Consider the following 72,089-nt stretch of genomic DNA (forward strand, 5'->3'; position numbering starts at 1 on the left):
ATAAGTAGAGATCTGATAGCGGAAGGTGAATAAAGTTTAAATTTCTCAGATGTGCATACCAGGCTCTTGGGCATAATGAGGTTTTTGTTATCAGTGTGAGACAAGCAGCTAAAATGAGAACTTATTTCTTTAAAACTTGGTTGTTTATTGCTTCTTATTGTTCATTTGGGTAAATTTTGTTTCTCCTCTTGGTTGGCAAGCTCCTTTAATATGACCTATGCATCAAATTGATACTATGATAATATTATATATCATATTGCTAGAATATGATATTACTCATGATACATGATATTATATTTGATGCATAGGACATATTAAACAATGTTTGATTAAAGAAGGGAATGTAGGTGACCAAAAAATCTAGGAAATATTGTTTTTTAATACATAAATTACAATAAGAGATCAGTTGATACTGTAGCACAGGGTTCTGGACTATAGTCTGCAAAGGTTGAAAAGAAGAAGACTGAAAAGATGTATACTTATGGTTGTTCTGCTCTACAGTTTATTCAAAAAATTGATAGTGGTTTAAAAAACCTAGTTTATTCCACATTTATTCATTCCAAAAGTAAGGTCTTTAAACATTATCAGGGTTTACTCATCAGTGTTGATGCTGTTGTTCACATAAGAGCATCATTACGTCATTTACTCACTGACTGAGGGAATAACTTGGTTGAATTATTTTCCCTGTTTGATTTAAGTGAGGAAACTGCGCACACCATTTCTGTTTATTTTACGCACAAAGCCTAATAATATAGTTATTCTACAAAACATGAAATATTTTCAAGAATGTGTTTAAGATAAAAAAAAAGATCCTTATATGATAATCCATACTAAAACAGAGGTCAACACTGTCTTCTTCCTCCACAGCTCAAAATAAAGGAAAGATTCACTTTTATACAAACGTGACTTTACAAATGCTGCTCCCTTCGTTTCAGTTGTTTCTCAACCATTCTTTGCCACCTTTTCTGTGAAATATTATCTGACTTTTACTTTCTACTCAAAAATAGCCCACTGTTTCCTCCATGGTCCCATAACATGTTTTACGTACTTTTATTATAGAACTTCATTAATGAACTTATCCATTCATTCAACAACTATAGTGTGGCTTACCATTTTTCAGCCATCATGTGTGGCATCAGGAATATGGTGAGAATCATGATGTCAGCTCATCCAATGATGGTGTGATTGTTTTTCTCTGTCTCTCCCATGCCATACACACCTTAAGTATGAAGAGGTAATCTGTTCAATCAACTGAATGAGCCAAGGGCAGAAGATAAAGCCCACAGCCTCGTCTAGGACGCCTCCACCTTCTCTTGTTGGAATCCTTTTTCTCCTTCTGCTCTAAAGTTAACATTTCTGCTCCTTCCTCTACTCCTCTCCTGTGACCATTCCTGATACAATCTCACTCATCATGCATAAAATAAAGCCCATTATTTTCTCTATTCAAACATTCACCATCTCCCCAGTTTCTCAAGACAAACCTGAAGTTCATCTTCAACTTCCATCTTTCCCTAGCCTCCTTACTAAACTACTATTGTGTTCACCCTCCTCTCTAGATTTCCACTGGCCCTACTTTAGTTTTCTTTTCATCTGCCTGCACTATGTCCATACATCTTCATTGATCGTGCTGATTGTGATCTATCCCCACACCCATTCATTTTCTACTTCATGCCAGAGTTTTCTCTCTAAAATACGAATCACATAATTTATTTCTTACCACCCCTCTCCTCATTAAAAGTTACTGATGGCTTTTCATCACCTTCATAATCCAGTATGAAGAGATCCAGGCCACTCTCTTAGAGCACATAAGACTCTTCACGAGTTGGCCTCCCTTTTTGCCAAACTCTCTAAACTCACATTTTTCTCACTCCCTCTGCTCAAAAACATACACTAAGGTAGCTAGGGTTGCCTTTAGGATAATATGATTGTGAAAGTCCAAGTCCTCTCACATGTCATATGCCACGCTACTTAGGGAACTAAATAAAGGATGAGAACTTTGTCAAGCTCTGTCCAAGGGAAAGTGATTCTCTTCTTATGGACATGGATATTTCAATCACTATAACAGAATAAGAAAAACAATGAACATCATGAATTAAGTTGGGGCATCTTTTGAAAACTTTCTTTCCTTTCAGGACACTCAGCTCTTGTGCAGACTGTTTCTGTGATTTCTAGGACAATCATGGAATTTTAAAACTAGAGGATATACTAATATAATCTAATCCAATCTCTTCATTTCACAGGTGAGAAAACTCAAGCCCCAAACACTAAGAGATTTTTCCAAGCTCACACAACAAGTAAATATCCTTTTCCTTCCTCAGCCTCAACAAAAATAAAAGGAAATGGATTTTATAGTATTAAACAATAGGTTTGTTTATGCATTTTTCTGAGTAAACTCATTCATATGCCAAGGCCTCAGTTCTAATGTTGTTTTACCGCTAAAACCCACTTTTAATTTTGCATTTTCAATTAGACACAATGTGAAATGCCTCTTTATGAATTCTTGACTCACTTTTACCTGTCGCTGTGGGTGTATTAAAGTATATAAAGTTATAAAAAGATACGAAATATGAATATAATCTAGTTTAATTATTTCCATCCGCCAATGACTATGATTGCAGTTGGATGTCAGTGAAATCTCCAGTGGCTGAACTTCACGATGAGAAAAACAGTGAATATAGAAAAGATAACTGAGTAAGAACTACCAAAAAAGAACATTTATTTCACCAAAAAGAACATGGATCTATGATGGAAAAACTGCAGCATCATATAGCATCAGTGAATCAAAGATGATCTCAATATTTGGCAAAGTTAAACCAAGCTAAGTTCAATCAATATATAGATTATTAAGCTATTTTTTAAATGAAAAAGCACTTAAGACATTTTTATTTGTTAACCTTAATTGTACTTCCTGTCTGCTCTTTTCCCATTAGCCAGGGCCTAAATCTCTTGACAAATGAATCACAACTGCACTTGATTCATTCAGCAGCCACAAACTGGCTGCTGAGACACAATTCTTTGAACAGGGTGGTATTAGCAGCCCCCTCTGACTTTCAGGATGATTAATCTGCATCCATATTATAATTTGCATCTGAGTTCTAAACATCCATGTTTGCATTCATCATTCTTATCTTGCTGATGCATTTTGATCCTTGGCTCCTTCATGATAGGCAGCTGAAAGCCAAGACTTTCCAAATGTCTAAAGGAGCCCATACTGTGGGCAATACCTTCTGCATCTCTCAGATGTTAGGCGGGAGTTGGTTTGACCTGGAAAGGAAAAAGAAGCTTTTGTCTATTTCTCCTCGCCAAACGATTCTCTTTGCCAAACATTTCTTAGCCATCAACCTCAATGTTAAAAGGCTCTTTTCTAGTTTTTACTTCCTGTGGTATTTCCACTTTCTGTGCTACATGCCTGCTCTTTCTTCTCTTTCATTTGCATCTTTTGGCCCTGAGAACTCCTCTGTGCATGCACACACACTTATCACTATCCCCACTCCCATGCCCAAAGCACGGACCTGGAGAGATGGCTTTATATGCCATCTCATATAAGCCTAATATGCTAACACAAATCTCTACTCATAGCACTGTTCCCATGCCCCGACCAAGGAAGAAACTTGGCATGTAGATGTGTCTATATTCAAAATACAGAGTTGAGGAAGAGAGGAGTGCACAGCTATTAGGTGATCTCCAAACTTTGGAGAGGCATCTATAAGGACATATTACTACTGATTCAAGGAGGCAACTGATTGGAGTAAATGATGGAGTTTATCCTTAGATATTAAAATGACTTGACACTCATGCATACTCACAATCAACCTACCACTTCCTCTGTTATCACCAAGGCAAAATGGTAGTGTATATTTTCATACCTTCCTAACATGTCCCTCCTCTTAAATTGCTTATCGACTGCCTACTTTTGACTTCATTTTCCCTTCAAGACATCCTCCTTCTTGTTTAATTTTGTCATTTTGTCATTTCATGTGTATTTAAAAGGTCAAAGCATTGGCAAGATGTAGTATAATTTTCCTGGATCATGTACATTTTATGGATGATCTTGACAGGTAGAAACATCTGAACTGTCCCTCCATCTTTCTTCTTTCATCAACTGCACAGCTCCTCTAGGTTTGAGCTGAATGAAAGACAAACAGGGTCTACATTCTGTCCCTGTGGCCTCAAGCCATTAAGAGGTATCAGGAAAGGGAAGACTTAAGATAAAGAGGCCTAACTCCACCAAGGTCTCAATTACCCTGAGTGATTTCAGTATTCTAGACCGCTGGGCTGTTTTTCTAAATTCACTTTTTACTGTAAAGAATTTGAGAAGTCAAAGCAATGGTGGTGTGGGACAAGAACCTATGATTTCCTCCATTTTCTAATAGGAACTCCTCAGGCTTACATTGACCACACCATACAAGAATATTTAGCTTTATTAAATATATATTCCATATTTTTAATAAAGAAGAAAGATAAACATGCTTCTAATTTCTCATGTCTGAAATTGAGAAAAGAAAATTTGCCTCATAGGGTTATTGTGATGGTTAAAATAAGATAATATATTTAAAGTGCTAAGACATAGCACTCAGTGTGGCATGTGAAAGTACTCATTAAGTGTCATGTATTATTATTGGATCAGGGATCTTGATAGTTTTTGTTGTCTATACATACCATAAATAATGGATTTCCATGGTTTATGCCTAACACTCAAAATGGACACACGGATGACTTTTCATTAGATATCAAAATAGCTAGGTGGCTGACCTAATTTTTCATTTTTCAATGAGTTGATGTAGCATTATGTAGATGCAGCCTAACTGGACACTTTATTCCAAAATAGCTGAATGATGAGTCCACACACTTGACCTGCTTTCAGCCTCCCTATTGAGAGTGACAGCAGAAAGTTTAGAGTTGAGTTCATCTGGCATTTAGGCACTCATGAACATTAAAAACTGCAGCCTAGTCACACCATCACTCCTCAGCTCATAAGTGAGTCTGTGGGATTATTAGCTCTGTTCCCAGTGAGATAGATACAAAAGTTGCTTGGAAATTAAAGGGCTGCAAATTTCCTCTCATTCAAGTAAGGTTCAGATCCACTATATGGGACAACAGTGAAACTTTAGGGTTACTTTCTAAGGGGAATTTATTTTACAATACAAGTTCTATGAAGCAAATCTATTCATTTTAATTAATAAAAATGTTAACGACTGGCATAACACAAACTCTCAATGAAACCAAAAAACTTCGGACAACACATAGGTCTGCCTCTTATAATTACTACCTGTATGACCTTAACAAACAAAGCACTTCCCCTTTTCCTCTTCCTTTCCTCCTTCCTTCCTCCCTTCCTTCCTTTCTCTCTCTTTCTCTGTCTCTCTCTCTCTCTCTCTCTCTCTCGTTAACATGTGCACACACACTAGATCTGGGTGGCAAATAACCTTCATCTTGCTTACCAATTCTGATCAATTGGGAGTGTCTTCCTGGTGTGTTAAATTAGAAAGGATTGCAAGGTTGAATAAGGGCTCATCAGGAAAGAGTTCTGTGATTCATTAGTGATGTCTGACATGGAGGGGAAATTAGAGTTACTTTAAAGTCTATTTGCTAGACTTATCCAGGATTAGATAATCTCTGTATTAAGCCACTCTTGCATTGCTATAAAGAAGTGCCTGAGATTGGGCAATTTATAATAAAAGAATTTTAATTAGCTCACAGTTGTGCAGGCTGTACAGGAAGCATAGTGCTGGCATCTGCTTCTGGGAAGGCCTCACGGAGGTTTTACTCATGGTGGAAGGTAAAGTAGGAGTAGGCACATCACATGGTGAAAGTAGAAGCAAGAAACAGAGGGGGTTTGGCTTGGGAGAAGGTGCCATACACTTTTAAATGACCAGGCCTTACCAGAACTCACTACCATAAAGACAGCACCAAGCCATGAGGGATCTGCCCCCATGATCCAAACGCCTCCCACCAGGCCCCACCTCCAGCATTGGGGATTACAATTCAACATGAGATTTGGGTGGGGACAAATATCCAAACTATATCTATCTCTAAATCTCTTCTGACTAAAAATATCAATCAGTCATTCTCATAAAGAGCCACTAAAACAGCGAAGCCCTGGCTCACACCATTCTTACCGAATCACTTTAAATTTATTTTATATACAAATGCCATCAGAGGAACTTCCAGGTAGTCTTTACAAAATTCCTCCTGGGGGTGTCTAAAGTAGAAGGATGGTATGTTGAAATTTGGACTTTTTCCCTAAGCTAGGGTGGGAAAAGTTACTGAAAAGTTTTCTTGATGATTCTTATAAGGATAATTCACCTTTGAACCACAAGATTTAGCTTCCCCTCCCATCTTCAGAAATGATGACGGACAGGATTGAAACCTCTCTTCGGAAATCTGACATCTAGCTTTATTGTCAAAGAGGGGGATGTCAGGGAACCTTCTGTGTTTCAAGGGTTGAGACGAAAACCTTGTCCAACTCCCTAGGACAGATCCATGTAACAGAGAGATCGGTGTTTCGGCTTAGCAGGAGGGGCTGACCAGATTATCTCTGACGCATATGCCTGGGGTGTTGGATGCCTTGAGGGACATCTGTGACTCTGGGATATTCGAAAATGATCCTGGGCATCCTTAGTTAGGGTGAGCCATCCATCCTCCCTCCAAGATGCCCATTGTCCATGTGAGGACCATGGGGGCTGATGAAGGGACTTGGCCAGGAAGGATCATCATGACTGCAGTCTATGTGGGGCTTGTTAACAACCACACTGTGTAGTAGCCAGAATTAGAGGCAGAATTGCAGTAGCCGAAGCCCAGGTTTATCCTGATTGGACAGGGAATTCAGACCTATATCTCTATTAGGCTGTGTAAATTCCCAGGAGTGGACACAAAAGGAAAATGCAGGTTATGGAAGAAAAATAAGATATATGGCCATTTTTGTCCTCAGAATTTTTGGAGTAATTTCGAGTTACACCAGTACCAAAACTTAGAGATAGATCCGGGCATATATGACAGTACTGTTTAAATAACTACTGTAGAATTAGCCCCAAAATGACTCTACATTTCAGTTACAGCTGGATGATACCCTATCTCTAGGTCCCTGTTTCTGTCACTGTAGGTGAAGGCCTCATTCAATCAGTTCTTCAAGTCAGGAACGCTGGTGTCACCAATCAAGCTCCTTTCCCAAAGGTAATTAACCTCATTTATTCCATCACCAAATCTCCTCCCTACCATCTGTAAATTATGTCTTAGATCTCTCTGTAGCAATCAAACTCTTATTCAGCAAATGCTCAAGTACTGGGTTCAAAACTCTTGTAAGGAAATGCAAAGGAAGGTGTCTGGCCTTCCTTTGCATTTGGTTAGTTTTTATCAATGCTAACAATGGTTAGTTTTTATTAGTTGAGAAAGGTCTAAAAGAAGACACTAAGTCTGAAAAGTAAAACTGAAAGCCAGAAGGGACAGGACTTCATGTGAGACAGTGGGCTATGTAGAGGTTCATAACTGAAAAGTGGAGGAACTGTACAGAAGATGACAACCATGCTCTGCACAGGGGAAAGATTACTGACAACCAGAAGGCAGTAAACCCAGTGAAAAGAGCTATACTTTTGTCAGAGGCATTTGAACCAGAGCAACTCCATCTTAAGTAGGGGCTAGGTAAAATGAGGCTGAGACATACTGGCTTGCATTCCCAGATGGTTAAGGCATTCTAAGTCACAAGATGAGATGGGAAGTCAGCACAAGATGCAGGTCATAAAGAGCTTGCTGATAAAACAGGTTGCTGTAAAGAAAATGGCTGAAACCCACCAAAACCAACATGGTGACAAGAGTGACCTCTGGTTGTCCTCACTGCTATACTCCCACCAGCGCCATGGCAGTTTACAAATGCCATGGCAACTTCAGGAAGTTACCTTATATGGTCTAAAAAGGGGAGGCATGAATAACCCACCCGTTATTTAGCATACCATCAAGAAATAACCATAAAAATGGGCAACCAGCAACCCCAAGGGAGCTGATGAAGGGACTTGGCCAGGAAGGCCAAGTCTATGGAATAGCCATTCCTTTACTTTCCTAATAAACTTGTTTTCACTTTATGAACTTGCCCTGAATTCTTTCTTGCACAAGATCCAAGAACCCTCTCTTGGGGTCTGGATCGAGACCCCTTTCCTGTAACACTTTCATTTAATTGTGGATTAGGAGTTCCTGGACCCGCTTGTCAGGGTAGTAATTTTGTCTGAACAGTTTTAAGAGAAATTGCTTAGCAGCATTTCAATTTCAATTCAACATTTACTTAGTCTCCATGCTTCATGCACATCCTTGAAGATGTTAATGGAAAAAAAAGAGGATGCCAAGAAAGAAATTGGATAATTTAAAACAAAAATATTGATTTCAACCTGCATTATTAACAAGAATTTTAGTATGGTGACATCAACCTCTCTCCTATCTTAGTGTCTACTCTACGAAAACCATCATCTCCTTCTTACCTAGAGCTTGCATTTAAAGCATTGTTACAGTAGGTAACAGGGCAGGAGAGGGCCCCCTCTCCTCACCAGGAATGTCAGGTGTCCATCAGGTATTGGTCAGGTAGTTGTTACACTATCTCTCTAAAATAATAATCGGTCACAGACGGCACCAGAGAGAGGCAGTCTCCCAATATATAAAAACACCTGAAACTGGTGATCGGCAGCTTCCAGATAAGATCTCAGGAGCTGGATGAGTGGGCTCAAGCATGTCCACTAAGAGGCAACATGACAGGGTTTAACTGGTAAGGGAAAAAAGCCTCAAGTGAGCATGTGCCCAACTCCAGTAAACACACTGTGCATGCTCCCCTCCCAAGTGCCAGCAGGCCACTGTGCATGAAGACAGCCCACCCCCAGGGAAGAATCAGGAACACAACCCCAGAAGGATGCCAACATATAAGAGCCCAAGTCAAAAGTCAAACTGTGCACTTGAGTCTCTCAAGTTGCCCGCTTGGCCCTCTTCCACGTGAACTTTACTTCCTTCCGTTCCTGCTCTAAAGCTTTTTCATAAACTTTCACTCCTGCTCTAAAACTTGCCTCAGTCTCTCACTGGGCCTTATGCCTCTCTGTTGAATTCTTTCTTCTGAGGAGGCAAGAACTGAGGTTGTTGTAGACCCCTATAGATTCGCTGCTGGAAAATATATCAGTCTCTCTCTTTCTCTCTCTCCCTCTGGACCCCCATTCTTCCCTTCCTCCTCCACCCCTCTGCTAAAATCCTTGAATTATCATAATCTTCACTAACAATGAGAAGTGTTTTCAGCAAATCCAGCCTCCCCTCCTTCCTCCTTTCCCCCTATTGTTGATGCCTCCACCTGCCCTTACTCTATCCCCTCCTCCTTATATTTTTACTCCTTCTATCAAAACTACAGGATAAGTCTGGCCAGCTCTTTCTTCAAAGTTTTACTTAATTCATAAGGCTTAATATGCTGATTTTCCTGAGGGTACTTGCATTCTTACAGGTGATGAAATCTTAAGCAAAAGGAATAAAGTTGTAATTGTAACTTTTCAATCACTGGAAAATTGATGGGGAAGCCCTTGGGATCTCAGGGGAGTCTTCCCAAAGCCCCTAAAAATCAGCTCGATCTTCAGTTTCAGTATTCAGGGCACTTCCTAGTTTTCTAATAGATGCCTGCTGGAATTTCTTGGCCCTGACTTAGATCCTAGCCATGACTTTTTTCTGGGTGGTGTTCTCTCATCAGAACCAGAGCTGCTGGTCCCCAGGACTCTGCAGTGGTAGCAGTATTTCCACTGGAATACATACATACATACACACACACACATACACACAGAGAGAGAGAGAGAGAGAGGCGTACAACGCTTTAATGTCTAGAAGACTTGGGAAAGAAGGAGTTAAAAGCCCTAAGTGCCCATTACAGCTCAGCTAATGGGTCTTAATAGAAACCTGAGCAGGAGACCAACCACCTGCATTCAGACTGACCACTTTTCTGTGGAATCCTGGGTGGTCTGCCTAAGCAGGTTCCCCCCTTCCCTGGGGGCCTGTGGCACAGAGAAGAATCCAGTTCTATATTGAACAGAAGAATGATTAATAGTGCTTCCTGCCCTCAGGGGGAGGCGGGGTGGGCAGCAGCGTGCTGGAAGAAAAACAAACAGCTGGATATTAGACTGCAATGTGGATAAAAAACACTTATATTTTAGATTATCATTTTGGTGATTGAGAAACAAAATCGAAGGCTTCTCTTGACTAGCAAGGCAACAAGTAAGTTGCTGTGCCATTTTTATTATATTTTTGTGATTTTGTTCACTTAACAGACTTTTAAAAAACTCAGTATCATTGTCTTCTCTATTTTCTGAAAATGTAGAGTAACTATTTCATAGCACACTTACACTTTGAAGGGAAAAGAGAATTCCATGTGTGGGCCTTTGAACTGCATGCATATTTTATTTATGTGCAGAATATATATACATGTATGCAGATATACAACATATAGATTAGGAAACACTAATGAATTCTTACTCTCAAGTGAATCTGCACAGCCCTGTTTCTCAACGTAGGGGTTTGGAATGGTTTGAAATGTAACAACAGTGTCAGCTCTGTGGGAGGGACTGAGGGGGTGGAGAGAGATGGAGGCCTTGGTGAGTGAGACGCAAAGTCATTTAGTTCCTCCTCTGGTACCCTCCCATGAGTCAAGGTTGCTTGTGACATTACAGTTGGCAGTTTAAATAACCGTAAAATAAAACAGATGAGAAACAAAGTTGACATTCCAGAAGAAAAATTATACTGGAAATCAAATTTAAGCATACAGAGAACTCTCAATATATACAGAGAGTACATAGGTATGTGTGAGTGTGCTGATCATCTCTGCATATTAGTACCCACACATGCACACAGTAAACATGCCGAGGAGCCAGTTTATTCTTAAAAGAGTACATACTTGGGAGACAATTCCTGGATTCAAACCTGGTTCTGCTGCTGCTACCTGCCTAGTGAAGTAATTAGGCAATCCATGTCAACTCTAAATCTCTACTTATTCACACATCAATAAAATGAAGGAGTTAGATACCCTCATGGTCCCTTACAACTTTAACATACTAAACATTTGTGTACAGGAGGTCATTATTAAACAGTCTGGAGAAACTTTCCCCCTTTTACCTGACCCCTAACCCCATCTGTGTATGCTCAGCTGCAGATGAACATGGTGGACACTGGTGGACACTGGGGCTCTTGGAGGCTGCACAGCTGTGTCCAGAAGAGACTGGAATGTGGTGAGTAAAAAGGAGCCACCCACAAGGAGAGCAGAAGCCCTGTGACCACTACAACAAAGTACAAGCCTCGTCCTTTGGGAGAGTCCTCTTGGGGCGCATGGTGGGTTGGGGAGAAGGACCTTTCTCCTTGCATGACTCAAAAATGGTGGTGAAAAGCATAGCCCTTAAAGTCTTACAGGTTCATGTTTAGGTCCCAGCAATACCAGTCACTAGCTATGTATCTTTGGGCCAATTAGTATATTATGCTAATCTCAGTTTTCCTACCTGAAAAATGAAGATCATAATGCCCATCTCAACAATCTGTCTTAAGGCTTAAATAATATTTTTAAATGGTGCCCAGCACACAGCAAGTATTCAAAAAGATGGTGTGTGTATGTGTTTAACTTTCACATCTGTATACATATTTTACATATTATATGATTAACTCTCTGATAAGATTGATTTATGGATATTTATGGAAAAAAACTATTGTTATTTGGCAGTGGGAAAATAGAAATTAACTATTCATGAAGGACAGGGGTTTCATTTTCCAGAAAAAAAGAGGATTTGGAAATCAGAAAAAAAATTTATGATGAAAAGAAATGAATAGGGAAGTGGACACTGTATTTTAGATACATGGTCAACCACTGAGAGTTGCTCCATGGAACCTCCTTATTTATGTCATGTTGACTGCTAACAACATGGAGGGGGCTTGGAGATGCCCCCTTCACCCATGATCCCAATGATCAAGTCTCAGAGATGAAACACTCCATTTATGCATTCGTGCATTTGCTAAATACTTCCTTATGATTTCCTCAGAATGAAAGCTCCAGGAGAGCAGGGGTCATGCCTATCTAATCCAGTGCTAGGTCCCAAAAGCCTAGAACAATGACCAGCATGTGGTAGGTGCTCAAAACTACCATACTGTAGACTTCTTATGTACTTGTTCTGTTAATTATCTCCTGTTTGTCTCTTCCTGCTAAGACGTAAGCACCACAGGCAGTGAACATTGTTTTGTTTACTGCTGAGCCCGATGTGCCTAGAACAGTGCCTAGCACATTATGGGTACTCCATAAATATTTTTAGAATGGTGACTGAAAGAGGTAGGGAGGACAATTTAGAAATATTAAAGTCTCCATAATCCAGGCTGCTTAAGGAGCTTCTTAACCTTTAGTTTCAAAGGGAGGTTTCAAGGAAAATGGCTTCCACTGCTCCTTAAACACAGAGCATTCAGCTAAATAACCAGACCTTTCAGGAGTTTCTGAGAAGATGAAGACAAGGGAAAAAATTCAGTTCTATATCCAAGGTTGCAGAGGCTGTTCCACATGCATCCAAACTCACGCTCTCCTACACTGGTTTGTCAAATTCTTTATTTAAATATCTCATTATCTAAGACAATTTTGTACTTACTGTCATGAAGGCTTATGAAACCTGAAAACCTGTCTTGCTGGAATAGGTACAATTTAAGCCAGTGATTGTTCAAGAGAGAAAGGAAAGGTGAAGAATGGCACCATTGTGAAGATTAGAGCAGGAAGGTAGACAGCCCTGGGAGCTAACCTCTGTTCTCCCGGGTGTTTGTTTAGGCTCCTCAGACAATGCATGTAGCCTAAAGAAAGAGGGGGGAGAATTGTAAGTCTTCATGTATAATTTTTGTTGTTATATCTAAACTGATAGTTGAGGGCTAGGAGCTGAAACAATATTTTATAGAAGTATCATGTTGAAGTTTTTGCAGGTTTCAAAATATTTAAATATGTAAATTTCAGTGGAGAGATGTTCAGATTTTTTGATAGTCTAATGATTTTAAGCATCTCATTTCTAGTCACACACTGACAAAAGATGTTCAGATTGCAGTGTGAGATGGTTTCTATGGTTACAGTTGTTTCCTAGCATTTTAGTGACATCTTTTGTGAGCATTGGCTGCTTCACTTATTTGTCACTAATGTATGTGTAGAACTATAGTTAATAGCCTTGGGCGGACAAAATTTTTTTTTCTGAATGGCTGTATTGTTTTTTAGCAGCATTTTTCAATAAGGTGACAATGCATTAGAATACTAATAGTATGTATGGTATTTTAAGATGTCAAGTTTTCAATAAAATGATAATGAAAATTTTGCATTTCATTTAATAGTTAAATATTCATGAATTTTCACAGCATGATGAACTGAGTGAAAAATAAAGAAACTGTATAATGTATAATACTAAACATCATAAATTAAGTTTCTTTTCATAGAAGCTATTCAAGAGTGTTTAATATATGGTTCTTCGTGGATTTAGACCAATCTGAGCTAAATTAAAAGCATCTAAAAAGGAAACTTGTTTAAACCAATTTAACATATTTTAACACAGCATGTTTATAATGTAACAATATAAAAGAAAATGACACATTACAAACAATATACATATATTATATAAAAATTATGATGACTAAGTAGGAGATGTAGTCGCCAGGCAAGAGTATTTTGAAGAAAATAATTGTGAAATAGGAGAGGGAGGGATGCATGGGAGAGAGCCAGGTGACATAACCATGAGTAATAGGATGAAAATAAGCAGTAAAAATTGAGAATCTAAGTTTTGACCAATGGTGATCTGTTCCAGGTATTGGGCTAATTTCTAGAGAACCTAGGGGTGAACACCATCTCTTCCTTCTGGCCCTGGACTGATCCAGTCCTAAAGCAAATGTTTAGAGTAAGAATAAAATTCTTCTCCAATATTAGCGATTAAAAGACTTTTCTTCCAAATTCAAAGTGTGACTCAGTTCTTTATAATAAATCATATCTATATATTCTATTAGTTTTGATTCTCTATAAAGGAGAGATATTATTATATGTGGGATTCTGTTTCATTAATCACATATCTGCTTATATATATCCAAGATATGTGCTTCTTTTTTTTGTTGCTTTGTTTTGTTTTGTTTTGTTTTGAGACTGAGTCTCGCTCTGTCACCCAGGCTGGAGTACAGTGGCGCAATCTTGGCTCACTGCAGCTTCCACCTCCTGGGTTCAAGTGATTCTTGTGTCTCAGCCTCCCAAGCAGCTAGGATTATAGGCACGTGCCACCAGGCCCAGCTAATTTTTTTTTTTTTTTTTTTTTTTTTAGTAAAGATGGGGTTTCACCATGTTGGCCAGGCTGATCTCAAACTCCTGACCTCCAGTGATCCACCCCCTTTGGCCTCCCAAAGTGCGGGATTTATAGGCATGAGCCACTGCACCTGGTGGATATGTGCTTGTTTCTATTTAAGATATGCAGAGAAGAATAAAAACAGAGAATTATAAGTAAAGCAAATAGTTTTAGAAAAAATAAGGATTGTGCCAAAATGAGGAAGAATTGTCTAGCACAGGTAATCAAATATCTTAAGTAGAAAGAAGATTTAACAATGTTTCCTAATGATAAATTAGCCAAGTGTCCTAAAAACAAAAATTCAATGTGTACTTTATTTCATATATAGTGGTCGAAACCTCTACATTGCCAGACTATAATAAAACTCTAATATAACACTTCTTTTAAAAGGACAATTTGTTTTCTGGCAGCAGCATCCACTCCAACAACTTTTTACAAGGATGCATCTGTGATATTTGGAGATTTCTGTGTATGGGGTTGAGCTACCAGAGAGAAAGTGACTAATGAAATTCTAATTACTAATTGCTGTGATGTGGAAGACTGAGAAAGGAACCATTACTGGAATCTTTATCAGAGAGATATTGTCAGTCACTGAATATCCCACAACCTCTTCTGCCAACCTCCTGGCTGAAAATTGTTCAACTATACTCTGCTAACTGGCCAGGTATTCCATTGACCCATCCTGTTGACTGTTCAATGAGATTGGGAGAACCCTAAAACCAACATACAGAAGATAGACTTGGCTTCTATTGATGGGAAAATTAATAATAGAGCCAAAGTAAAGTAGAAAATCGTAGCCTAAAGGATGACATTGATCTATCCAAGAATGTGGACTTATGATGCAAAACTTTAAATTCCTCTAGGTTATAAGCATTATCACCTATTATTCTGCCCATATTGGTGATTAATTTGGTATTACCCCTCTTCCATAGGTATTATTGTCACTAATGTCTTTAATGCCTAACATATATGTGTGATAATACAGATTCATAAATGTAGATGAGAATCAAAGATAATTATTTAAGAAATTTTTATACATTTGAATGTTATTGCAAACCCTATTGTTTAACCAATTTAGTATTATCTTTGATTTATGCTAAGCAGGCAATCATCTTATGTATTAAGGAATTGGATTAACCAATGAAAAGAATATAATCAACAAAAGTAATAAATGAAAATTTCATATATTTCCTTAATTATAATAGACTGCCGAAACCCAGTCAATTTTAACATACTAATTTTTATTTATTAAATATCAATTAGGTAAATGTTGTCATTCAGTGTCCTGGCTCTAACGCTACTAGCTGTACAACCTAGTGGAGGCAACCTCACTTTTCATACTTCAGTTCCTTCATTTGTAAATGGAGTAATTGGAATACCTACCTTATAAAATGTTGTGTAGACTAAGTTATATATATATATATTATATGTGTATATATATGACACAGCACTAAGCTTGTCAAATAATAAGCAGACAATAAATATTAGCTATATTTATCATCATTAGATTTAATGGCAATTTATTTAGAGGCAGTTATATATAGGACCAGTAGAGAGGTGATGAGTGAGACATGGTAAAGACCTTCTTAGCCCAAATGTCATTAAAGTAAATATAGGTACTCTAATGGTGAATATAGGTACTCACTATATTCTAATAGTGAATATAGATATTCTAATGCCGTATCTTAAATTGGATAAGATGCATTCTGGACTAGAAGTTAGCAGAGCGAACTAGTTAACTTTCTAGTTATCAACTCCCTTATTCATGAAAGTAGACTGGCATTACTGATCTCTTTCTGGTCTAAATTATGACTGTTGTATGCTTTTACAAAATCAGATGCTTAAAAAAAGAATTGATAACACAAAAGGACAAATATTGCATGATTCCATTTATGTGAAGTACCTAGTCAAATTCATAGACAGAAAGTAGAATAGGGTTATCAAAGGTGGAGGGAGCAGGTAATGGGGAGTTACTGTTTAGTGGGTATGGAGTTTCAGTTTGGGAAGATGAAATTGTTCTGGAGATTTATAGTGATTATGTTTGCACAACAGTGTGAATGTACTTAATGTCACAGAATCGTACACTTAAAAATAGTTTAAAATGGTAAATTTTGTGCTATGTATATTTTCCCCAATTAAAAAAAAGTATGTATAAATGGCCAATAAACATTTGGGAAAAAATGAAAAAATTATAGAGTTAATCCAATATTAGGGTTAAAAAATACCCTTGTCCATAATTTTGGACACAAAGTCAAATAATATATTACAATTTTTAGTCTTAATGTGCATGATGCCCAAAACTTTAAGACTTTTATTTTGAGTATTGTTTTATCAAAAAGTCCCATATTAATCTTAGATAAACTCTTGTTTTCAGACTTAGGAACCAAACGATTATATCATATCACTAAATATTGGCTATCTTTATAACTAAATGTTCACTTCGGTGCCTCAGGAAGTCTAATGAAACCACCGTGATCAGCACTCCTAGCAAGGCTATCTTCTTTTTTAGAATGCATCCGTGCCTTGTATCAGATAAGTGAAGAGAACCTTATCAAGACAAATTGTGGCTAATGCATTCTCCTTTATGCATTTCTGGGCTAATGACCAGCCCCATTAAATATCACGCCAAATGGATTGGAAGTGCCACTGAGTGGGAAGAAGAAGACATTTTCCTCCTGCATAAGCACAGCCAATACAAACATCACCAAGACGAGGGCTGCTTTGCCATTTTCTTCCACATTCTGAGGTGTTCCTTTCACGTCTCGGGAGGTAGGAAACTAATAACCTGTCCGCAGAGACTCCAAACAAGCAAATGCTCTTTGTTGTTAGCTAGAATTAGGCTAACAGCAAATTTGATCTTTGGTTTTGAGGCCTTACCTCTTTACCCAAAAGTTAACTCTGATTTCAAATTGCTCCACTTCTCTGTTTTGTCAAGAAGCAGCAACAATCTACCACCACCACTGTTATTATGGCATTTCAATCACCTCGTTTCATTGTGATTTGAGAAAACACTTTGTTGAAACCCAAAGGAAAATCTGCCACGTTTCCATTCAGACATATGGCAGAAAAAAACCTTAATAACCAGTAATCAGAGTCGGCCTTCTTTGGGTGGAATCTGCTGCGGACAAAACAATTTATGCTGCATTGGATGAAAATAGTTCATCGATGCTATTCTCCAAGAGATACTAAAATAACTCCTTCTCATCTGATATCCCAAAACTGGGGGAGAAAGAGTTCAGATAATGTTGGGATCGATAAAGTCACAAAAGCAGAGTCATGTAGGAAATACATCTTGAAATTACTATCTTGCTCTTTTTATCACAGAACCAGCCAAAGGCCATTATAAAGGGTAGCATTACAACAAGTTTTAGTTCAGAGAATCATCGAAATTAAACATAACAAAGATATAATATATATCTCCCTAGATAGTGATTGCAATGATCGACAATCTGAAGTGTTTTTTTCTTTCAGAAAAGAACCTCTGATTATTCCTCATGGCTTAAATAATTCAGAATAGTGAATCATCAAAACTTATCTTTTAATATATTTTGAACGACATTTGAATATGAATATATAGTTTATAGAAAATTAGCTTAAGCAAATTAATGAGGCCTCATTAAAGTCCAAACTAGGTGAAATGGAGAAATACCCTCTTTCTTCATTATATATCAGACTTCATAACCTTCCATTCTCAGAATAGCCTCTCTTTCTGCCCATGCCTTATCACCCCCTCATACAAAAGTGCCCCTCTATCAAACTTTTCCAGAGATACGTGTTTCAATATCAAAGGTTTTCTCTGGATGCACAGACAATAGTGGGAGTTCTTATGTCAACAAAGCAAAAAGTAGGTAGTAGTTGTTTTCACTGACAATAGAGTATATCAGTATTTCCCAAACTTGGTTAGACATTAGAATGACCCAGAAAGCCCTTAAAAACTTGATGCTCAGGTTATATTCCACAGTAACTAAATCAAAATTTCTGTAAGTAGGATCCAAACAACAGTATTTTTTAAAGATCCCCAGGTAATTCCAGAACACAACCAAGTTTAGGAAGCATTGCCGTACCTATTAGAAATCAAACTTTGTTATTAATTATAGGCCAATAAGCTATCTCTTCATAGCAATAATCAACAATTGGCATTGTTTTGATTTCTTAGCATTATTAACTCAATGCCATACTATGGCCCCACTAAACATTTTCTCATAAAATATTTTATCATTATGGCTTCATTTCTGCTACCATGTTTTTTAACAGGGCCAGCATGGACTCTACCAACAGGAAAAAGTGTATTCACGGTGCCCCCTACCCCACAAAGGATTTATTTTTCCAGAATGGTTGTATGTTTTAAATGTTTAGTTTTCTAATATGGTTTGGGTTCTAGTACATTAGAGAGGAAGACCCAAACCACACCAATTGTAACATTTTATGTTTGTTTTCAGACTCCAAAAACTTCACTACTACATGGAAACATTGCACTTAACCTTTATTTTGCATCTTCCATTTTCTAGCTCATGCAAATGTCTTTCATTCAAAACTCTTCTTCCCCGTATTTCCATTAGTGATTTATGTCAATATAGCATTTTAATATGTATTTCCAGCACCCATTAACTTTTGTAAGAAAATTAATTTTTATGTTTTGATTAGAAAAATTTTAAAATTACCAGAGAATGCACACTTGTTTGACCATATTCCCCAGAATACTGCTTAAATAGCCAGTTTATTTTGCTTAAAGGCACTTGTGCTTTCTAATATATGTATGGTCAACCATTCTGGTTCCTTCTCTCAAGCTCTTTGATCTATGATTTGTTTGGAAACAGTGAATTTTATTAAAAATATGTTTGTCTTATTGAACTAGACAGCTTTATTACTTGAATATTTCCTTCTCTACTTTCTCTTAAAATTAACATATTCACAAATAAGAATAGAAACAAAAGGAAAAATTAAATACCTCCCTTCAAAAGTTCCTTTGGTATAATGAGAGCTAATCAACAACAGATATTAATTTTTAAAAATATTAAGCCAACCGAGCTAATTCTTGCTCATGTTATAATTTCTGAGCACATTTCTTAAGGTCTCTTTAAGAGATGGACTACTCTTTGACACTGAGAATATTATAGTTTTAAAGTCATCACATGATACCTTATTTCATGAACCAGAGAAGCTTTTTCCCACCAACTTTCTCTTGCAAAATGAAGGTGCTCTTCCTGAGTTTGTCTCAGGAAAGTTTGAGGGAACAGCAAGCAGAACAGGAAAGGTCTTAGAAAGAAAGAGAAGGGCAAGAAAATAACAGTAACAGAAACAGAAACATATGACTACTTTTTTAGAAGGCTTCAGTATTGGGTGACTTACATAACTTACCATGAATCTAATTTGAGTTAACAATAAGTCAAGTATTTGCTAAAGGTCAACTATATGCCCAGCACTGTGCAAGGCATTAAAAAGGACGAAGAAGAAAAGGAGGCCAAGAATTTCCCCTCGGATTTGTGATCTGATTGAGAGGGGAAGATGCTATTGATTATAAAACACTTATTTTTTGGAACACTAAGAAAAACAAGCAACTAATTATATTTTGACATGCCATCGTGTATGTCAAGATGCATTTTAGGATTCAGAGGTACTAAAATGCAAAAGAAAGAAAAAAGTCTTATCCTGGGATCACCATCTTTACATCAACGCAAAAGAGTACATATGTGAAACAACTAGGAAATAATACACAATAGTGCTAAATCCAGGAGATGCTGTATACACAGTGATGTGGCAGAGGGCTGCTGCAATAGAAACCCAATGCAACTACCTGGATGGTTTGCAGACTGACAAAAGACAAATGGGCAGAGTTAAAAGTTCTTGTAATGTCCCTGAAGTTTCATATAATGTCAAGGTGGCAAATTCCATCTTATTCACATTTATGAGAAAGGTACATTAAATACTACACCAATATCTGACCAACTGTTATGACCTTCTCATCCTACATCCAAAATATCTTTCTCATCCATCCCTTCTTTTCCTTTCACACTTGCCACTACCTTATTTCTTTTCACTGTTATCTCTACCAAATCTCTCTAGGCACTATCTAGATTGATCATTCTTATCCACAGCTCTGAGCACGGTGATCCCAACATTGTGATGATGTCAAGTGTGGCTAATCGGTAACGATAAACTACTTAGCTTGGCATTCAAGGCCTTACAATGTCAGACTCATATATATCTTGTCTTCTATTTTTCCATTGCAGTAGAAACTTTCTTAACACATTTCTATTTAATTGACTCATCAGATCAATGTTCTCCATTCCTTCTGTAAAACATAGCTTCTGTGAAACATGGCTGATTAAACACTCAGGGCAAGTTATACAGTATGTCTGTGCCCTTCTCCCACCAATTAGTTTATGCTTGCCTAAACCTATTAATGCCAATCTTACTTGTTCTTGCAATTATGTGATTTAATATAAAAACTGATAAAACATGTTTCTATGAAAACTAAGTTATGTGCTTGATTTTATTTTTTAAAAAGCCAATAAAAATGATGGCAAATTAGAAATGGGCAGGACAGCTGTAACAGATTGAGCAAATAAATCATAAAAACCCAGAAGGATACCACACTCAGATTGTTCTTATCTCCCACTTTTGCTCCACTTTAAATAAACCAAATTAGTTTGCATGAAGTCAGTCATAAAATGGTGTTTTATAAGTAAATATTCCAACCAGAAGACTCATTTTTCAAGAAAATGATTTGCTTCCTCAACAAAAGATTGGCAAATAAATATATGCTTGCTCATTTTATGTTAAAATAAAATATCTATGTGTTGTTTCTTAGTGATTCCCCCACTTTAACTAAGTTTTCGATTTACAGACTAGCTGTCAGTCCCAATTAAGTATATAAAGAATGGTTCTGGTTCTATCCTGGGCTCCAATCAAACTTTAATCCCTGGGCCTACACTATTTCTTCTTGATGAAATGAACTCTTCCCACATCTCATACTAATCCTCAAGGATCTGAGCAAATGTTCCGTCTCTATGAGATGTTCCCAAAAGCTCGCCTCCCAGAAACTAGAGTCACCTGAAGTTTCTAATATTAGGCTTACCATTTCTTGTGGAACCCTAATCCGATGCAATAACCTCTAAGCCTCAGTTTCTTCATCTGTAAAATGGGTTGTTGGAGGATGTAATGCATGTAAGACTAAGCACAATGCCCATAATGTAGGTGGATTCAAAAAACGAAACACACCATTCTCCATCCACATATTCTTCCTTTGAATGCTTATAGACCTTTGCTCTTCTCTCATGATGTTTCCTGTTTTCTATCCTGTATTTTCACAGGTTCAGTATATGTCTTTTGCCCTCTATTCGACTATATATTCCTTGACTGCTCAGCTGTGCAGCCAATACTTTTTTACTATCCCTTATTTTACTCTTAAATAAATAAATGATTACATGAAAGGCCGAATGAGTGTTGAACTTTTGTTCTGGTCAGAAAAATAAATAGAGGCCTGACAAAAGAATAAGGAAAGAGAAACAATTTAGAATGTGTTATATGATCTACATTTCACTTTCTACAAAACTTTATTCAATAGAAAAGACAAGAAGCTTTATTATAGCAGCTTAAAAGTGGATGCCTCTGTATCTCCCTCATCTTTTGTTTTTGTGTTGATTCTGCCTTTTCCCTAAAAATGTTGATGGGCTAGATTACACCTGATAGCAGTCTTGGCAGCCCCAGAGAATTCCATCTTTGCAATGCAACATTCTTTGGGAGAAAAGAAAACTTTTCCTTCCCCAGCCCCACCACCAAGGATTGAAATTCTGCATTCTTTTTAGTTGACAATTGATTGGAACATTTTGAAAATAAGTGCCAGGCCTCGATGAGGTGTAAAATACTGACTGTATTAGCTAGTTATTTAGGGAGATGTGAAGATGCTCTTGCCAACATACATTCGATTTAGGCTTTGGATGCCTTGCATGATCTCCCAGGCAGCACTTGTTTGAAATTGTTAGAATTTAATTTAAAAGTCTTCACATTTGCTTTTTTGTTCTTATTTTTAAAGCATCGATAACTCTTTAGAGAAGATACTCTAGAGTTAATATTTATATATGTATGTTTATATATACATATATATAGTATGAACAATATTTTTATCATGTTTTTCTATTCTTTGGCTCTCTTCTAATATTTGTCATTGAACTTAAACTTGCTCAGCCTGAGGATATGGAAAATGGAACTACAGTGTTATTTTAGTAGAGATGAACTTTTCAGGTCCGTGCCCTTGGGCTAACTATATGGATCCATATATAGTTTTATATTCACAGTGTACAGGGTTGCTAGGAGCAGTGAAATGTCTTGTTATCTCCCTACCATGTGAAGCATGTGACAGAATCTACTTAAGTCTTATGTGACTCAGACTCCCTCTTCAACTAGGGAATAAGACTATATCCTTTGATAAAGCCCATTCAATATTGTTACAAATTAATATTTATAATAGTAACAACAGCTTATATTTGTATATGTAGGAAACATTCATGCTTTTACTGTCTAGTGGAAAGTTCAGATATGTCTGGGCATGTTTAGCAAACGAGTGGGTTTGGCTTAACTAGGGCATTATCATTCATTGCCCAAGTTATGTACTTTAGAGCTCTAGGGGAGCCATTCACATGAACCATTTCATTATGACTTTTTCTAAGACAATGATTAAATAGTTTCAGATGGAGTTCAAGCACATTTGGCAAACTTGTGGGCTAGTCCAACAAAACCCTTATTTGAGCATGGGAGGAAGAAAAGAGGACACTGAAAAAACTCATTCTAAAAGGGAAAGAAGGCAAATAATGAACACAGTCAACAGCTCTAGGGAGCGGTGGTGGCTGACCAAACCTATTGCAACTCAGCCATGCTGGTGTCTTGGGAGAAAGTCGCTGTGTATACAACTGAAAGTTATGCCACTCGATTCAGTGTCTGAAAGAGTCAAACAACGTGCCAGTGGGCTTTCCCTAACAGTGTTGAGAGGAGAAAACCTCTGACATCTCACTTCAGTGAAGACTTCTGAATTTTTATGGCCCCAGGAGGACTCAGCATGAATAGCTGAGCCCATCAGCAGGGAGTCCTAATCTAGAGGGAAACGCAGGACCTGGGTAGAGAGAAACATCAGCAGAAGGGGCAGCAACTTCAGAAGGGGCAGCAACTTCAGGAAGGGCACAATATCATCAGAGGTCCAGGTGTAACGGTCACAAGAAAGAGCATAAAAACCAAACTGGGATCCAGACTGATTCACAAGCAAATGAGACTTTCCCCTGGAGACTCCCAGAAATGCTTGGAAGAAAGGAAGTTTGCAAAGCATTGTAATTCCTATGTGAGAAGAAAATGAGGCTCCCAAATGTAAGTGACTTTCTCAAGGTCATCCAGGTAGATAAATCAGGATTAGAGGTCACTGAGGGTTTCATAGTCATGTATGACCATGAATAGTCTGTGAAACCATGACTCTGAATGACAGGCCTACATCCAGTTGAAAATTGGAAGAGAGGATCACCCCTGAGAATACGCCATAATGTTATCAACATTATAAGACTAGTCTGAGAATTGCTTAATAGTCATGAGCTTTGAGACATCAATAAACAAGAACAAAATATAAACATATATCCTGTCATGATACAATTATTTCATTAAAAGATCTTTTTGCTATGGTAATGACTAAATACTGTCAGATGTAGCCCACCAATCATCCACCTTACACTAAAGTTGTCGGTCTTAGACAACAGTGTTGAAAGGGAAGTTTTGGAACATTTTTTTTTCAATACAATCAAAATTCAGTTATTTTATTTTTCATAGAAATAGCAGAACTTCAATTTGTATATCATTTTACAGTTTTCATGATCCATATATATATATATATATATATATATATATATATATATATATATATATAAAGATCACACTCAGAATTAAAGTACCCCTCCTTTATTCTCTGATCATATTTTTTAAACCTTTATTTTAGGTTTAGGGGCACATATGCAGGTTTGTTATATAGGTAAACTGCATGTCCTGGGGAAAGGTTGGTGTACAGATTATTTTGTCACTCAGGAAATAAGCATGGTACCTGATAGGTAGTTTTTTGATCCATTCCCTTCTCCCACCCTCCACCGTCAAGTAATTCCCAGTCTCTGTTGTTCTCTTCTTTATGTTCATGTCTTCTCGTTATTTAGTTACCACTTGCAAGTGACAATATTCAGTATTTGTTTTTCTGTTCCTGCATTAGTTTGCTTCAGATAATGGCCCCCAGCTTCATCCATGTTGCTGCAAAGGACATGATCTTATTCTTTTTAATGGCTGCATAGTATTCCATGGTGTATATGTATCACATTTACTTCATCCCGTCTACCACTGATGGACATTTAGGTTGATTCCAAGTCTTTACTATTGTGAATAATGCTGCAATGAACATACACGTGCATGTGTCTTTATGGTATAATGATTTATATTCCTTGGGTATATACCTAATAATAGGATTACTGGGTCAAATGGTAATTCTGTTTTAAGTTATTTGAAGAACCCCCACACTGCTCTCCACATTGAACTCATTTACATTCTCAGCAGTAGTGTATAAGCATTCCCTTTTCTACCCAACTTTGCCAGGATCTGTAATTTTTTGACCTTTTAATAATAGCCGTTCTCACTGGTGTGAGATGGTATTTCATTATGATTTTGATGTGCATTTCTCTAATGATTAGTGTTGTTTAGTATTTTTTCATGTGCTTGTTGGCTGTGTGTATGTCTTCTTTAGAAAACTGTCTATTCATGTTCTTTGCCCACTTTTTAATGGGGTTGTTTGTTTTTTTGCTTGTAAATTCAAGTCTCTTATAGATTCTGGATATCAGACCTTTTTCAGATGCATAGTTTGAAAATATTTTCTCCCATTCCATAGGTTGTCTGTTTATTCTGTTGATGGTTTATTTTGCTATGCAGAAGCTCTTTAGATTAATTAGATCCCATTTGTCAGTTTTGTGTTTTGTTGCAATTGCTTTTGGCATCTTTGTCATGAAATATTTGCCAGGTCTTATGTCCTAGGATGTCTTCCAGTGCTTTTATAGTCTTAGTTTTTACATTTAAGTCTTTAATAATATTGAATTGATTTTTGTGTATAGTGTAAGGAATGGGCCCAGTTTCAATCTTCTGCATGTGGCTAGCCAGTTACCCCAGCACCATTTATTGAATAGGGAGTCCTTTCTCTATTGCTTATTTTTTTTTGTTGATTTTGTTGAAGATCAGATGGTTATAGGTGTGGGGCATTATTTCTGGGCACTCTATTCTGTTCCATTGGTCTATGTGTCTGTTTTTGTACCAGTACCATGCTGTTTTGGTTACTGCAGCCTTGTAGTATAGTTTGAAGTCAGGTAATATGATGTCTCCAGCTTTGTTCTTATTTCTTAGGATAGCCTTGGCTACTCAGGCTCTTCTTTTTATTCCATATGAATTTTAAAATAGTTTTTTTCTACTTCTGTGAAGAATGTCATCCGTAGTTTGATAGGAATAACATTGAATCTGTAAACTGCTTTGGGCAGTATAACCATTTTAACAATATTGATTCTTCCTATGCATGAGCATGGAATGTTTTTCTATTGGTATCATCTCTGATTTCTTTGAGCAATGTTTTGTAATTCTCACTGCAGAGATCCTTCATCTCCTCTCCCTGATTAGCTGTATTCCTAGGTGTGTGTGTGTGTGTGTGTGTGTGTGTGTGTGTGTCAATTGTGAATGGGATAGCATTCCTGATTTGGCTCTTGGCTTGGCTGTTGTTGGTGTACAGGAATGCTACTGATTTTTGTACATTAATTTTGTATCCTGAAACGAAGTTTGTTGAAGTTGTTTATCAGCTGGAGGAGCTTTGGGGCAGAGACTGTAGGGTTTTCTAGCTATAGAATCATGTTGTCTGCAAACAGGGATAGTTTGACTTTCTCTCTTCCTGTTTGGAATGTCTTTTATTTCTTTCTCTTGTCTGATTGCTCTGGCCAGGATTTCCAATACTATGTTAAATAGGAGTGGTGAGAGAGAGCATCCTTGTCTTGTTGCAGTTTTTAAGGGGAATGCTTCCAGCTTTTGCCCATTCAGTATGATATTGCCCATTGCTTTGTCCTAGATGGTTGTTATTATTTTGAAGTGTGTTACCTCAGTGCCTAGTGTGTTGAGGGTTTTTAACATGAAGCAATGTTGAATTTTATCAGACGCCTTTTTGCATGTATTGAGATAATCACGTGATTTTTGTTTTTAGTTCTGTTTATGTGATGAATCACATTTATTGATTGGCATATGCTGAACCAACCTTGCATACAAGGGATAAAGCCTACTTGACCATGGTGGATTAGTTTTTTGATGTGCTGCTGGATTTGGTTTGCTGGTATTTTGTTGGGTATTCTTGCATCTATGTTCATCAAGGATATTGGCCTGAAGTTTTTTGTTGTTGTTGTATCTTTGACAGGTTTTGGTATCAGGATGATGCTGGCCTCATAGAATGAGTTAAGGAGGAGTCCCTCCTCAATTTTTTGGAATAGCTTCAGTAGGAATGGTACCAGCTCTTCTTTATTCATCTGGTAAAATTTAACTATGAATCCATCTAGTCCTGGGCATTTTTTGTTGGTAGGCTTGTTATTATTTTACTGGTCTGTTCAGGGATTCAATTTCTTCCTGGTTCAATCTTGGGAGATTGCATGTGTCCAGTAATTTATCCATTTCTTTTAGGCTTTCTAGCTAGTGTGCATGGAGGTATTCATATTAGTCTCCTTTCTTATTTCTTATTGTGTTTATTTGGACCTTCTCTCTTTTTTCTTTATTAGCCTAGCCAGCAGTCTAACTAACTTATTAATTTTTTCAAAAAACCAATTCCTAGATATGTTGACTTTTTGTATGGTTTTTAATGTCTCAATTTCCTTCAGCTCAGCTTTGATTATAGTTATTTCTTGTCTTCTGCTACTTTTGGGGGTTGACTTGCTCTCGCTTCTCTAGTTTCTCCAGTTGTGATGTTAAGTTGTTAATTTGAGATCTTTCTAACTTTTTTATGTGGGTGTTTAGTTCTATAAAGTTCTCTCTTAACACTCCCTTAGCTGTGTCCCAGAGATTCTGGTATGTTGTATCTTTGTTTGGAACTATTTTTAATATTCTTCAGTGCAACCTGCTGGAATGACTAATAGCTGCAATTAGGTCCAATGTCTGAAAGTTTTGAAATCTAATATTGCTACATATGGCTTTTACTATTTTCTTACAATTGCATGAGCTTTGAAACTGAAAGACCTGAGAGGGAATCTCAGCTTGACACTTACTCATTATGTGTCCTTGGGTCAGTCATTGAGAGTCTCTTCCTCCCAGTGGTTGGGAAGCTGCATGGAAGTGTAGAGGGCACTGTGAGATACAGAATCAAAGGATGAGTGATGAAACCACTGAGAGAGAACCACTTCCTGAGAAACCACTAAAGGTAATACTATAGTTACTTAAGACCAATTAATTTGAGCTACTGATCTTGCCTTCAAAATTTTCAGTACTATACTTGGGACCAAAAAAAAAATGTCAGCAATTTCCTCAGATGTTCTAGGAAGTATGGTTTGGAGACACTGAAACGTCAACCTTATTGTTGACTTCTATTGAACAGTCAGTGGTAGAGAAGGAGCCCTTAAAATATAGTTAGCTGTGATTGTTTTTCCTGGAGCCTCATAGCTACATTTGCTAGGCAACCAAGAGGCAAGTTTTGGGGATATAAAAGCAGTACAATGGGGTAATGGTAAGATGAGAGAGATGCTGTTATATACATGGAGATCTGCCAGTACTGGAAAAGTTATAATAGTTAAAATGATGATAATGATGATGATGATGATGATGATGATGATGATGATGATAATGATGATGGTGGTGATTTGGTAGGATGAAAGGAGCACATGACCAAGAGTGACAATGCCTGGGTAAGCAGCTTAGCTCTACTATACACCACCTCCATGACATTAAACAAACAACTTAATTACTGAAGACATTGCTTTCTTATCTCTAAGATGGAAAAATTAATATGTTCCTGTGTGCCTCTTAAGGTTGCTACATGGACAAAGTAAGAAATAGGTGGAATCACTCTGCAATCAGCAACATGCTTAAATAGTTAATGACACAGATTTACTTGATTGCCTTTTCCAACCAACTTTTCATGATAAGTTGTTGACCAGGTTGCTGGCTCTCTGATGGGATCATGTCAGGGTGAAAAAAAAATCCAGAGGCTACTAGATTTGGGGAGCTTTGTATAAAATTTGCAAGCAACTATGTGAGGTTTTAATAAGTGGGAGGTTTGCATTCTTAAGTCAAGGTAGCTTTTCTTATACAAATGTTTTTAAATAATACATTTTTATGGCACTTATATTTTCAAAGTGTTTTCTAAAATAACTGACCCTTAATAGAAAAGAAGTATTCTGCTTTATACTTAAGGATAAAAAAGGACATGCTATGTCTTAGAAGAAAATATTGGCCTGGCTTTTAGAAAACCTAAATTCTGTCTATTATCACTGTAGGACTCTGAGCAAGGACTTTGATTTCCCCAGCTGCCAATTGAGGATAAGGAACTAGATGATTTTAAACATCCTACCCAACTCTAATAATTGGTAATTTCTATGAAATTATCTATGCTTTTCCCATGTTTCCAGATGAGATGCTATTGAATGGTATTCTCCTGTAAGCCAGCCCTGCTGTTGACTATGTTTGGTGGCATTGGCTCTCCTAATATCTGTAGGAGATGACAAGCAAAAAAGGTATGGAGAAATGTGCTTTGAAACTGAGCATGATATATATTTCCATCTCAAAGAGAAAAACTTCTGTGTACACTTTGCATGTAATTTGTAGTGCATAAATATCAAAGCAAAAGCTTGATAAAGTTAACACACAAGGATTTGGGTTAAACTGAGAACTAAACACAGGTCTAGCCACCACTAATAAATAGGCTACCATATACGGACTGGGCCTGAGCCTTCCAGGTTATGAATGGCTGAAGACAATCTATAATTCAGGGACAGCATTAGAAGTCAGCATCTAAATCGGAAGACTAACTAAATGTCTGTAATGATCTAGGTTTTCTTCATTGCACTCCAAGAAACAGTTTCCTGACCTGAGCAAATTTCTATTCCTAAAGGTTACAAGGATAGCATGTTAGAATTTACTGTAAATAGTTCAAATGCTTTAGGGTTGCCAAATAATTTTAGGCAATTATGTCACAATCATTATTTTAACACTGAAATGCCCCTGTATGAGACCTCATAATGTTAGCCTGCCCCTACTATTTTGTAGCACTTTGCAATTGCCTTCCATGTAGTGCCCTTCCCCTTCATTAATCTTTCTCACTCTTTTTAGTCAGTCTTGGAATCAGACTGAAATCCTAGAGTTAAAAGAAGTATTGATTAGTTTCCATATCTGCTCACCTTACTCTCCATACAACACTTTTCAGAGAAGGTATTTTCGTAATGTCCCCAAATAACTTCCCTTAAAGTCTAATAAGCTTGTATCAGGAAATGCTTTAATTCTGTCAGGAATTCTGTCAAGAATTCTGCTTTAATTCTCTATCAAGAAATGCTGATTCTGTCTTGCCATGAAAGGAGACATTTGCCTTTTAGCTCTCAATGTTCCATTATCAATAAAGACCCCCAAAAAGTAAGGGGTCTGGCAGTTCTGTTTCCATGTGTTCCTTTTGTAAACATGAAAGTTTGCACATACCATTTTCTCCAACTATAACGCTCAGCCATCCACCCACTCACCTGGTCTTCTGACTTGTCCTTCTCATATTATAAGATTTAATTTATAAATCCCCTTCTCCTGGAAGCCTTCCCTTATGAACTCCAATACCTTTTATAAACACACACACACGCATGGAAAGAGAGAGAAAGAGAGAGAGAGAGAGCTAGATGCTCTTTATCCCAGGTCCCATTGCAACCTTCACTTAATTCCTACTCCTTACCACAACACATTGTAATTGTTGGCTTATTTCCCTCTCCAAAAGTAAATAATAACCCAATTTTGAGGGCAGGGACAATCTTATTCATGTCTGTATCTCTGTCACCTAGCACAGTACCTGACCTACAGAAAGCAGTAAAGAAATATTTTGTAAATGAAATAAATGTATCTATCTCAAGCCCTGGTCCCCTCCCACTACTTTTCTGAAATGATGTTTTTTTCTTCCATATTAAAGTTATGAAAATTTAACAAGCTCTTGATGACAATTTGGAAGCCTCACTAGGACCTCTCAGATGGCATTTCTCTTGTGTTTCAGAATGTGTCTGCTTTGCATGACAGTCCAGATGTCAGCCTTTCCACATTTCCCCAGAATTACCTTGAGTCGAATTAAGTCCCTCCCGTGTAGTTCTAAAGCTTCTATCTGGGCAGGCAGCTTTGTTGTTAGCTAACTGTCGGCATTACAGTGCTGTATTCATAAAGGATTGTCAGCACGATGCAGTATTATTATGCGAGATCAGTTGCTCATGTGAAGACACATTAAACCTAGCAGTTGCTTTGTCTCTTGTCAAGGGAATTGTGTGGTGCTACACTGGAGATGAGAGTTTGCACCGTCAACCTACTACTGCTGTTTTTGCTACCCACTTTGGAAGAATCAACAATTCATGCTTGTTTCCTTGTTTTTTCTTCTTTGGTAACAACTTAGCCACTATCCAAACAGGAATCTTAGTAGTGCCAGAAAAAATAATATCCCTTGGTGCAAGGGTTATTTCATGTGAGTGTTTCTACGAGGGCTAAAGTTCTGTGTTTTATCCTCAGTTCAGTGGCTGAGGTGCTGCCTTTCCCTGTTAAGAGGCCTCCCGACACCTACCTACCTGCGCTTCCACACTGGCATTCAGGATTTCCCATTGTCTTGTTTCACCAGCCTGTCACCAGGCTTCTTACTGGATGCTCTCTTCAATATCAACTTATTTGAATTACCATTTGTTATCAAAACTTTCAGAAACCAGCTCTGTCAGACATGGTAAAATATTCCCCACACATGCAGCAAAATCCCCTTCTGGCACTACACACCCTCAGTGGGCAGTCTAATTCCAGGGTCCTGTTTCTTCTGGTGTGCCCATTCTATACACATTAACTGTGCCACATCTGCCTAAAACATGACAGGTAACAAGATTTGATATACAGGAGAGTTCCATCTTAAAAAAAAAGGATTGCTAAAAGAAAACCAAAAGCCAATTTTCTGCCTCTGTTTCCCCAAGATTTTCTTCCCTCCTTCATTTCTTGTTTGTTTCCAAAATATCTACCTGAAAACTTAACCCAAAACAGGAAAAGTAATAGAAGAATAAGTTTAAAGAACCAGAGGGTCTTGGGGAAAGTTGAGTCTTTGAAAGTGTGAGAAGGTGTTAATGTTAGCTTAATCATTGGCTAGGCCTACTTTTTTCAAAGCTTACTTTATATCCTCTATTATTATTAAGAAACAGCACATTTTCAACACTACATTTTGCCTCAGCAGGCCCCTTTCAACAATATATTATGGTTCTGTTATAGAACAGCCAAATTGCATTAATCACTTTTTTCAAGATGTAGTTTACAGCAGATAACATTTTTAAGTTTGCTTTGCTGCAACAGCTTTCTGACAAAGGGGTAGACTGTCAAAAGTCATCTCTTTCATTCTGAGCCCAACAACGCTGCACATTTCACTTATCTCTAACTGTCTCATGCTCTCTATTGTACTCCTCCTTAATGCTTTTTAGTTTGGTTCAGTCTCTGATTCTTTAAGGATTCAGCTGGTACAATAATCAGATTGTCTGACTAGCCATCTTTCTGTCTGTCTACATTTTAAATGTATCTAACAAACAAGGTGATATAATTATTTTACTCCTGTTTTAACTCATAGAAAGCTAGAATTTTACAGATCACAAGGACATGACAGCAGGTGGTTTTCAAAAAGAATAAATATGAAGTATGAGCCTGTTTTTCTTAATGAAGTAAAATGGATCTTGCCTTTGTCATGCTTCCAGAATATGGCTCAATTAGAAAAATCTTAGGCAATATGTGTTCATTTCTAGAAATTACAAGTGGCTGTAAGTGATTATATGCATCTCGATGTAACGCCATAGCACAAATTCATCATTTTGAATGTCTGTCTATATACTGTGGCTTTAACCAAGTTCTAGGTACAAGCTGATCTTTTTGCAGTATTTTTAATAACTCCTACTTAACATAATGATTTTGAACATCTATTCTTTTAAAGTTATTTTTGTTAGTTTTTCCCTTGAGATCTCTGCTTTCTTTTAAAAATATCATGTTGTATTTTAAAAAGTCACTTTTTCTCTCTCTTCCCAAAACTACCATCATTTTTTTTAAAAAGTCAGCTTTAAATGGCTAGTGCCATCCTTCTTTTGTCAGTTACTTTGACCAAGTACTGTGACCTGGATTGAATAATTGGAACTTGCTGGTAGAATGGTACCTGAGTGTGTTTATCCCAGAAAGAAATTCCAAATGCACTGGGGATAGAAATAAACCAAGGAGTTTGGATGGAGATGATAAAGAATATGAAAAACTCAACTGAGAATTTCATGCAACCTCTCTAAAACTGAGAGATTATGGGTATATGAGCCATATTTCCAAAGCTGATGACCAAATGATCTTTAAATATATTACATTTTATTACTAAAAAAGTAAGTTTATAAAATACAAATTGAAATAACACTAAGATAATTTTTTGCCTATTATATTGGTGGAAAAAGATGAAGCTACAAAGTGTTGGCAAGAGTGCGGAGAAACTAGTACTCTTACTTACTACCATTGGGGATAATCATTGGCAAAAATATTTTTCAGGGCCATTAAAAAATACTTGAATAAGTTTAAATATTGCACATCCTTTGACCCAGCAATTTTATCTTTATAAATGTATCCTGCACATATACTAACACAAGTATACAAAAATGTGTGCACAAAAATGTTTGCTGAGTGAATGCCGAGCTCTAATTCTGAAATCAGACAGACTTGAGTTGAAATCACAGCTCCACTACCTTCTGGATATGTGACCTTGGACAAGTTACATAGCATTTCAGTGTCCTCATCTGCCCGATTATTTTGAAAATTAAATGAAATGATGCCTACAAAGTCTATAATAAAGTTCCTGGCACTTAGTATTAATAAATACTTAGTGAGTATTTATTACTCTTTGCAATGATGATAATATTACTACAGATATCATCCTGTATTATTTATAATAGCAAAATACCTGAAAACAAGTCAGCTATCTGTTAAGTGGAGAATTGACTATATCACCTTAGGTCCATTCAGTGGAATACAACATAGTCATTAAAAAGAATGAGATGAATCTACATGGAAAGGGTCAAAATATACTATGAAAAAGTCAAATTTCAGTATTAACTATACTATTCCATATGTGTGAAAAGACACGATAATACATTTTACTACTATATGGAGGGACGGAAGGAGGGAAGAAGGGACGGAGAGAGAGAGAGAGAATACAAAGCAAAATATTAATAAGAATTATCTTTGGGAAGTGGGATAATTGGGCACTTGAATTTTTTCTCTATCATGAACTTTTGTAATATTTTCATTTTTCACCATGCACTTGTATTACTTTTAAAATTAATAGAAGTATTATTTTTGAAAGAGTAAAAGTAAATTCAATATGTGATGCAATCTTTCACATTGAATTCTTAAATCAAATAAAAGAAAATAAGATGTGTATTTTTGCCAACTCCTAGCAAAAACAGCTGTCTCAAGAGGAAATGTTCTAGTATAAAAGGGAGCTTTGTTTTCTTCCTTCTGCCTTAGTTCAGGCCTGCTTGCCTGTTTCACAGTATTGAATATGCAGTGCATGGACAGGAAAGCTCAGGAATAAGAGACCTATATAAAACACCTAGGGATATTTTTAAACAATTCAATATGAATAGAGTGAGCTAATTTATTAAGCCAACTATCTATTTTCTAATTTCCTGTTATGTAGATAAAGGATTATCCAAATTATTTTCATCCTTGGATTCTCACAACCTAGTTTATAGAACGTATTCAGTAAATATTTGTTGAATGAATGAGTAAAGACTGGCTGTCACTTAATACATTTCTTTTAGCTTCCTAGTAGCTGGACTTACACATCTTCCATTGCTAAAGCCAGTCAGCAGAGACCTGGGGCAGGCAGGGTGAAAATAAATGAAACCAGAAGGATTTTCTGGAAAACCATGAGAGAGATCAGAGAATCAGGGAAACTCGGAGCTAGAAGACAACTGCAGAACTATCCATTCTGACACCTAATTCTGTGAGGAAACTGAGTCCCAGAGAAGGTGGTCAGAGTGCTGGTTAGAGGCAGAGTAAGGACATAAGCCCAAGTCTTATACTCCTACTTAAGTTTTCCTTCCTAACCAGGTTGTTATTCCCCACAAAAGAGTGCTATTGCTTAGATAAATTGGCATGGAATCTTCCTTTCATATGGAGGAGAAGGCAGTGGTGATGAGAGGGGAAAGGTTTACTAGCAAAGCTATATCCAATTACAAATTTACTTCTTTTTAACTTATATTGTTGTTTTCTCCCAGCAAATATTTTCAATGTAAATAATAGATACATGGAGCATCTCAAGTTTACCATTATTGTGTCCCTTTAAAGATATTTCTATCTTCCAACCTTTCTTCAAATACCATGATCAAAAATTAGCATAAATCAGAACTGTTTGATGTCTTTATGTTAACTTTGCCTAGGAAAAAAATGGAAAAGTATGGCAGAATACTTTCTCAAACTATAAACTAGACAAGAATACCACTATGAATTTGGAAGCATGATTTTCTTCTTTGGGTGGATTCTTTGGTTGTCTTCTGCCAATTGAAGCAAATTCCTTCTTAGTCTTTATTTAATAGCACTCCTTCTGCCTTCGCTATAGCAGCACTTATCACAGGTGAGATAAAATGTCAAAGCTAAAGAAAAGTAAATGACTGGAAGTGAAATATCCAAGCAGAGGTTGGCATATAGACAACGCCAACCAAGGAGGAAGTGAACTCTGAGCAGTGGTAGGAAATTTACTTAGCTGCGTTGACCTAATATGGTGGCAAATGTAAGCCTGGCATGATACATGCATTTTTTAATGAAACCATATTAAACAGCTGATTTTTTATTAGACCTGATATTTTCCCCCTAGATCCCAGTCCATCTAAATTTAAGCAGACAGAAGGGTGATTGATTCAACAGTATATCTTTTACTTAATCCAGCCCCAGTTAAGTTTTTCCCCCATTACCATGTTATGCAAGGGCAACCCCACACTGGCAGTTGGTTGTTAATTACATTTGATGTGCAGTAACACAAGAGAGCTAATTAACTTGCATCAAAAAAGCTTTATTTACTGTGACAAATTAAACAAACTCATAAAGTGTTCAGCCACAATGGCTCTCAATTATCATGCAGTCCAAGTAATGTGGTGCAAACATATTCCCAGGCCTCCCTCAGGTATCACTTCAATCTTACAGCCCCCTGCACAATACAATTATAAATGAATCTTTTTAATGAATAGAATGGAAAGTCAACTGCTCTTTGTTTTGCTTTGTTTTGTGTTTGTATGTGTATGCATGAGTGTGTTGAGTGTGTATGTGTTCTCTCAAGGTACAGCTGAACATGTGGGTCATAGTCAATTTCTTAATCCATGCTTACTGAATGTTCAACAGAGTTTTCATGGACTTTAATCAGAGAACTCTCTTAGAGCAAAAAGAGAAATCTCCTGTCCCAAAGCCCATGTTCTGTATTAAGCACGACTGTCTAAAACTGGTCCTCTTCAGACTCGTCTAGACAGTTTTTGACTCCTTAGAGGAGGCCTTACCACTCCATAATGACTTAAACACAGGAGGTATAAAATAATTCCTTTCTCATTTGGTACAGTAAGGAAATAAACTTTGCCCCTCAGCCAACAGGAGGCAGCAGAACATCTCGGTGTCTTTGGAACTTCTTTCTTTGGGAAAACTAGCTATAATTCCCACCATTCTTTGTAAAACAGCATTTCAAATTAATTTACCTGTGGTAAGTACTTAGCAAAATACTCTTCTTTCTTTCTACTTAATTTGTAATGTTTGATGATTTAAGGTTCATAGCACAGTAAAATGGAAGAAACACTGAGCTAGAAATCAGATGAAGAATAATAATAGCGACTAGCTCATGCAGCTCGTAAGTGGCGGAATCAGGATTGTCTAACTCCAAAACTTGTTCTCAACTGCTGCCAACAAAGTACCTTTTGGCATGTTATGGAACCCCCATTTCCTTATCTGTAATATATAAATAACATTTGACACCATGTTATAAATGGGGCCTATAATAACTTTAAATGAAACTGTAAATTGTTGATGTCATTATGAATATTTATTGATTGGCCTCATAAAAAATTCATAATGAAATTTTCTCAATTGTCATCTTTCAATAGAGTTCTATGCCTATATGCCAATAAATGACTAAGGAGAAGAATTTTCTTAAAGGATAAAAAAGTTTACTTATCTACATGACAATTTGGAATACCAGTATCTCTAGAAGAGCTAGTTATTCTGAGCACTTTGATTAAAGAGGAAAAGAACTGAGAAATAGGAACAAGGTCTAGGGAAACTGACTGCTCTTCAATAATCTCATCAGTATTTCTGAAAGTTAAGCATCCTTAAGTTCCTTATTGAACCCCCCAAGAGAAATAAAGGCACAAATTTGCCTTAGAATGGATTCTTTTTTAAAACCAAGCAGGAATGATCATTACAAATTTAGCTGAAGAGTCATGCTTGGTCATTTCCTGTTTAACCTTAATCTACAAGAAAACCATGCATCCCAGAGATGGTTGGGAAGTCACCCTCAAGACAAAATGTTCTGGTTCCCCTCCTCTTGACTGTTGACATTTATGAATTAGCTGCAGTCTGTAGCTGAGGTCCAGAGCCACTCTGTTCCTGAAGGACTTTTATCCTCCTACCTAATCAGTGATTTTGTCGTCTGGACAGACATCAAGTTTGGGCAAAAAGGCTCACCAATAATGCATTCTATTTGGCTATAGGTGACAGCAGGAGCTAGTAAAGAAATCACAGTAGGGAACACAGCTGAGTGTGGGCATAACAAAATGTCCTTTATTTACAGGAGCATAACCTGTAATATGCAGTTTCAACATTGAGGTACACCAGAGCACGTCTAAAAGACTGCTGGTTCTGTAATGAAAATTTTGAGTGATTCCAAAGGTCTAGGGTCCTCTGTACTGGGTGATTATTATGAACTAACAAGGCAGTGTGATTATTCCACCTCAGAATAGTCATACAAATCAGTGGCGCACTTCTGCTTCTGCCAACATTTTCTGTCCAGGGCACTGTAGTTCACAACTGTCACAAAAGTACTTAGTTGCTTTCCTAGCTGAAAGTATGGCAAAAAAACCGAGCAATTTTGTTGTTCAAGAACTGGCTTCTTTATAAACTTCATCTCACTCAAACATCTCCCAAAGATCTACAATTCGTGGGTGAAATCCATTTGCCTCCTCCCTCCCCCAGGACAATTATGAGTTAACATGAAAACAAAGACTCAAAACAGAAATAAAACCTGAAATAAATCACTTGTATAAATGGAGAGATACAACTTGTCATATTAAAAATCTTATAGCCTAGTCTACAAAGAACAATCTTATCATTCTCTATCCTATCAGAAAAGATAGGTACATAAGAGGCTGACCAATTTATTATAAACAGGTCTTTTTATGCTAGACTGATTGCAGAGATGTTACTATAACGGAGAATTCTGAAGAGGACATTAAAATGCAACTACAACACCAAATGGAGTAGTTGATTTTTCGAGCTTTATTCAGACTGAATGTGACAGTTCTTTCTGCATATGGAAGTCCATGGGTGGCCATTAAATCAAACTGAGCATCTTACAAGCCTATTCATATTGACCAGAGTATGGCGGCTCATTTAACCAATTCTGCCAGTGCGTATTGCAGGGAGCTAGAGGGGATGTAAAGAGCTCTCCTTGATTACAATGCTCTCTGTGGGACCACAGGAGTTACCTACCAGCCCCCAACACTCAGAAATTCTGAACCAAGCAAATGACAGTACATTTTTCTTCAGCTCACATCCCTTCAGTGAGATTCAAAGTCAATCATATGAATACCAGTTTGTAATTTCCCCCTGCATTTTAGGGTTAAGAATTCCAAGGAGACCCCCAAATTTCTATGATGTTGTCCTGTTCCTTGGCACAAAGCTTGCTGTGACTCTACTGTGAAGGTGTGCCGTGAGCTGCAGTGGATATCCTGACTTCCCAGGAAATTGAAAAGAGCTGCAAGACTGGCTTTCTTGACAGCGAGTATCTATAAGCCTTTCCACTGTTGGTGAAGCAAGAGATTTCAATGTTCTTTTCCTTACAAAATTCCAAATTAGGTGATTCTCCCAGCCTGAAACTTTCTTGAGGCTCAGAATAGGGCTCTTACCTCTCTCATTTTCTCACCTTGATGGGCAGACTATGTCAGACTACTCTACAATTATAATTGCAATTGATTGTATTTCAGGTGAGTTCTGTAGAGTAGACAAGGAAATGGAACCGTTTGTTATGTTAAGAACTTAAAAGTTAAACAGAGCATATAGTCTCCATCAAAGAACCGCAGTGAGAAAATACACACCAACTCTATCCCTGCTGCCTCTATTGAACTCATTTTGGAAGATGCCTTTAGATAGAGTGAGTGACAGCCAAGTTTCGTACTTAGAGGATGAATTGTTTATGAAAACATCTTGAGTTCATTGATGATCAATTTTAATGAATTAGGTAATGAATTGATTGTCCTTGAAAATACTATTTGCATTTGAAAAAACAAAGAGATATATATTGTTACTATTTTTGGGACATATATATATATATATATATATATATATATATATATATATTTGTTATATATATTGGGACTATATTGTTACTATTTTTTCTTTTTTTTGGTGGAGTCTCACTCTGTCACCAAAGCTGGAGTGCAGTGGTGTGATCTCAGCTAACTGCAACCTCCACCTCCCAGGTTCAAATGATTCTCCTGCCTCAGCCTCCCATGTAGCTGGGATTATAGGTGCATGCCACCATGCCCAGTTAATTTTTTTGCTTTTTTGTATTTTTAGTAGAGACAGGGTTTCATCATGTTGGCCAGGCTGGTCTCAAAATCCTGACCTCAGGTGATCTACCCACCTCGGCCTCCCAAAGTGCTGGGATTACAAACGTGAGCCACCATGCCTGGCCTTGTGAGAGTTTTTTGTTAACTGATTCTGAAAACGGTTAGAAAACCTGCTTGAGAAAAAATGGTATGCAGCCACCCAAATGTCTGCTTCTTTAAAAAATACTTAAGGTCTTATATACTTCTTAAAAATTGGCCAGTGACCAAACTGCAGAATGCTTTACAACAAACAGCCACTAGTTCATACAGGAGACATTTATTGAGCACCTACAACATGGCAGCCAAACATCGTGTTAGGTTGGGGATCCAAAAATTTAAAAAACATAATCCTCAAGAGGATTATAATATCGTGAGGAGAAGGGCATGTGAATAAGCAATACTATAATGTCCTTGATATGGGGGAAAGTTGTACAAAGTGTAAGGACAGGATCGTAAGCAAGTCCTTAATAATAACAGCTAACACTCACTAGTACCGTCTATATTCCAGGCTCATACTACTAAATTACCTCATTTAATCCTCACAGGAACCTTACAAGGTGAGCACTGTTTCCGAGGGAATCAAAGATGGGTGATGTAAAGAGTGACAATCAGGCTGAGGCAAGGCAACGGGTTAGAGGGACACGACTGAGAAGTAGGCGTAGCTAATGAGCAATGTGCTGGGTAGAGTGGGATGAGAGCTGAAATGACGCTTAAGATACAGGCACAGGAAGGGACCAGTTCATTCAGTGCCTTGGTGACACCCGAAGGAAGTTTATCTTGTAGACGATGGGGAGCTGATGAAGAATTCTGAGCATTTATTTGGGCTTAATCCCGTTTAATACAGCCAATCAACTCGTGGGGGAGGCTCACAAAGACAAGGGTAAGAATTAAGTGCTGAGGTTGTCCATCGAGGCATCAGCAAAATGGAGGAAGCTGAAAGACCTCGGAACACAAGCGTTTTGCTTGGTCACTAAGCCTAGACAAATGTAAGTTTCCCCGCCCCAGCTCCCCTCAGCCTGTCACACAAAAGCGTTCACATCAGCAGTCGTCAGCGGCGATGTCAGGCGCCGTGTCGTTCTTCAAACCCTTGGGAAAGCTTTAGCTTCTCAAGCCAATTGCACTGCATTGTCAGTAGGGGTGTCCGTGAGCTCCCCCTCGTGGCTGAAGGCCAGCATCTCTGTTAGGCTTAACTGAGCCCAGTCTCCCTGCCTCTGAGCCTGGCCACTTCCCAGGCCAGACGTGGAGGAGACACTTGCCGCTCAGTGCTGTCCAGAGGAGCATGATGAAAATAGCTGGTGTCTTGGCTATCCTGGAAATCTGAGCGACTCCATTTAATTCTCCTACGAGGGCCAGGCGAGGTGGTCTTTGACTCAGCTTCAGCACTCCATGGAGGGCCCTTGGCCTAACCATGAGAACGAATTCCAGTTGCAACCAAAGCTTGTTTGTACAGTGAAATGAATAAATGTGTTTAAACCTAGGTTCTGACTTCTTACCAGTCTGTGTTGCTAAAATACCAAAGAGTAATTATAACGATATTTCTAGTTAACAATTTTTGTGTGTCTGCTATAACATTTAAATTAGACTAAATTCAGCTGTTTGAATGCCCTCTGACAATATTTTTTCTCTCAGCTCCATGACTGTTTTATCACTCCATACTCACTTGACCTAATCGGCACCATCCTGCACTCTGAAATGTTTATACTGTTAAATGAATTTTTAATCTAACTTTTACAGCATTCAATTTCAGTTTCATCAGCCATCCACAGTGTAATATCTAATGTTTTAAAATAATCTAGACAGTTACAAAAGGGGAGGGGGAGGGGGAAAATCGTCGTGTTATGAAGCAAATGATTAATTAAAGCAAATTAAATTCTGGCAGCTCTTGCTATCATTATCATGTGTTCCCCGACTAGACTAATAAATCTTTGTTGAGAATGTGTGCTTTCACAAGGTTCAAGAGTCACCTGGGAAAGGCCATTATTGACTAATATTTTTGTATTGCTGTTAGTTTTATTTTCTAATACCCTATAGAATAACAGCTAATCTTTCTCAAACATTTAGAGTGCATTCATAAATCCCACTTTGCTCACTCTTTAGAGGTAGGTTTGAGAGGGGGTGGGAAACAAAATGATTTCTCTGTAGATGCAAGTAAATTACAATTAAGCAATACAGCTAATATGTCGGCAAATGCTGGAAAACCTAAAAAACACTATACTTTGAGCGCCTGCTGCATAATGCCGTCATAGCTGGGGCACAGTCCTGGGATTTCAGCAGCTGCAAACCTTCTCCAAACTGCACAGAAAAGCAAGAACAGCACAGCTCTCCTCTATTTTAGAGGTTTGCCTTCTTTCCTTTCTTTCCTAGGATCTGGCACTTCCACATTGAGGCAAATAACAATGCCGAGGCAAGCCGCTCTCTCTAAATCCAACCAAATGCTGCTGCCATGCAAACTAGACAGTCTGCGTTGTTTCTGAAGGCACAGAAGGGAGATATTGACAGATATTTCAAGAAAAGAGCCACATACTTGCCTTTATTTAGACTGTTCAAAGTGCTGTCACTTAAATCAACCTTTAATAATTTTTTTCTGATCTCAAATATTGCAGTTTTAACATCCATACAATTCATTGCTTAATTTGTATGTTTTAAAGTATATTTCCTACAACTTTCCCATTTGCTTTTCCTCTAGTTTAACCAGTTGTGTCCTTTTCATCCAAATCCTAGCAAATGCCAGTATCAACTGTAAGCTCAGTTCTCCATGGTCTCCAGTTACTGCATGTCACATTGTCTTAAAACTTATGAAGAGAAGGCACAGATTTATTTGAAGTCTGTGATACTGTGACAGAAAAAAAAGAAACAGTTTTATAACAATAATGTAAATACCAGGTCTAAATTTATTTTGAGGTTTGTTAAATGGGGTGGGGGGAGCACAATTCCCAAAAGCGAAATTTCAGATTGTAATGAATAATCACATGCCACTAAATATTTGTGCTGGTTTTGAGACAGCGTGCCCCATAAAACTCCAAGATGTGGTCGAATGTATTAATGTTGCTCTAGACAATTCAGGTTTCTCTATGTATTTAACCTCCACCCCTGCCATGGCCTTGTTAATTTTGATTTCTAAGTGACTTGGGTACGACTACAAAAACTAAACATATGTTTAAATATGTACATACAGGCATTCCTTTTTTGCCCTTTCTAACTGCAGATTATGACGTGAGCTATGATTATCCATCAAAGTAATTTCCTCTACCCACTCCCTCTCTCATCCTCCCACCCTCCACATTTGAACATGCTTCTCTTTTCCTTGGGGCTCCTGTTCAGCTTTCTGCAGCACAGATCCCTGCTGCCTCGGCCGCCTGGAAAATAGCCTACAGTGCAGCTCAGTATGGCAGCACATCCCCACGGCCTGGGTGTTTTTCCAGACGGTTTTAGAATGATTCGGTATCGCATGAGTTAAAAAAAATTCCCCCTGGAAAAGCTAATTATTGCATGCAGATACTTCTTTGTGTGATCAAGGAGGGGACAATTTAATAGGCTCTGTAATACAACCAAGAACAAAATTGCTTTAAAGGAAGTCTCTTGTTGAGTGACAACTCTGTTGCCTGAGCCAATTAGGTCCCAATAAAGAGTGTTGAATTGGCTCCTGCTTTCTCATTAATTATGTTCTGTCACAGACATGGGGCTTGATTTAGCAATTTTGTATTACATTAAGATACTGAAAGGCCGGGAACAAATGGCTCACTCTGATAATAGGCATTCTCTACACGGTGTGACATTTACTATCCAGCTGTCCGTAAGGCAGCCTAGCACTTCAGTTCAGGGGTTTATTTGTCATTGCTTCAAAGGGACACTCAGCTTTTCACAAAAAAAGAAACAGAGAGGCTAATAGATAGGACAAAATGTACTGCTGATATGCTTTATTAGAGATAGGATGCTAGGGTTTTGCTAACAAGCTCATCCGTTGGGACTCAGCCGACTTTGCTGCCAATCATCCTCTACACAAAGGCGCACTAGTTAACAAGGAGAAATGAATTACAGACACTTATTCTGCCGGTGGGATCACAAATACACCAATCTGTGAAAGAGGCACAAACTCCAGAGACAAACTACATATTTGTCAATAACCTCCTAGAAAGAACCCTAGTAATTCTTTGAAGACCTTTGATTTAGCTTCCCTCTAAAATACATGTATAGGAAATGTTTTAGTTACCATGACATTCTTTCTTTGTTATTTGTACAAATTTTCATCACATTAAAAACAGAAAACTGAGGAGGTCTGCAAATGTTTTAGTAGGTATCTATACACTACTTTTCATATCCCACCACGGGGAGCTGCTGCTTTGGTTATTTCATTAAGAACAACAGAAAATTAAATCTTTAAACTTTAGGTTTGAGCTGTAATCCACCAATGCCACAGGAAATAATCTATAACTCTGAATTTATCGTGTATACCAATTAAGAGAGCAAGGTTAGGGACCGAATGAAAACCAAGTCTGTCTGCTTAAATAATTAGATGACTTTTAAATCATAAATATGTGTGTTTGTGTATATGTATATGAATTTACAATACAGAAACATGAACCTAAATCAATGTCTCTATATATTAAATATGGTGAAATATTTTATACATTGTATTTATGAAACTAAGCCAAATCTCTGACAGTAGCATTGATCAACATATTTGCCATTTATATTATTTAAACATTCTCCTGCAAATATATCACAGAGAAGGACCTATTGTTGATAACAAAAAAAAAAATCTTCAGCTGAAGCTTACCTACTGACCACATGAGATTAATCAAATCTGAATATGTCATTTCAGGTTAATTACAAAACAGCTCTCCAGAATAGTTCCTAGAGACAGTACACTGCATTCATCTGATTGCAGGCTGCATCAATTCACTTAATTTATTCTTCTGCCATCTTGGATGATAGCAACTTTAGGCTCAACTATGGAAGAGATGAAAGGATAAAGAGGACACAAGGATTTACAAGACTTCCTTTCCTCAGACAGAAACTCAAAGTATGTGAAGGCCTGTTGAGCTCAGTTGCAGCCTCAGGAAGAATAGTCCATCTCTCCTGCTTTTACTCTTTCAAGAGGCTCAAAGCATTCTCTTCCAATTGGTAAAGGCACCTCAAGGAGCAACATGGTGCCCCCGTAAGGAAGCTACTTTTCCTGAACTAGTCTTCTAGTTCAGGAACATGGATTCTCTGCCTCCTCTATTTGCCTATACTTTCCTTAATTCTTGGGTATCTGAAATTCTAAAGAATCCTATCTTTGTTGACTTACTAATGTAATAACTGCAGGAAAAGGTGGCCATGAAGCAGAGATGCAGGAGGTCTACTTGCTCTACCTGTGTGTAGGATACAACTCTTTCTTGTTCTGGTTCCCATCAGCAGAAAAGGATGAATAAACTAATCCATTTGAAGAAGGAGGTCTTAATATAACCCCTTAAACATTTTTTCCAACTTCTAAATCTTTAAAAAGTAATTTTTGATGAGGCACACTCCAAATCATCTCTTTTATTTTAAAATAAAGCCTTTATAATGTAAGAGAAAGAGAAAACAAAAATCATGTAAAAATACGGTGATTTTTTTCCCATCTCTTCACCCCCGCCCACAAGAAAACATCATATGCGAGAAAGAAGTTGCAATGTAACTTCTCAGCACCAATAATACCCAGGAATCATATTTTTTAAAAGCATGGATTGAACACAGACCTGGCTGAAAGAGCTTACAATCTAAGGGAACCATGAAGTCCTTTTTTTTCTCTCTCTCTCTAAAATTTTCCATGTTTCTATTTTAGAAAAGACTTTGTGGTAGGTAAATAATATACACAATAGAGGCAAGAATCATCTTATCCTCACTTAGTAGGGTCTTTATCTTCACTATTCAGGTACTCTATAAGGTTGAAATCTTTCAAAAAGCGATAGCCCCCCTCAGGCTGAAGCAAAGGTATTTATATAGACAATAAGTATTTATGCAGCAATTTATATTTTCAAAGCCTTTTGTAACCACTCATTAGTTCATCTAAATAATTTCTGTCTGAAGTATGTGAGTGCTTTGTTTCCCAGGCACAGAGAATCAGGTTCAGGGAGGTGACTGACATGCCCCAGTTAGATCCGACATAAGGAATGATTGTATCTCAGAATAGGTTTCCTAAGCATTTTGTGGAAACTTCTTTTCTTCAAGTCTTTAAAAATAGGTCAGAACTCTACTGAAATACTTTAGTTATGATTTTGTTGTGGTTTGTCTGTGGACAAAGTAACTGAGTAGGTGATTCCGGCTCTTGTAACCCTGGCTTTATATACTCTTGGGATGTTTATGACCACAGGAAGGCTCAGGAGCAGGCTGGAAATTGAGGGACAAAACTAATGTCTCTACCTTGGGGATTGAGTCTTGCTACCAATAAATACTATGAAGGGCCATTTGGGGAAACATTTTAAAAAATGCTTTCTTGGAAATATATTTCCATGGCCATGCCAAAGTAGATGTGGAGTGCAAACCCCACATGCATGATCATGTTCATCTCAAAAAACCCTATTCTGTTACTCCCTTTAGTTGCCTACTAATATGCTAATTCTACCTCTACTTCTTCTCTTAAGCTACTGTGGTAGCTGGACTCCAAAGATGGCCTCCATTAATTCCTTTCCTCTTCCTCTGCTCAAGTGTGGTCTCTAGCATTTGGGCTTCGTAGGACTGCTCTGACCACTAGATATGGTGAAAGTGATGCTGTCAACCCTCATTAAATAGTTTGGATATTGGTTCCTTCCAAATCTCATGTTGAAATGTGATCCCCAGTGTTGGAGGTGGGGCCTGGTGGAAGGTATTTGGGTTATGGGGGCACATCCTTCATAAATGGCTTGGTGCCTCCCCATGGTAATGAGTGAGCTCTGGTTCTGTTGGTTCATGCAAGAGCTAGTTGTAAAAGAGCATGGCACCTTCTTCCTCTTCCTCTTGTTCTCACTCCTACCATCTGACTTGCCTGCTCCCCCTCTACTTCTGCCATGATTATAGGCTTCCTGGGGTCTCACCAGAAGCTGAGCAGATGCTGGTGCCATGCTTGTACATCCTGCAGAACAGTGAGCCAAATAAACCTCTTTTCTTTATAAATTACTCAGTCTCAGGTATTTCTTTATAGCAATGCAAAATAGGCTAATACATCTCAGAACTATGAAGATAATAATAGTTATTTTAAGCCACTGTTTTAGAGTAACTTAAAATAGATCACCAGAATAACCACTATCAGTGTTGTCTTCTCCATCGCCCTATGTCACAGCTATGAGAGAAAGCTACAGGCTGGGATAAGCTAGCTTAACATAGAAGAATAGGGCTTCTGAGAATTGGCAGCATAGCACAAAGGACTAAAGTCAGTCTTGCGAAACCTTGGGAAAGTGATTTTACCTAAGTATCCAGTCTCCTCATCTGTGAAATGAGACTAATGATATTACCTCAAAAGATTATGAGGATTTAATGTCCTAAACGATGTTAAACACCTAACATAGTGCTAAGACAGGCAGGTCCTTAAGAGTTATTAATATTTTTATTATCATTACTGTTATTAGTAATATTACCTAAGCATGCCAGACTCCCTTTTGAATATCTGTCCCATCCACAAGCCATTGCCCTTTCTCATAATTGCTTTCAGATTCATTAACGTGGGCATCCAGAAGACACTGTGTATGATCCCACCCCTACATCTTAGCTAATCGGACTAGAACAAAACAATTGACCTGAGCTAGGCCAATCAGATTCTTGATCCTCTCTGATGGGAAATGAGACTGAGAAAAGCCCATTCATTTCTGTGTGCAGCTGCAGTAAGAATGTGTAATAGGGGAGCTAAAAGATGCTCAAACTCCACTTTGTGAACACAGAAAGTCATGTTGGGGGAAGTGGGGAGAGTAGAGAAAGAGAGAGGAGAAGAATTAGAAACAGAAATAGATTTAGGAGGAGGAGAATGAGGAGGAGGAGGAAAGGAGAGTGTTTTCTAGAACTCTGGTTTTCTAGGTTCTGTTTCTTGACTCTTTCTGAGACCCAATTGTAATCCTTCTCTAGGGTGTTGTAAGATAGCCCTAAATCCTTATATCATCATTCCCCTTTCTCTTAAGATAACTAAGTTGTTTTCTCTTATGCATCCGAAGAGTCCAAAAGAAAAGGAGAGGGACGGAAGGAGGAAGCTCCCTATGAGATGCTATCAGCAGCCTCCCTATGACAAAAAGCAGTCAGGACCCAACCTAAATCCACTGAAGGCTTAAGCCTTACCCATCTCTGTTTCTCTGCCACTAAGGCTGTTTATTATTGCTAGAATGGTCCAATGTCTTTTTTTCTGATAACAGCTTTATTGAGGTATAATTTACTAACCATACACTTCACCCATTTAAGGTGTACAATTCAACAGTTTTTGGTATATTTGCAAAGTTGTACATTTGTCCTCACAATTTTAGAATATTCAATCACCCCTAAAAGAAATCACGCACCCATTAACAGTCACTTTTCATTTTCTTTCTCCCCAACCACCAATTCCCCTCCCCCTCCCCCCGACCTCTAAGCAACCACTACTTTCTACTTTCTTTATCTATAAACATGCCTATTTTGGGCATTTCATACAAATGGAATTATACAATATGTGACCTTTTGTGACCGGTTTCTTTCATTTAGTTCCTTAAATATTCATTTGATGTTTTCAGGTTTCATCCATTGTAACATGAATCAGTACTTCTTTCATTTTTATTGATGAATAATATTACATTCTATGGGAGAAAATTTTTGCAAACTATGCATCTGGCAAAGGTCTAATATCCAGCATCTATAAGGAACTTAAACAAGTTTACAAGAAAAAAAAAACAAACAACCCCATTAAAAAGTAGGCAGAGTGAAAAGACACTTTTCAAAAAAAAGACACTTTTCAAAAAAAGACATAGATGATGCCAACAATCATATGAAAAAGAGCTCCACATCACTGTTCACTAGAGAAATGCAAATCAAAACCACAATGAGATACCATCTCACACCAGTCAGAATGGCTATTATTAAAATGTCAAAAAAATAACAGATGCTGGCAAGGTTGCAGAGAAAAAGAAAGGCTTATACAGTTTTGGTGGGAGTGTAAATTAGTTTGACCATTGACAGTGTGGTGATTCCTCAAAGACCTAAAGACAGAAATACCATTAGACCCAGCAATCCCATTATTGGGTATATACCCAAGGGAATATAAATCATTGTATTATAAAGACACATGCACACAAATTTTCATTGCAGCACTATTCACAACAGCAAAGACATAGAATCAACCTAAATGCCCATCAATGATAGACTGGATAAAGAAAATCTGGTACATATACACCATGGAATACTATGCAGCCATAAAAAAGAAAAAGATCACATCCTTTTCAGGAACATGGATGGAGCTGGAGGCTATTAACGTTAGCAAACTAACACAAGAACAGAAAACCAAATACCGCATGTTCTCACTTATAAGTGGAAGCTAAATGATGAGAGTACATGGACACATAGAGGGGGACAACACACACTGGGTCCTATTGGAGGGTGGAGGTTGGGAGGAGGGAGAGGATCAGGATAAATAATTAGTGGGTACTAGGCTTAATACCTGGGTGATGAAATAATCTGTACAACAATCCCCCATGACACAAGTTTACCTATATAACAAACTGCCAATGTACCCCTGAACTTAAAAATTAAAAAACATTTCATTCTGTAGATACATCACCTTTTATTTGTTTATTCACCAGTTGATGGATATTTGTATTGTTCCCACATTTTGGCTATTATAAATAATACTGCTATGAACATTCATGTACAAATTTTTGTATGGAAATATGCTTTCATTTCTCTTGCCTCTATATCTAGAAATAGAATTGCTGGATCATTGGTAACTCTATGTTTAATAGTCAGTTTTCCAAAGTGAAGACACCATTTTATATTCTCACCAGTAATGTATGAGAGTTGTAATTTCTTCACATTCTTGTCAGCACTTCTTATTTTCTTTTTTGTTATAGCCTTCCAGCGTGTATGAAGTGGTTATCACATTGTGGCTTTTACTTGCATTTCCTTAGTGACATTTATGTTGAGAATCATTTCATGTGCTTATTGACCATTTGCAAATTTTCTTTGAAGAAATGTCTGTTCAAATCCATTGCTCATTTTTTATTTGGGTTGTTTGTCTTTTTGTTGAGTTGTAAAAAGTCTTTATACATTCTAGATACAAATCTCTTAGATATATAATTTACAAATATTATCTCCCAATCAATGGGTTGTCTTTTCACTTTCTTGATGGTGCCCTTTGAATAAAAAAAGCTTTAAATTTTGATGAGGTCTATTTTGTCTATTTTTTCTTTAGTTGCTGGTGCTTTCAGAGGCATGTCTAAGAAATAATTCCCAAAATGAAGGTTATGAAGATTGCCCCCTGTGTTTTCTTCTAAGAATTTTATAGTTTTTATTCTTACATTTAGGTCTTTAATTCATTTTAAGTTAATTTTTTAAATGGTGTGAGGTATGGGTCCAACTTCATTTTTTTACATGTAGATATTCAATTATCCTAACATTACTTGAAAAGACTATTTTTCCCCTGTTGAATTGTATTGGTACCCTTGTGAAAAATCAATTGACCATAAATATGAATGTTTATTTCTGAATTTTCAATTCTATTCCATTGATTTATTTATATTTTTCTATGCCATGACTATGCTATCTTGATTACTATAGCTTTGTAGTAAATTTTGAAATTAAGAAATAGCAATCTCTTGCTTTGACCTTCCTTTTCAAGAGTATTTGAGTATTCTGGGTCTCTTGAATTTCTATATGAATTTTAGGATCTGCTCATCAATTTCTGCCAGGAAGTCAACTAGGATTTTGATATAGATTGTGTTGACTCTACAGATCAATTTGGAGAGTGTCACTATCTGAACAATATTAAGTTTCTGATCTATGAACATGCAATGCCTTTTCATTTTAAATTTCTGTCCACAATGTGTTATGGTTTTCACAGTATAGTTTTGCATTTCTTTTTTAAAAATTATTCCTAAGCACTTATTCTTTTTTGATGCCATTATAAATGGAATTTACAATTTTCTTAGTTTCATTTTTGCATCATTCATTATAAGTGTATAGAAATACAATTGATTTTTGTATATTGATCTTGTATCCTATAACCATGTTGAGTTTATTAGTGGATTCCTTAAGATTTTTTGTATATAAGATCATATCACCTGCAACGAAGAGAGTTCTATTTATTCTTTTCTAATCTAGGTATCTTTTACTTCATTTTCCTGCCTTATTGCTCTGGCAAGAACCTCTAATGCAATGTTAAACAGTGAATGAGAGTAGACATCCTTGTCTTGTTCCTGATCTTGGGGGAAAGCATTCAGTCTTTCACCATTAAGTATGATGGTAGCTGCTGGTTTCCAATGTCTTTTTGGTCACTAAATATCCAGGTTATAACACATATATGAACACCAAATCTTCATATTTACAAATGTCTTAGTCTATTTGGGCCACTATAACAAAATGCCTTACACTGGATATTTATAAATAATCAAAATTTATTGCTCACAGTTCTGGAGGCTGGGAAGTTGAACATCAAGGTGCCAGCAGATTCAGTATCTGGTGAGGGCCCATTCCTCATAGATGGTACCTTCTATGTGTCCTCACATGGCATAAAAGAAAACATAACTGGAGCCTCTTTTTTAAAGGCATTAATCCCATTCATAAGGGTAGAGCCATCATGACCTAATCACTTCCCAAAGGCCCTGCCTTCTAATACCAATCACCTTTGTGATTAGCTTCAAACATATGAATTCTGAGGGGTCACATGTATGCTATAGCAACAAATATTAGTAAATTTTGTTCACTTTTTATAGAAACTTGAAAAACTCTGTTAGCATCCATATTCCAGCATATTTATAGAGATATAACGGCAACACTTTACCTTGGATCACAGACAGAAGTATACTGGAATGAGTTTCATAATATTGTCCTGGTTGTCCTCTTAACCCTTAGACCTATTCTGAATGTCACTCTTCTGCAAACTGAAGATACTAGCACTAGTTTCTTCTACCTCTCTGTGAGAACCATGTGAGTAAATATAAAAAGTACTTTGGAAAATGCAACAACTTAGGCAAATATAAAGAATTATTATTTATCCCTACTAAACTTTTTAAAGCTTTTCTCATGTGTTCATAATATTGTTGAAGAAATCAACTCCTTCCCACCCTTTATGTGTATAATTGATGATTCTGTATTATTAATATAGAAATATTTTTTAAATTTTCAATCTAGACAAAAGAAGATTTCCACTAAAACCAAGGCTGCTTACTTTTCATTAAAAACTAGAATTCAGACTCAACATTTAAAGATTTTCTACATTTTTTTTTAATTTAAGACAGAGTCTCACACTGTCACTTGGGCTGGAGTGCAATGGCGTGTTCTCGGCTCACTGCAACCCCTGCCTCCCAGGTTCAAGCGATTCTCCTGCCTCAGCCTCCCGATTTGCTGGAATTACAGGCACGCACCACCATGCCCAGCTAATTCTTGTATTTTTAGTAGAGACAGGGTTTCACCATGTTGGCCAGGATGGTCTTGATCTCTTGACCTCGTGATCTACCCACCTTGGCCTCCCAAAGTGCTGGGATTACAGGTGTGAGCCACTGGCACCCGGCCTTCTACATATTTTTAAGTGAAGATTTTAACCTAAATCAGAAAAAATATTTTGAAATTATTCACAAGTTAATTTTTTCTTAAATATTTTTAAACTTGTATGGTTGCTACAAATATGTCAGTTTAAATCTCTGCCCTTCAGTTTTCATCATTTGTTAATTGAGGGAGCTAAAAAGCATGACTTATAAAATCCTTTACAATGACAAAATTCATAATTTTCAGAGTCTACGAAAGTAAGATTTTTAAGCTGATGTAAAATTTTTCTGAAGACTAATTCAAGTAGCTGTCTGATTTATGATAATGCCTATTTCAAATATTATTTTTGAATTCTCTGTTAAATGATATTTTTTAACTTTTTAAAAAACGAGTACAATTTTTTCCTTTGAAATTAAATAGATTACTTGGTTTCCAACATTTAATTATGTCTATCATCAGAAAAACTTTTCGCTTAATGGAATTATTTAAACAATATTATATTAATGGAAAACATTATTCTCAGGACTAATTAGGTGCCTTTGATGTGAACTCCTTTGCATTCACTGTATGCATGACATACTACTGTCTTATAGTGCAATGAATAGCAGAGCAATGATGATTCAATAAATGTAGATCCATTTTGCATATTTGCATAACTTAAGAAATACCAACATCATTTTCTGAGAAGCCTTCCCTGATTTTCAGCCTAGATCCAATTTCTCTGACATATGTTCACAAAGCTGCATACTTTTCCTTCACAGTATTAAGTATCTAATATCACATTTCTTTGTTAATAATTATTAATGTCGATCTACCCACTAGAGTGCCATTGCTTTCCTAGTGTTACATGAATAAATGAATCAGTGAAGTCATGCGTCATTACTAGAGTATGTTTCTACTCCATTCCATTTATTTATTTATTTATTTATTTATTTATTTATTTATTTATTTATTTTGAGACAGAATCTTGCTCTGTCGCCCAGGCTGAAGTGCAGTGGCATGATCTCCGCTCACTGCAAGCCCCGCCTCCCGGGTTCAAGTGATTCTCCTGCCTCAGCCTCCCGAGTAGCTGGGACTACAGGCACACACCACCACGCCTGGCTGATTTTTTGTATTTTTACTGGAGACGGGGTTTCACCGTGTTAGCCAGGATGGTCTTGATCTCCTGACCTGGTGATCCGCCCGCCTCGGCCTCCCAAAGTGCTGGGATTACAGGCGTGAGCCACCACACCCAGCCTATTTTCTTTTTGTATTCAACAATAATGAAAACCTATAAGCCCCTCAATAATGGAAGCTAAATCTTATTTCTCTTTGGGCCCAACACAGTGCCGGGCTCTTAAAACTCAGGAACATGGCTTTAGCTGAAAAGTCTGTGTCAGAGCCCGAAGCCCTTTAAGGTTGAGCGGCGTCAACCAGGAAGTCTTTAGCCACTGCCACAAAAGGGCTCATCTGGCCTCCAGATTTGACAAGAGTTTTCACTTCTACTTATGTCCAACTTCCTTCCTTTTTCTTGATTTCTAGGATCCAGCCCAGCTTGGTTTGGACTTTTTCGGTAACATCTATCCCCAGACTCTGGTTCCTCTCTCACTGGGCCCTACCTCTTGACTAGTTAGGCACCTTTCCTTGAAGAAGCATTTCTCAAGCTTCCTGGGCTTTAGCTCTCTGCTGCCCCCATTAGGCAGTAATCATTGCCAGAGTAACTCCTAGAGAAATCTGCCTGCTCAAACTTAAGTAGCTATTCTGATTTGTCTCAAGATAAGGTCCCAATGCTTTCAACTTGTTTATGTATAAAAATTATATGTAACCCAAATTCTCCATTTCATTTTTAAAATCATTTAAAGCAGAATACTAAGTGTTAGAAGGAGACCCACTGTGACTTTGTGCCCACTGAATAGGCTAGATTTACAAGGCAAGCACTGAAGATAGTTATTTCTGGCTGAGGCTACTTTTGCAATCCAAGTAATGACATGAAGGCAATAGTTGAGATGATGTATGTCCATCGACACATTTGCTTGTCATCCTAACAACAGTCATAAAAATTAAAATGCACACTTTAATATTGAACACAGTTTATTTGTCTGAAAAAATTCTTTATTAACATAACAGAACCCATATTATTGAAACACAAGTTACATACGTTGTGCATTACCACTTAAAGTAAATCAAGGAATAACAAAAAATTAACCACTGGACAACTGAGTTGGTTAGAGGAGAGAGAGTGAGGAGTTACTTTTTATTTTTTGCCTTTCTGTTCACTTTGAAATGTCTAAATGTGTACATATACGCTTCTTATTCTTAAATATCAGCAGAGGCTATCAAGGTAGAGAGATTGTGGAGTATATTTTCAATGTCTTCTGTATATTTTTGTTTTTAAGAAGCTAAAATTCATTTTAATAAAGAAATAGGGCAGAAATTTTTTAATTAAGAAAATGACACTTAGAGGAATATCGAAGTAATAAAACTAGCTAGCATAGATCAAGTACTTCCTGACCAATTTAAAATATATTTATTTATTGCCTAATGATCAAACATTGAAGAAAGACTTCGCTTACAAAGTCTCCCATAAAAATCCTGAAAAGTAGTCCTAGGTCGCAGTCAGCACAGAGGGCAGAGGTCACACTGAGAGCGACCTGCCTCCTGTAGCTTCAGAGAACCTGGTATTTACCCAGCAGTAAGCATTGGACTGGGTACCTGTTACGTGCTATTTATACAGTTATGACTTGGTGGTACTTCTTGCCCCCAAGGTGCCTACAGTCTCATGGAGGAAACAGATGCATGTAAAACAAATAATTAAAATATTCTATCACATTTTACATAGTTAAAATATTTTATGTACAACACCCCAAGAGTGCACAGAGGACGAAAGAGCTATCTTTAGGGGGAGAGAATAGAAGGTATTTCATTGAAAATATAATATTGCCAAATACCTTATGAAGCTGAAAATCAAACTACTTAACCAAGAAACAGTTCATAATGTACTAACATAAGAGAATGACACTCAAAATTTTTACCACGCTAGCCTCAAACTCTAACTTCATCTTACTACATGTGCCCATAAATATTATGTTTCCACCGCATGAAAATCCAAGCAACGCCAAACACTCTATTCATTGTCATCAGATTCTTTTTCTGGTGCTCTTCCCTATGGGTTGAATGTCCTTCTTCTTTTTTTGATCTGTCAAAATCCTAATTATCCTTTAATTAATTTCATCTAAATGCCACCCTACCTGACATTGCCAATTGGAGCTTTTCCATTCTTCCTCTAACATGTTTTGCATTTACTTTATATTAGGCATTGTTCTACACTTTTTACATGTATTGACTCATTGATCTGCAAAACAGCCCTTGAGATAAGCACCAATGTTGCTCTTATTTCATAAATAAAGTAACTGACACACGGCAAGGATCAGTAACTTGCTCAAAGTTATACAGTAATAATGGCTTCAATGTATTGAGAACCAATGGCTTTATACAATTGATTTACTACTTATAACAACTTTGTGAAGGGGTGATTGTTTTATCCATTTTAAGTTAATAAAAGCTCCCACTGCAATAAGTGGGTGGAGCCAGGATTCAGACCCAGTTAGCACAACAACCTCAATCCCTTTCACGCCCTCACTCTCACCACTGCCATGATGTACTCTCTCTTTTTCCCCACTTCCTAATCAGGTTCCCAGATCTCTTGGAACCATGGCCCCCTCATTGTATATATGTGGAAACTGGAGCCCAGAGAGCTGCTCAGGTCCCATTTCCAGACTATGGTTCTTGCCACGTATTGCCAGGCCTCCCTCAAAACTCAAGAGAGTGGATATAACCAGTCACTGTAATTGCTGACCACCTATATTGACCTCCACGTTCTGGGTGACTGCTCTCTGGGTGTTTGTTACAGTAAGATAGCATCTCCTGGAAAAGAAGGCGGCAGATTATATGGCAGACGGTCAGGAATCTGAGATCTGCTATTCAGATAATTTCATGTGAGCACACATACATGCACCAAATTAATCTGTGGGCCACTAGGATAATTAATTTTAATGCATGAATAAAATGACATACATATTTATAATAAAAATGTGTAAATAAGGCTACTGCTGAACCAATATAAAATCTCTAGATTATGCACAACACAATGAAGGAGATAAGAAATGGTCATCTCTTCACATGCCTCAGTTTCATGTGAGCTCAGTTGAAAATCTTACTGATTATGTCACTGTCTTAGTCTGTTTTGTGTTGCTATAAAGGAATGCCTGAGGCTGGGTTATTTAAAAGAAAAGAAGTGTATTTAGCTTATGGTTCTGTAGGCTGTACAAGAAGCATGGTGCCTCCAGCATCTGTTCAGCTCCTGGTGATGGCTTTCGAGCTGAGTCAAAACTTGACAGAAAAGGTCAAAAGGGAGTCAGGTATGTGTGAAGAGAGACGCAACCTGATGGGCTTCCTGGCTTTATAACAACCCCCTCTCCAGAGAATAATCCATTTCCCAAGAATCAATCCAGTTTCACAAGAATGAGAACTCACTCTTTACCTCGAGAAGCACCAAACCATTCATGAGAGATCCATCCCATGACCCAAATACCTCCCACTAGGCCCCACCTCCCAACATTGACACACTGGGGATGAAATTCCAACATGAGATCTGGTGGGGATACGCAAAATATATACAAACCGTAACAGTCACCCTGTATAAACTGTTGTAATTTTTTACTTCTCCTTTCTCTAACAAACTACCTAATTTTTTTTAAATGAACACTCTTTTATGATTTCCACAAAAAGGTAGACTTTAAGATCATTTTATACACATAAACAGCTGAATAGAATAGCAGCATTAAACTAACAGTTCTTTAAATATTTTCCCATCAGATTTTGCATGGATTTATTGTACTTTTTGGTGCATAGGAGTGGTATTTCACTGTTTGTCGAGGGGGTTGCTTGACACCTTATTATATATTCTGTTTGTTTTAAAATGAGCACATGATAAAGTGAGAAAGATTGAATCTTAGCTTTTCAAATACTATCTAAGATGACATTCAGTTACAGAAATAATTTGAGTGTCTGGTTAGGAGAATAAATGTAAAATTTTATAGCATCTCAATTTTGCAAAGCGCTTCACAGTTTATGAAATACTTTCATAAACATTATTTTAATTTGATTATCACAACAACCCTATAAGCATAGGATTCACTTTCCAATATTATGTGTGTGTGTGTGTGTGTGTGTGTGTAGTGGTGCCCAGATTTACACAATTAATAAAGTGGCAAAGTCAATTGAAATGCTTTAAGCCAAGTTTGTTTCCACAAGCTATTTATTTTTTTAATGGCCATGAGGGATTTTAGAAATTCTTTAATCCAAGTCCCATATGTCATAGATGAAGAAACTGAGCCCCATAGAGGTACAGTAACCAATCGAAGGTTATTGACAAGTCAGCAGTAAAGTTCTGGAAACCAAAGCCTCCTCCTGTAAAGCATTTTTTCACTGCACCATACTAACCGAGGCTGAGGGCAACCTATTATGAAAGAAGGTAAAGACTGCTAATTTAGTGATTCGTTGCCTTAAGTTTCCATACCAGAGACAAGTGTTTTGGTATAAGCGTATGTTTCACACCAGTCCTACGGTGTCTTATTGGGTTTCTACTAATGATGCTAAACATGCAAGTGTGTTAGGAAAGAAATAGTCATCACTGCAACTAGCATCCCTCCACACTCCACCCCCATGAAATTCTAGGCCCTAGCAGCACCTCCACAGCCCTACAGAAATGCAGAGAGAACCACATTTTGAAGTAGGGCCAGAAGAAGAGGTATGGCAAGGCTGGGAGGAGGTCCAAAAGAAAAAAGCAATTGTCTTGGTTGTGCTTACAGAGATCTCCTGTCTCCACATAAAGCTGAACGCCCACGTGAGCCCTGCTCCTCAGCAAATGTGCCTGGGCTCACCACCCCCACCACCACTCCTCTGCTCTCTGGTTAAATTTACACTCCTGTCCAGCACTGTGGGAATGAGACCATAGCCTATCCTGTCTAACCAGATGGGTTGAGAGTCTCTGTCAACACCAATACTATTTTATACCACTGACTAAAATACTTTCAACATTATTCTTAGGAATTTTTTTATAATAGAAGAAAAATTCTAAAAATTTAATAAAGTGTTTCTTCAAAGTTATTGGTCTTTTTTTTAAAGTCTTAGCTATGATTCTGTGTAGCAGTTGAGAAAATGGGCTTTAAATTTAGACAATCCTGGATTTAAGCTGTAAATCTTCCATTTATTAAATATGGGACCTCAGATAAGTTACTGGACTTCGCTGCACCTCATCATCTGTAAAATAACACATACCTTTCAAGGTCATTATGAAGATTAAATAAGACTATATATGTAAAGCTAAGAACATGGTGCCTGGCATTGGATGAACACAATAAATAATAGCTAGTGAGGTTTTTTCTATAAAAAGTGCCAGGGTTCACAAGGATGTGATGGTCTTTAGTTTTCTAAATATAATGACTGAGACTAAATATGCACATTGAACAGTTAAGTGACATTTATTTATTTTATTTGCCAAACACTGATTGAAAACCTGCCATGTATTGAAACTTACATTTACTACAATTATTATTAAAATCCCTCTCACTGTCAAAGATGGAAGATGAAGAGTTCAGAGACTAATGAAATGTAATTATACACATTACTAACAAATTCCCTGTGCATTACCTCTACACCTTATAAACATGTGCCTCCTCCCCTGCTGCAAAATTGTGGATGGCAGAGACTATGTCTTACTTTCTCAATATCACAGTACCTACCTAACATGCTATCTGGCACTTAGTCAGAACTCAATAAGTAGGTGTTAAATTTGACTTGAATGAAATGGAATTATTGTTCCCAGGAAGCATTGGTATTTATGATTTAAAAGTTTAGGTGGTATTTTGGATTCACATAACTTTTTTAAGACTCACAATCTTCGTATAGTTTCTCACTGACTCAAAGAACACCACTTTGGGAAAGATGAGAGTTAATATAATTACTCATATAGATATGTAAACATATTCCTATATAATGTTAAATCAATAACAAAACTGATACATTTAAATTTACAAAATAGAACAAGATAAAACTCCATTGCAGGGTATTGGAGTATTCAAACCTTCCAATGTCATATTGACAAGCAACCAAGTAACATTTTGAACTGGGTATGACATCTGTTACCTGTTGATGGCCTAATTTGATTCTATGGACCTAGCTGGCCAAGAGGATTAATATCAGATTACCTGGATGTAGTACTGCAACCAACAGATGCCACTATAAAAGATGACTTCCCCAGATAGGTTATTCAACAAATCAGTATTTCTGGCCATTAAAAACCCCTCAATTTTATAGGGGTCACAATCTTTTGAAGTCTCTTCCTCTCCTATCCCTGCCCCAATATGAGAGATTGATGCAATTTTTGCCAAAAATTCTGTGGCTGAGAGACTATGAGATAATATCCCATTTTAAAGCTATGGGCCCATAATATGACTGCTAGAAAGAGGACTCACCCTCTATAATGAATGTTGTCTGGTTTACTATAGCCAGAGTTTATTACATATATATTTTACTTTGCAAAAGGAATTTTTAAAAGAATAAATTAAAATCCATTGATAAAAGGGTACAGTTCCACTAGGTACCCAGAGATTCTAGCAATTGATTTCAAGTAGATGCTGCCTGATTGCTTCTCACCTTATTTATATGCAGAAATCTTAAATTTGACTGTGTTAGTGGCAATCTTATTAGCATGACTGTATCCTCCATTAAAGACCGTCATGGATCTAAGGCACTTTGTGGAGAGTGGGGCTGAGGAAATGATCTCGCTGATTCTGGCAATATCCCAAATATTTGCCACTTCTGTTGTAGACAGTGTGACAAACAGACATACACACATTCTGGTTACCTGGGAAAACAATTCCAGGAAGAAAATCCACAGCAGAATATTAATTTTTGTAGTAAGAGATATGCAAGTAAGACATGGAGAAATAGGATAAAAATCTGATTGGGTTAAATTCTATAAAATGGAAGCTTACTTTTCGGGAGATTAGGCCTCCTATTCTGGAAAATTCTGATTTTCTCTGCTGTTTTCTACCTTTGCCCCAGACTGGGAACTTAAAGACATGGGGCCTAGTATCAAACTTGTAATGAATTTGTAAGAGTTCATTACATTAAGATGACACCTGAAGTGGAAAAATGAATTTATAAACTTTTGTATTTATTCTATGTTATATTCAAACAAATGCAAACAAGTGTTGCACTGGGTCCCTCTAAATAAAGTGTGTTTCAAGGGAATAGAACATAGAAACATGAGTGTGGATAAGCATTATAAAGCAAATACTGGAATACCTTGAGGTGAAAAACAAGTGAAATGTTTAATCTATCTGAGAGCTGGAAGGGTTTCCAGGATGCTTTATTTGAATTGCATGTGAAGGTGTGCAGTTTAGAAGGTCTAACAAAAACCATAGTAAATTTCCATTGTTACTGTACTCATAATTTTGAACTGCTAAAGAACTCTGGTAAAGAAAATCAAAAAGTGCTAAAGTTCCAAATAAAGTACTGTTAAGGGGTCACAATTCCTAAACAGACTATACCCTACCACAAATAATTCTGATTTGTTTTTAAACTGCAGTAAACACTTCAGTTTATATGACTTGATTTGGGAGTTTGAGAATTAGTCCTTTATTGATTCCAATAACATTAATTAATTTCAATAAACAATTAAGTGTTGGACATCTCTTTGCTAAGTGCTTCAAGACACAGGACTGTGACCTCCTTGAGAGCAAGAACAGGGCCTTATTTACTTAGTTAAGGAATAAAAATAGAGAGAAACTAAATTACCATGCATGGTATATATAGTGGGAGAAATGTAGAAAAACAAATTGCTATGCTGTTCAAAGCAGGGGAAAATCACCACTATTTGTGAAGACCAAAATAGGCATCATTGAAGAGGCAGCACTTATATGGGCCCTGATGGAGGGTAAGGATTTTGATGGGCACTGAGGCATGGTTAGGAATTTGACAGGAGGAGAAGTAAAAGAACGTAGTGACTAAGAGCATGGACTGCCAAGATTCCAATGCTGGCTCTACTTTCAATCAGCTGCGTGATTCATGGAAAGTCATTTAAACTCTCTCAACTGGACTTCCTTATTGTAAAATAGAGCTTATAATAGTGTATATCTCTTATTACAACAATCTTGGGAAAGTTGTAATAATTAAATAAATTAATAGACACAAAAGGCTTAGATTATAGATGGGAACATAGAAAGTCCTATAAAAGAATTAGCTATTATTATTTTGTGTACAGCAAAGTCACAGTTAAAGGAAAATGTGCATAGAATAATGAATAATAGGCTGGAGTAGGGGACATAAATGGGTGAGTAATAAAAGATCAAACTAGAATGATAAACCGGTAGTCTGTTATAGAAAGCACTGAATACCAGAGTTGATTTTAAAGTATGTAAGAAAAAGCGAGCCAATAAAATTTTGGTTTTGTTTTTGTTTTTAACCTGGAGGCAAGGTTACATTAGAGGTGCACCTTAGGAAGATGAATCTGGCCTGGATGCACAGGATAGATTGGTGGTGGGATAGACAAGATGTGAATACATGCTACTACAGAAAGCAGACCAGAAGTAATCAGAGACTTAAGTGAGCAGCAGTAGGAATGGAAAAGAGAATACATTCTCTCCTCTGTCCATGATGAAAATTAAGTAACTTAAATAACAGGGAGAATTTTTTAAAGGTTGCTGATAACTTTGTTTCAAGTCTAGGTGATTATAATGTAATTAAATAAAATAGAAAAGTCAGGATAAGAAACTTTCATGGAGTGACAACAAGCAGCTTGCCCTTGAATACAATGAGTTTAAGGTGTCTAGAGGACATCCTACTGGCATTTAAAGCTGTGACTGGAGATTACTATCTATAACTATCTGTATAGAGATAACAATTGAAGAAAAAAGAATGGATAAGGCCTCTGGGAAAGAGGAAGAGAGAAGGAGAAATGACTTCCAGAATGAAACCCTAGGAAATCTCACTGGGTAAGAAGCACAAACAACTGGAAAGTAAGGAACCAATGGCATGAGAAGTGGACAAGATCACCTGTGGAGTCACCCAGGCTTAACAGACATCAGTTTTTTATCAGCATCTTATTTTCTATGGAAACAGTCCCACCTAACTGAAGTTCCATAGCTTTAAGAGAAAGAGAAACATTTTTCCTTAGGTTGCTATGCTTTTCATAACTTTTTATCACTGAGGAGGAGTCATAAATGTCTCCCTGAATGCAAGACTCAGCTTGGTCTCAAGTTCAAAGTCTGAGCTTATGAAACTAATTTATAGAAGCATGTCCCCTGTCTATGCATAAAGACACAGAGATCATTCTCTCTGATCTGCCTTAAGTTTATTACCAAATAGCAGTGATGATGATGGTGATAACAATAACTAGAGAGACAACGATCTATGTCTCACACGTACCTCTTTTTGCAATCACTGCATGTACTATCCCCTCAGGAAGAAAATATTTCCCATACTGACAGACAGTACTAGCTGGATTTCCTAGGCCAACGAAGAATTCCTAAGACTAGCTGGGGAAGGTGACCACACCCACCTTTAAACACAGAGCTTGTAACTCAGCTCACACCTGACCAATCAGGTAGTAAAGAGGGCTCACTAAAATACCAATTAGGCTAAAAGCAGGAGGTAAAGAAACAGTCAAATCACCTATCATCTGAGAGAACAGGGGGAGGGACAATGATTGCGATATAAACCCCAGGCATTGGAGCTGGGAGTGGGAAACCCCCTTTGGGTCCCCTCCCATTGTATGGGAGCTCTGTTTTTACTCTAGTAAATCTTGCAATCGCACACTCTTCTGGTTCATGTTTGTTCCAGCTCGAGCTGAGCTTTCACTCACCTTCCACCACTGCTGTTCGCCACTGTCACAGACAGGCTGTTGACTTCCACCCCTCCAGATCCAGCAGGGTGTCCATTGCGTTTCTGATCCAGTGAGGCAGCCCACTGCCGCTCCCATTCGGGCTAGAGGCTCGCCATTGTTCCTGTGTGGCTAAGTGCCCGGGGCCATTCTAATCAAGCTGAACACTAGTCGCTGGGTTCCACAGTTCTCTTCCGTGACCCACGTCTTCTAATAGAGCTATAGCACTCACTGCATGGCCCAAGGTTTCATTCCTTGGAATCCGTGAGGGAAAGAACCTCAGGTCAGAGAACAAAAGGCTTGCTGCCCTCTTGGGAGCAGCCTGCCACCATCTTGGGAGCTCTAAGAACAAAGACCCACCCGTAACATTACTTTAACCTTCTGCCTTTTGATGTGAGGAATATTTTCATATCCTCAAAGTAGAAGCTATAGAATTAAAGGGCATGAAATTCATAAAATTCTTCTCTTCAAGGAAATAAAATTGTATGTGTCACCCTCAAACTGGCATTGGTAGCCCCTATATGCTACCTCCCTCTCTCCACATATTTAACTTTCTTCCTGACATTAAAATTGATCCTATTGCCCGGGCTTCCTGCTATCCTCACTCAGGATTCTACCAATGTCATCCCAGGCCATTTGTTTTCATTGTCCCATTAGCTCTAGCTCTCTGAAGCACTCAGCCCTCAGCCCCAAATTTTATGCTGAAATAACCATAACTCTTGCCTTTTTTCCTCTGCTATTCTCCTTTTAACCATCAGAAAGAGATCTTTCATTTTAATGAGTCTCTTAATCTTATAAATAAGTCTTGCCCAAACCTCATTACCTTTGATCAATTCCTATTTGTGTGATTTTTAAGTTTTACTTTTCTATGTTTACTCTTTTTTATTCAACTAGAATTTATCGAGCATCTACTTTTATAGAAACTTATTGTTTTTACATCTACTTTTTCCTTTTGAGTCCTCCAACTTTGCTTTGAAAGAATCACTGCATTTCCACTCTTAGTACAGGCAGTTTAAATAAAGCCCCAAGAATAGAATATGTGACTTGGGCTTAAGGCAATCATAGCATTTCATCATCTAGAAGCACAGTCATTGACACAGGGATAAGCGAATGAACCAATTCAGGCTTATGAGAGTTGATCGAAGAACCTGTATGGGAGCTGCAAAGACAGCCTCTCTTTCTTAGGGGCTAGATGCTTTGACGGTAGAAGTCTGAAGTTGTTTGGGGTCACCCCTGGGATTTTCAGGTAAATCAACCAACATATTCCTTTAAAAAAATGAATCCAGTTTGAATTGGTTTTCAGTCACTTAAAACCATGCATCCTACTGATGTATATGTTATGGGTCAAGCGCCATCTGGGGTGCTAGACAAATAGAAATAAAATAGACATATTCTTGCCCACAAAGAACTCAAAGTGTGGCAGATAAAGAAATCATAAATTATCAAAAAACAAGAAACAGAAGGTGCCTTGGAGACCATGGTTTAAAGAACTATTTGAATTATTGTTTTTTCCAGATGAAGAGGATGGGGTGTTCTCACATGCAAAGGAAAAGGGACCATCCATCAAAAATATGTAAATAAATAAATCCAAACTAGACAGGAGAATGGGTAAACTGTAATATAATTACAAAATAGACTAGAATTCAGCAGAATATTTACAACCATGTGGATAACACTGAATGAAAAAAATTAAGGAATACATAGAATATGATATCATTTAAATAAAGTTGAAAAGCAAGCAAACTCTAAAATAAATAAATTATAGATAAATATATATGTATCAAATTTATTGTTAAGCACCATTCAGGATAGTGGTTACCTCAGTGAAGGGCAGGTAGCAGCCAGGGGTTTGCAATGAACAAGTGACCTATAAGAAGTCTCAATGGTGTTTATAATCTCCCATTACCTAAGGATAATGGTGGCCTATTGGGTGTTCAGTTTATAGTTATGTTTCATAACTTACACATATATTATGTATTTTTATGTAGGAAATACTTCTTTTTTTTTTTTTTTTTTGAGACAGAGTCTTGCTCTGTTGCCCAGGCTGGAGTTCAGTGGCATCATCTCAGCTTACTGCAACCTCCACCTCCCGGGTTCAAGCAATTCTCTTGCCTCAGTCTCCCAAGTAGCTAGTATTATAGGCATGTGCCATGATGCCCAGCTAATTGTTGTATTTTTAGTAGAGATGGGGTTTCACCATGTTGGCCAGGCTGGTCTCGAACTCCTGACCTCAGGTGATCCACCCGCCTCAGCCTCCCAAAGTGCTGGGATTACAGGCATGAGCCACTGTACCCAGCCAGAAATACTTCTTTAAATATGCTTTTCAAAACTATCTCCCAAATACGCTGATTCCTTCATATTTACTTTCTGTATTTGCAATTTAAAAACCTATCACTAGTCATGTTGATCCAGATGCTGCTAGGGTTTTAACAAATCTTACTATGATTCATTATATGAATCCCTTTTCTAGATTTATGCAAATATAGTAGAAGATGGCTTGAAGTTCAAATGAATATATTTTCTTCTTGGTCCCATATTTCTACAGTGTGATTTTCAAGGTGACTCAATTTTCAATACTGAAATTTTGAATACTCAGAAAATGACATTTACACCATTAAATCAAACATACATACAAACATCCCCCAAACTCTTGTCTATTAGTGCCAAAATCCCTCCAATAAAAACAATAGAGGAATGATCTGATGACTGCCATAGCTGCAGTTGTGTTGAACTCCTGGGTTTGTTTCATTTGAGTTTAATTATTTGTAATGAAACCTCTCCCTCTGTTTGGCCCTAACTAAGGTGTAGGATCACTTGAACTGTGCTGGCAGGTCTCAACTTGTAAGCACAAGTGGCCTCTTTAGCCCACAGGCATGCTGCCTTACACCTGGTACAGGCAGATAGAGAGAGATTAGGACCTGTGGGTGTAACTTAGTTGTGTCTGTCAACATCAGTCAATGCCAAGCTGTGGGAACAATTGTCAATAATGTAGGATCAGGTCCTGCTCATGAATTAGTTTTTCATCCCATTCAATCACTTTACTAAGTAACTACCCCATACAAGGCACTCAACCAGGTGTTTGGAGTGATTACACAGATGAGACCAAGTTCCTGCTTAGAGGAATTATTCCCAACGTATACCTTAGAGCAGTGGTTCTCAAACTCTAGTTCACATCAGAATCACCTGGAGAATTTGTTAGAGACACAGTTTCCTGGGTTCCACCATCAGGATTTCTGATTCAATACAACTGGAGTATGAATCAAGAATTTCCCTTTCTAACGTGTTCCCAAGTGATGCTGATGCTGTAAGTTCATGGAACACGTTGTTAGAATCATTGCATTCAAATGTTTCGGAGGCCCAGGAATCTCTCAGGTTGTTGGTGTACCTAACAAACAGTCATTCAAAAATTGACTTGAAAGAATTTTTCTTCCACATGTATAGCAATTTTAAAAATATTATTGGCACTATTAATTATAAAAACAGTCATAATTGATGATACTTAGTGAGTATTCCATGGCAGCACTAACTGCTTTATACACATTGCTTCAGTGAGTCTTCACAGAAACTCAGTGCATTAGTTCCTTCTCACACTGCTATAAGGAACTACCTGAGACTGGGTAATTCACAAAGAAAAGAGTTTTAATTGACTCACAGTTCCACAAGCTGTACAGGAAGCCTGGCTGGGAAACTTACGATCAAGTCGGAAAGTGAAGGGGAAGCAAGCACATCTTATCATGGTGGAGCAGGAGAGAGCGAGCGAGCGAAGGGGGAGGTGCTACACACTTTCAAACAACCAGATCTCGTGAGAACTCACGCACTATCACGAGAACAGCAGAGGGGAAATCCACTACCGTGATTCAATCACCTCCCACCATGCCCCTCCTCCAACACATGGGGATTACAAGTGGACATGAGATTTCGGTAGGGACACAGAGCCAAACCATATCACTCAGTTAGGCTGGTATTACGGAGGAGGAAACCAAGGATTACAGATGTTAAGAAATTTTCTCTCCACCAAGATTTCTCATTCTAAGCACTTGACATTGTGAGCTGGATAATTCTTTGTTATGGGGCAGGGGGTTGTCTTGAGCACTGCCCTAGACACATAGCTTAGGAAGTGCCTAGCCATTTAACATCCTCAGCTACCATGAGGTTGTATGTAATTTTACTTCAGAAGCACAGAATTTTTTGTTTGTTTGTTTGTTTTTGTTTTGTTTTGTTTTGTTTTGTTTTGAGACGGAGTCTCGCTGGAGTGCAGTGGCGGGATCTCGGCTCACTGCAAGCTCCGCCTCCCGGGTTCAGGCCGTTCTCCCGCCTCAGCCTCCCGAGTAGCTGGGACTACAGGCGCCCGCCACGATGCCCGGCTCATTTATTTTTTGTATTTTTAGTAGAGACGGGGTTTCACTGTGTTAGCCAGGATGATCTCTATCTCCTGACCTGGTGATCCGCCCGCCCCGGCCTCCCAAAGTGCTGGGATTACAGGCGTGAGCCATCGCGCCTGGCCATCCAGAAGCACAGAATTTTAAAGCTGGAAAGAATATTAGAGATGAGCTGCATGAATCCACCCACTTTCAGCTAGGGAATGCATGGTCCATAGAGGTATTACAGTGCTCTGCCAGGAGCCAGGAGGAATTCACACCAATACACCGACTTCTTCTGCAGTGCACAAACTTTTCCTTATTTTTCTGCCCCATTTATTCTCAAGAAATATTCCCAGCCCATGTGCACTCATGACAAGTGCGCTTTACTCTCTGCCAGCAAACACTCAAAAAGCAAATGGCCTGGCTCCTTCTCATTGCATGCCACAGAATGGATGAGAAAACGTATTGGGACCCCTGGGGAAGTTTTGTAAAAAGGCAGGTCCAAACGAAACAAACTGATGGGAGACGAAGACACTCATAAACCTGCCCGAGTCTGCATTTCAAGAAGACAGCTCTGTCGGCAAAAATACAGAGTTTGCTCAATATGAAGAAATCTTGTAATAATATACAATTACAAAACATATAAATGTTAGCAAGTTGAATCACTCATCCAAGTAGTTTTCCTTGTCCAGAGTACAAATTGCAATAATTGGATGAAGACATCTGCACTATTTTAACCTGTCATGTTAAATATCTGTATTTTGTAACTCATCTTGATAGCTAATTTTCATGGAAGTATGTGTTAATTGAGCAAAAAAGACATCTTTAAGATGGTTATCATAAGATAATCACACCCTAGGGCATTGTGAGCAAGAGGTACTGCTCTGGATCTGTGATTCTCCAAGGATATGATTATCACATGATAGCTGCCTCACCTCCTGGAGTGCTACCTTTCTGGGCTGCCTCCTTCTGACTCAGGTGGCTGGTATCGGCTCCCTCTGCTTCTCACAACATTGCACTCTTCCCGGGAGGTTGTTTGGTTTCTCCAAAATAATACCTTAGGGCAAGACACGGTCAGAAAAACATTGTCCTTCAGAATAAGATCACAGGGAAAGTTAAACTTGTTTTTTTTGGAAAATACACACACACACAAACACACACAGACAGTCACTCTGATCCTGTTTCTGTGACCATCCTTTCCAAACTCCAAATGAACGCTCTTATTCTGTATGCCTTCATTCCTCCTTAATGCTCAACAAGTCCTTGCCACCCATACCCTCTACGTATGAAGTCTATTCTCTTTTTTAACAAAAACTACTTGTTTGATTATTATCTAGCTATTTATCTTTCATACTCCTAGCTGAGTATCATGGGCTTTATTTTCCCCCAAAGACTCTTGCTTAATACAGTACACTTTTCCTGTTCTAAGAACACGATGCAAGACAATTTAATGCATTAAATCAAATTTATCAACTTGCAATGTTGAAAATGACCCCTATTCAGTTGTGACAATTAACTCCCACAACCAGCCAATTTGTACATAAAAGACTACAAGATTATTCAGTTGTATATCCATTCTGAGGAATAGCAACAGATCTCTTCCACTGACAGCAACTCTAGCCTTAGGAGTTCCAAAATTAACATATAAGCCATAGCAATATTTCTTAAAGGTGGTGCTGCAGAAGTCAATATGGAATGAAAACTACATTTTCTTAATTTGTTATTTAAGCCTTTCATTTTACAGAATGAAGAGTTGCTATTATTGTAATGTTTACTTTTGAATACATAAACTGTGAAATAATGGCAAAAACATTTGAAAAGTAGCCAGAAGATAAGAGGAAAAACTCCCTATTGACTGTATCTCAGATTCACACACACACACACACACACACACACACACACACGCAAAGAATGTGAAGTGCTTTAAGGCTGTTCTTGAAACTCCAGTTAGAACAAGGAAGGAGACTGTCAATCCTCAGTAATGTATAAAGATTTGAGGTTCTGGATGCATTTTCCTGCTTTGAGTGCATGAAGTTGTCTTTGTTTCAGGTTTCCTTGGCAACCCTTCTCGAAGTGTATACAGGAAGAGCAGGTCCTAAATGGAGTCTGGTCTGAAGAGGGCCTTTAAAAAAAAAAAAAAAAAAAAGAGTCTAAGTTCCCTATTTTTATTCCAGCAGAAGTGCATCTGCGTAATGAAGAATGCACAAGAAAGGAGAACACATCATTTTCCACAATCACAGCTACCTATGTGACAGTGAGATAACAGTGATTTTTGAAAGCCTCTGTTGTTTTTCCGGCTACAAGACATCTAAGGCGGCATGGACTTCCTAGAAAGTTCTTTTTACAGACCATTTTCATCTCAGAGCTGCCTCAATCGCCAAAGATAAGCGGGAGCTATTTGCGTCTGGTGATGCTCTAACTCCAAGTGATTTCTCTTCATAGGAAATGTTCATGATGTCACCCTCAAAGATAAAAGCTTGTTGGAATTGTTAACAATTGACTTTCTCATTTATAAAGGCAATACCTTGCTTAGTCATTTTCTGCGTCTGTGTCCTCTACTTCCTGACCTCCCATTCAGAGCTTGCTTTATGTCTCCCAGATTACTGGCCCTGTTATCGTACCTAGCGCCAGACCCAGTACCTCTACTCAGACCTTATCCTATGCCACTTCAGTTGATGTCTTTCTTAAAACATTCTTCTGACCTGGCTTTGTGACTGCTGTTTTCTCTTCTTCCATTTCCTTATTTTGCTCACAGAGTCAGGTCTAGAGAAAGGCAATTGGGGCACTTTTCTTGGCACAAAATTTGAGGTGCAAGAAAACTCGGCAATCAAAATAAGTAATATCTTAATGCAGTATTAACAAGTGAAATTAAATGCAAAAAAAATAAATAACAAAATGTTAAAATTATAAATAAAAAGGGATTCATGCTGATTTGATCAAGTCAATATTCATTAAAATGCTTTTACTACCCCCTTTCGGGACTCCACCATACCATGCCCAAATTTTAAATTTTGTGTTGTCATGGTACTTTATTTAGCACTTTTATTACATGTCACCAATCATTATTCATACACACATACACACACACATATTCATCTTTTCTCTTTCAATTATTGCTAGTGGTTTTCTCGAATCTTCTCCCCAGATGTGGTATGTAGATAATACATTTTCTTACTTCTTATATATTCTCAAATATTTATATTTGCCCAAACAAGTGAGGGGTACCTTGATTGGATGTAGGATTCCTGGGTTGCCTTCTTTTACTGTCAGTGTTCTTCAGCTATTATTTTGCTGTCTTCTATCCTCCAGTCTTGTAGACGAGAGGTCTGATTGCCAGTTTGATTCTCATTCTTTCTGAAAATAGTTTGTTCCTTCTCTCTGTGAACTTATACAGTTTTCCTTCTATCCTTTGAGCTCAAGAAGATTATTGGGCTAGGCCTAGGTTGTTTTTTCTTCACAGTCACTCCTGGAACTCAGTGAGCCCTTTCAATCTCTACCTTAAATTTTCTTTCAACACAGAGAAATGGTCTTCTATTATTTGTTTAGTTATTGCCTCTTCTCCATTGATTCCTATTTCTCCTTATGAAATTTCTATTGTTTGTATCTTGGGTGCCCTATAGCTGTCCTCCAAAATCATTTATCTTTTCCTTCTTATTTTCTTTATCTTCTATTTATATTCTGATGTGGTGTCCCCTACCACCCCACACACTTAATTTTCCAGGCCACTGATTCAGAATTCAATGGTGACTATCTTCTCCTTCAATTTGTATATTGATCTTTTTCATTCAAAAATTGTGAGATTTTTAGGCCCAAGAATTTGAGAGATTTTGTAGTATGTTTGAACCTCGAGTGTCTTGTTAATTTTTGTCTAAGTTGTTCTCTGTCTCCACCAGCAGTTCTATTTTTATTTAGGAGCTACATATTCTGGATATTGTTCTTCTATCATTGCTAGATCCCCTAGTTTTCTTCACCAACTTCTGACTCACTCTTAGACCTGAGATTCACCCCTTGGGGTGCCCTCAATAGAAGTATTCTGCTTCCACAGATCATCTCTAGCAGGAGGTTTGTCAGTTTGCTATCTGGGCATAAGAAAAAAGACCCTCATCCCCCCTGTGACTCTCCCCTGCAATCAAGATGTGATGTTTAATTTTATGTGTCAGTTTGACTCATTAAGGGATACCCAGATAGCTGGTGAAATATTATTTCTGGGTGTGTCTGTGAGGCTGTTTCTAGAAAAGATTCACCTTTAGGCCGGGCACGGTGGCTCACACCTGTAATCCTAGCCCTTTGGGAGGCCAAGGCAGGATCACTTGAGGTCAGGAGTTCAAGACCAGGCTGGCCAACATGTGAAACCCTGTCTCCATTGAAAATACAAAAATTAGCCAAGCGTGGTGGCAGATGTCTGTAATCCCAGCTGCTAGGGAGGCTGAGGCAGGAGAATTGCTTGAATCCAGGAGGCGGAGGTTGCAGTGAGCCAAGATCGTGCCACTGCACTCCAGCCTGGGGGACAAGAGTGAAATTCCATCTCAAAAAAAAAAAAAAAAAAAAGCAAATAAAAAAAGATTCACCTTTGACACAGTGGGCTAAGTAGGATGATCTGTCCTCACCAATGCCAGTGGGCATCATCCATCCCATTGAGGACCTGACCTGGGTAGAACGAAAAGGTAGAGGAAAAGTGAATTTTCTCTCTCTCTATCCTTGAGCTGAGAAATCTGTCTTCTCCTGCCCTTGGACATCA

At 37.7% G+C, this 72,089-nt stretch overlaps 4 annotated features.

Annotated features, from left to right (window-relative positions):
• Nucleotides 40,202–40,703: an enhancer, noted in NCBI's record as "NANOG hESC enhancer chr14:30739699-30740200 (GRCh37/hg19 assembly coordinates)". NCBI's record gives its function as "activates a minimal SCP1, AML or CMV promoter by ChIP-STARR-seq in naive and primed H9 embryonic stem cells {active_cell/tissue: H9 hESC(naive and primed)}" and the evidence as "EXISTENCE:reporter gene assay evidence [ECO:0000049][PMID:30033119]".
• Nucleotides 40,505–40,554: a silencer, noted in NCBI's record as "silent region_5646". NCBI's record gives its function as "represses an Ori minimal core promoter by ATAC-STARR-seq in GM12878 lymphoblastoid cells {active_cell/tissue: GM12878}" and the evidence as "EXISTENCE:reporter gene assay evidence [ECO:0000049][PMID:35858748]".
• Nucleotides 42,253–44,129: an enhancer, noted in NCBI's record as "VISTA enhancer hs433". NCBI's record gives its function as "enhancer in: hindbrain (rhombencephalon)[5/6] | forebrain[6/6]" and the evidence as "EXISTENCE:transgenic organism evidence [ECO:0001131][PMID:17130149]".
• Nucleotides 66,632–66,926: an enhancer, noted in NCBI's record as "tiled region #11850; HepG2 Activating non-DNase unmatched - State 20:ReprD, and K562 Activating DNase matched - State 1:Tss". NCBI's record gives its function as "activates a minimal TATA promoter and a strong SV40 promoter by Sharpr-MPRA in HepG2 and K562 cells {active_cell/tissue: HepG2 | K562}" and the evidence as "EXISTENCE:reporter gene assay evidence [ECO:0000049][PMID:27701403]".

This window comes from Homo sapiens, chromosome 14, assembly GCF_000001405.40.
Source record: "Homo sapiens chromosome 14, GRCh38.p14 Primary Assembly".
NCBI lineage: Eukaryota > Metazoa > Chordata > Mammalia > Primates > Hominidae > Homo > Homo sapiens.